The 72,089-nt window shown below is 36.1% G+C and overlaps 4 protein-coding genes across 6 annotated transcripts in view; 2 read left to right on the top strand and 2 right to left on the bottom strand.

The window, feature by feature from the left end:
• LOC113290986 (vacuolar protein sorting-associated protein 35B-like) overlaps positions 1-694 on the top strand; it is an 8,325-nt gene extending 7,631 nt beyond the window's left edge. Inside the window, exons 21-22 of the mRNA XM_026540569.1 lie at positions 1-20; positions 105-694. The exon at positions 1-20 is cut by the window's left edge and continues 94 nt beyond it. Coding sequence (XP_026396354.1) covers positions 1-20; positions 105-315 — 231 coding nt within the window. The 3' untranslated portion in view covers positions 316-694. The remainder of the gene's footprint in view (positions 21-104) is intronic.
• Positions 695-1,416: 722 nt separating this feature from the next.
• LOC113290973 (rac-like GTP-binding protein 5) lies at positions 1,417-4,535 on the bottom strand. 2 transcript variants are annotated; one of them, XM_026540556.1, is made up of 8 exons: positions 4,315-4,535; positions 3,906-4,070; positions 3,488-3,575; positions 3,250-3,359; positions 3,071-3,134; positions 1,898-1,962; positions 1,724-1,789; positions 1,417-1,633 (listed from the first exon to the last, which is right to left on the bottom strand). In XM_026540556.1, the coding sequence occupies exons 2-8, from the start codon at positions 4,002-4,004 to the stop codon at positions 1,532-1,534; spliced, it is 594 nt and encodes a 197-aa protein (XP_026396341.1). In that variant the 5' UTR covers positions 4,005-4,070; positions 4,315-4,535; the 3' UTR covers positions 1,417-1,531. The 2 variants fall into 2 exon arrangements, with proteins under 2 accessions (XP_026396341.1, XP_026396345.1); XM_026540560.1 differs by lacking the exon at positions 4,315-4,535 and having other exon boundaries at positions 3,906-4,215.
• A 29,365-nt stretch (positions 4,536-33,900) lies between these two features.
• LOC113330450 (protein MCM10 homolog) lies at positions 33,901-38,094 on the bottom strand. Of its 2 annotated transcripts, none has more exons than XM_026577261.1 (10): positions 37,493-38,094; positions 37,340-37,414; positions 37,014-37,251; positions 36,796-36,920; positions 35,626-35,659; positions 35,487-35,533; positions 35,241-35,378; positions 35,078-35,142; positions 34,923-34,989; positions 33,901-34,823 (listed from the first exon to the last, which is right to left on the bottom strand). In XM_026577261.1, exons 1-10 carry the CDS (start codon positions 37,765-37,767, stop codon positions 34,631-34,633), a joined length of 1,257 nt encoding a protein of 418 aa, XP_026433046.1. In that variant the 5' UTR covers positions 37,768-38,094; the 3' UTR covers positions 33,901-34,630. The 2 variants fall into 2 exon arrangements, with proteins under 2 accessions (XP_026433046.1, XP_026433052.1); XM_026577267.1 differs by having other exon boundaries at positions 35,487-35,521; positions 37,493-38,091.
• A 1,148-nt stretch (positions 38,095-39,242) lies between these two features.
• LOC113336103 lies at positions 39,243-40,415 on the top strand. Its single transcript, XM_026582128.1, has one exon. The coding sequence runs from the start codon at positions 39,243-39,245 to the stop codon at positions 40,413-40,415; it is 1,173 nt and encodes a 390-aa protein (XP_026437913.1).
• The last annotated feature ends 31,674 nt before the right edge of the window (positions 40,416-72,089 follow it).

Below are 72,089 nucleotides of genomic sequence, written 5' to 3'. Positions count from 1 at the left end.
TTTGTTGAAATATTGAACAAGTCAGTATTATGAAGCTGAGCTGACAGATTTGCATATATTTTTCTTTTATTTTCTTAGTTTCCTCACCTTTTTGTAATTTGCAGGTACCTGTACTTTTTCGAGAAAGGAAACCCTCAAATCACAAGCACTGCAATCCAGGGTTTGGTTGAATTGATCAATACAGAGATGCAAAGTGACACAACAGCATCAGATTCATCTGCTGATGCATTCTTTTCGAGCACACTACGGTACATCGAATTCCAGAAGCAAAAGGGTGGTACAATGGGTGAAAAGTATGAGCCAATCAAGGTGTGACATTGGGGAGCTATGTAGGGGCGACTCTTTCCTCACTAGTTCCACTTCCCTCTACCATTCTTTAGAACTTTTAATTGCCTTGATCTTTCAGTGAAACATCCATTTCAACACTAATTTCCTTAGTGCTGTTGAAGTTCGATAATATCGTGTTCTTTTGGAAGGCCACAATTATCATTGCAACCAGCCACAGTTTGTGCATTTGAGTGCCCAAGCTGGGCGAATATAGGGTGTAATGGCGTAGCAAAACAAATGGTAAAGTGTAATTAAAAGTTTCGAATTAATGTAAAATTTCAACTTTGTGCGACTTTTTTCTCCTGGTTGTGTACACTATAATTTAAGCTCTTAAATGAAGTACATGTGTTTGAGTGGGTGTGGCTCATATTTTCTTTCCTATTTAACTATTTCGGATATGGCAAGTATGACCCAAAATTGCCTCAGCCTGACAGTTCTTTGGGTCACCGGACACTTTAGATGCTGAAATTTTTTTGGGCACACCCACCCACCATGGTCTCATAAGTGACTTTTGGGTCGTGGGTAATCGTGTCGAAGCTTTGCACTGTTGCTTTTGGTTGGTAATTTGTATAAATTGTATTTAAATTACGGGTCAGTAGTCATGTTATCAAAAAATTTGACTCAAAAGGTGGATTACCGGCGAACTATTTTATCACGACAATTTTGAGACATATTTCGAGTCACACTCAACGGGTAAATTATAAGCCACTAGCCAACTTTTCAGCCAGTCAAAACCGCATATTCTGAGTGACAATGCAAATTATCGGACTGACCTACCTTTTAACCAATGTAAATTTAGGATCACAGCGACTGGCTTTGCGCTTCGCCACTACGGTGTAAAGTAGATTTTCAGCCTCAGGTTTTGTGATCTTATGCCACCTAGTAGATTTTGAGCCGGACCTCTTATGCCACCTAGTAGATTTGGAGTCGGACCTCGACATGTTCATTTTTCTCGTAGATCGTGGAAAGTTGTCTTGGCTGGTTTTGGATTTCTCTTTCCCAGGTTTTGGGGAGACAGCAAAACGTGCGAGAGAGCTTGAATTTGGATTTTGACATTTTGAGGTTTGGTTTGGGAGGGTACACCAAGTCTCATGGGAATTTGACCAAACTTTTGATATTCAAGCGCATACAAAAACATAATCTTTGCTTAATTGTTTAGAGAATAAACACATGAAAATCCAGGGTTATCACAATATTGCTCCAATTACAGAATGGAACAGTTCCCTTTTTGAGCTTTCTTCTTCTTCTTTTGCTTGGGAGGTTGGAGCACAACTTTGATGGCTGCATCAAAGACTGCTTTCACATTCTGCAGACAACATTAGGGTCAGTCACATCTTACATATATTTCATCGAGAGTGAAATGGAATATGTTTAAATGATGAAGAACAGAAATTACCTGCTGCGATTTTGAGCTACATTCGATGTACGCAGGAGCTCCAATCACCTTTTTCAGTTCTTCTCCCTTCAGTTATCAACAGAGAAGTATACGAAAAACAGTAGTTAAGAACTAAGCATACAAATGTAACTGAATCATCTTAGCTGTAAAACACAACACAGTATCAGTGATAACCTGAGCTGTGGTAATGGGTACTGCACCGGGGTGGTCTACAAAGAACTGCTTGTCATCTCGAAGATCTGGGATCAGAAATGTTCGGATCAGATATATAACAAGACATCTCTTCAATTCATAGATATATAACAAGACCATACACAATTGGGTCTGAAACGAGAGTTTTTTTATATCATTATATTACAAAAAGACAAATGAAACCAACCAAAACTTGGGAACTTCGGTATTTAGCAGAAGAGAACAAGCAGAAAAAGAAGCTGGTAAGAAGAAGCTATACAGAACAAGCACAATATCATACTTGCTTACCAAGTATTAATTTTCAACTATTATATATGTATAAAGAACTCTTAATCGACACAATGAAATCCATAGGAAGTTGAAATAAGAAGACAAGAAAAATGTGGAACACCTATTAGAATAGGAAAGGGATGCTACTACCACTGAGATTGCATTAACGCATTCCAATCAGAGGGTATACATAGATTATAGAGTCATCAATCAGTCACAAATAAGAAAAGAAGGTCCGGAATAAGTTGGCCGAGCAATAATGCCCTGACCGTAAATTCACTCGCCAAGCTGAGCAGAAAGCAAAGAAGGGAGTACATGGGAACCATGCACCAGAAGATCGTGGACTACCTAACCTACGCTGCCTCCTCCCCTCTTTTTGGACTTGGCACAAGCATGTGGAAACATAAAATACGTTCAGACTATCATTAGCAATCTCTAATTTAAAACTTCAAAGTTCATTTGCCTCATAAGTGTGTATTACATCCGGGAAACAGATAGAGTGAAATGGAAAACAAGAGATAAAAGAACAACAATGCAACCGAAAGGTATACACATCAAATATGCAAGTCCATAAAACATAAAAGTTTGTTTTTCATCAAACTCATCCACTTCCAAAATAAATAATTCGAAAGGAAAAACCCCAATTCTTCACAAAACAGGGACAACTCACTTGAAATTACTGTGTTGTCAGCACTTGGAGTTAGTGTTTGGTTATGTTCATGCATATACTAGACACAGATGTGAGTCATTACAATCACATAATTAACAGCACCAACAAAGAGAGATAAGTTAATACAACTAGTTTAACGATGTACAAATAAAAGAATGGAAATTAATGAAACAAATAAAGTTGGAAGAAAAACTCAATAAGACGGCAATTCTTACCAAGCTTAGTCCCAACAAGAATTATCGGAACACCAGGTGCATAATGCCTCAATTCCGGAATCCACTGTAAACACAAAGCAAAATTTCCAAAATCATCAGCGCAACAGTTACAAATAACGAAATCTCTGTATATTTTCAAAAACAGAAGTACCTTGTTCATCCAAAGAATAAAAGCTAACCTTTTTGGCAACATTTTCATAGCTCGCCTTACTAATTAGAGAGAAAGCCAACAGGAAAACATCCGATCCACGATAACTAAGAGGTCTTAATCTATTGTAATCCTCTTGCCCTGTTCCACACAACAACGAAATTCAGATCCATCATTGATAACCAAAAAACAAAAAAATTATTCTGTTTACCATGAGATGTGATAAATAAAAATGAAAATTTTCAGAAGATTGTAAAGTTACCACTTACCAGCAGTATCCCATAATCCTAGATTAACCGTGCTTCCGTCAACAACCACATTTGCGCTGAAATTATCAAAAACCGTTGGCACATAATCCTGATTACCAAACAGAGAAAACCAAAGTCATTTTCATAATTAATTTGACCATTAACAGATTCTAAAATAAAACCCTAACAACCAAGGATATGGAAAACAACTAATTTGAGTAATTTCCCAATAATTTCATTATTCAGGTATCTGTCATCAATAAAAATACCTAACCTGATGAAGATTGATTTTGGGAAATACAAAAATGAAAGAAACTTGTAATAAAATTCATACAGAAACCTAATTTTTCCCAAAAATCAAAGTGAAAATGACCAATTTCCAAAAATGAAAACCTGATTCCCACAAAAACCAACCCTCAAAACAAGAAACAAAACTTACCGTAGGGAAAGTATTGCTGGTGTAAGAAATAAGCATACAAGTTTTTCCAACAGCACCATCACCAACCGTAACACATTTTATAAACCTAGACGCACTCATTTTGATGATTTGATCTTTTTTTATCTTTCTTTCTCGTCTTCTTAATCTTCTTCTTCAGCTATACATCTGTTAAAGAATCATAAACAGAAGAAAAAAACCCTAAATAAAACCCCATTTTCGATCAAATTCAGGTAGAAACTGCCGATTTCTTCAGAAATCTACAGAATCCAAACCCTGGAGAAACTAAAATAATTAAAAAAAAAATGAAAAGAAGAGGAGGAGGAGGAGGAGGAGGAGGAGGAGGAGGAGGAGGAGAGAAATGATAACGATAATGGGTGGAGGGAGAGGAGGAGGAATCAGCAGTACCAACCTTTTTGGCGAGAGAGAGGAGTGGAGAGGAGATTGCGGTTGAAGCGTTCGCTGAAAACCCCGAACCAAAAATATACCACAAAATAACAAAAAAATTGAAACTAAAAAAACAGGACTAGTACAACAACTGACAACTCTTTTTCCCCAAACTCTATTTCTTTCTTTGCTGTCTTTTCTTTTTCTTTCTTCTTCCACCCACTACTTCCACTTCATTGCTTTCTGCACAAAATTATGTTGTGGATTTATCGTTACTTCTTACTTCTTATGTACAGCTAAAATTTTGACAGGGGAAATGAACTGATGCACCTGTTATGGATCTTTGCCATGTGGGTGTGTTACTAAATGAATGGTAGTGATCTATGGGTTGAGAAGGAGTTTTTTTTTCTTTTTGTGTTTCCAACATTGTTAATAGGAGGTACCGGATTACTGGGAAGGTGCCAAAGTGCATATAAGACAAAACACTTTTAGTTTGTGTTATATGAATTCTGGTACCCTCCCCTCCCTATAATCTGATACCCTCATTAGTAGACATGTCATTTTATCCCAAAAATAAAATGAAAATACATGCGAGTCATATAATGTGACTAACAACTGCAACATCAAACTTATTAATATCGTGCTCGGTCTAATATTTCTAACGCCTACGAATTGAATTCCAAGAGCAGTTCCTATGGACTCAACAAACATAAAGTTTGTTCATTTTGATCCCACTATGGACTCAACAAATATGAAAAATAGATGGGCAAACCAATAATTTTGTTGGTTTGTTGAGTCAGACGGAAGAAAAGGCGCGCGCTTGATGGAACACCGGGTTGTTGTGGCACACTCGCTGACGTGTGAGCCAGAAACGCTGGCGTGTGTTCCAAAAGCGCTAGTTTTTCCTTCACACGCCGGCGTCTGTACTAAATCCTCCAGCTCTGACACAAAATCGCCAACGGCTAAATTTGGACGGCTGAAAAACCTTATCATCCAACGGTTAAAATTTTGAGTTCTATAAATACTCCCCATTCCAACTCCAAATCCACACATCTAGTCTTCTTTACTCTTCCTGTCTGAGCTTAAAAAAGAATTCAATTCTTCAATTCAACAAATTTGTCGAAAGGAGATGTCTCGGCCCTTGTTACTTCGGCGAGCTCCGTATACTGAAGAAGAAGATGAATCTATTTGCAGAAACTATGTTTTTTTATGTACTCAGCTTACTTCAACAAACTATCCATGGGTGAATTTCTGGGCGGTTATTCACGACGGGTTCTGCAGTGACACCAGTAATCCAAGTCGTCGTGCTATATGCGAAATAGAAAATAGTTTTGGTACAATTAAGAAAGAAGTAAATGAGTTTGTAGCTTTAACTATGCAAGTCAATCGATATAGACGGAGGGTGAAATTGATGCTGAGATGGTAACAAGATCTTTGGATGAATAGCGAAGATGGAAAAATGTGGCTTTTTCGTTTCGAAAAATGTTTCAAAATCCTTAAGGTGTTGAACAATTTCAACCCCTTCTTTGTAGTTGTTTTTCCACCTAGTACTTCTCATCAGTGAGGCTAATGTAAAACGCTTAATTTTAAACATATGTAGTTCAGTGAAACTAATGTAAAACGTTGAATTTTAAACATATGCAATTTTATTTAAACAAACCGTCGTACTTTTTAATTGATTAAAACTAGAATTACAAATGCAGCAGAACTAAAAATTACAATCTCTCTAACGTCGCTCATCGTTATCTTCGGGACCTGGAGTCAGCCATTCTCCAAGGCCTGTCATATCCTCACTTGTCAACATATTTGCTAAATTTCCATAAGGAGAAAAAATTGGTTGAAGAACACTAGGCGATTAGAAAGCACTCGGTTCTTGGAAAGCACTCGGTCCTCCGGGCATATAAGATGTTTGTTGTTGTGGTGGTGGTGTAACAAAGTAGCAAGCATCATTTGGGTTGTAGGGAGAGAATGATGATGAAATGCACGTTGGATCTGGCTGAATTACTTGAGGTTGAGATACAGGCACAGTTTGTGGTGAAGTACTGTGTCGTACTTGTGGTTAAGTACTCTGTCATACTTGTATTTCTCCCACCACTATATTATCACTATCGTGCCATGATCTGTTGCTCCTGGTGGAATCGGCAGACTGTGAACACCCATCATCATTTATAGTTGGACTCAATCCAAACATTGTGTCCTCATGCCATTTATGACACACACCCAAGTGTATAGCCTCCATTTGCCGATTCAGCCAATACATATCGTTCAGTTATCTCTTCAACTCTTCATTACTGGCAGCCACATTGTAATAAGGATAATCACGTTCCACAACTTGGGAAATAATGGGGATCGTGTTTGGATCACCTTGTGAAGTAATACTTGGCATCTCCCAACAAATTTCGAGCATATTTGACGAAGATGATGAAGAACTTGCACCCGTGGAGGGGTAAGTCATAAAGCATGGATCTTTTGGAGGCGACTGGCTAGGAACGATATTTTCATCATGAGCCAGGCGTGATAACCCTTGGAAATAAAATCCATAGATGTGCATGTTGTATCTCCCAGTTACAGGCTTCGCAATAGACATGTACCAGGTGACATACTGCGTTTCATCAATATTCCTCTTTGTATTTGTTAGAGCACTACTTGGTTGAACCCACTAGCGTTGGTATGTCAAGCTAGTTGTCAAATTTAGTTGCCAAAACGCATTCTTGATTTAGTATACTATATATAGTTTCGTACTAGATTAGGTCTTAGAAGAGCTATTCTTGAAGGATGAAGACTGAAGTTTACAAGAAGAAATCAACAAGGACTTCATCAACAAAGGTATGTGGTGATTGATTTCATTTGGATTCTTGTTCAATTCTACCTTTCTAATCTATCGAAATAAATGCTCACTCTATGGAACAATTCCTATGACGGTTAATATACATTTATGTATATATACTTGAGGTTATTTGAGCCACGACTTTTCTGACAATAACCTTTATCCTTGAACAGGTTCTCATGTTATAGTGAATGAGCTTATGAATTCAACGAGCCAAGAATCACTCAATTCCGAGTTATAACGATGGAGTTATGAATGATTTATTGAAGTAACAATTATAAGTGTTGTTGTAATTGTTACAGTTCCTTAGTAGGAAACAATCCATCGACTGTTTGTAACGGTTCACGGACTTGGGCCCAATTACGTGACTAAAAGGCATTTTTGGTCAAATTTATCTAGGAAAGTTAGCTGTTACTCCAAACATCTTTGATTACCTTATCAAAGTGTTTGTGATTCCTTCCTAATTTATTTTGTGATTTATTCACATAAATACAATATTTGCCTAATTAATTATTTATTTAATTATTTTGGCAAGATTTGTAACTTAGGAAAGACTCCCAAAATTAGGAGAGTCTTGAAAAAGGAAAATAGCTATGCTTAGATTTCAAGCTACCTTTCACTATAAATAAAGGGTTCGTGAGTGTTACACGTTTTCATCCCCTTTGGAAAATTGGTGTAAAGCTTATGAGGTTGTTTTCCATGTCTTCTATTCTTCGTGAACAAGAGTGAGATAAAAGTCTTTGTGTTGGGGATCACAAAGCCGAGTTGGATTAATCTTCGTGATTAATTATACAACTTGTAATCTAGGTTTTTCACCTCTTGTCTATTCTAAGGTTTTCTCTTCTGATATAAAACTATTCAAGAGTTGTTGATCATAAACCCTAGGTTTTGATAGATTTTAGTTTCTGATTGTATACCAACACTTGTTAGTCGAAATCGGAATATAGAAAGAAAACTTCGATTAAGGTATCTCGTAAAAATCCTTAAGAAGTTTTAAACAAGATTCTCTAGATTTATTCTAGTTGTTCTTGTTGTAGGATTATTAGGGTTTTCTTAACTTGGAAATTGATATTTGGAATCGCCCAATTTCACTTACGAAAATCAGGTTCACGGACTCCTTATGTGTACGTATACTGATTGTAAGTTAAAACCCTAATCTACAAGTTTGTTTTGATATTACTTTTACCTAGTAATTGTTTTTATCAAAATAAACACAAGATTTCCAAAACCTTGATTCACATCTAAAGGGAAATCAAACCGGTGTTTTGTGCAAACAAAAATATCGAATCGTATCAATCGTGTTGTTGTATCTTCTAAAGAGAGCCTTGGGTTCTGATAGAAGATTTACGAGAATAATTCCCTAAGACAATCGGTGTTGTGCTAGGAGTTATATTAGTGCTGAAGCAAGTATTACATCTAGTCTGAATAGGTAGTAAGAATTTGGTGTAACAACTTATAATCAGTGTGTATTTATTCTGGACTAGGTCCCGGGGGTTTTCTGCATTTGCGGTTTCCTCGTTAACAAAATTTCTGGTGTCTGTGTTATTTCTTTTCCGCATTATATTGTTTATCTTTATAATTGAATTATCACAGGTTGTGCGTAAGTTCAATCAATTGGGAATCCGAACTTTGGTTGTTGATTAAATTGATTGACACTTGGATATTGGTTTTTGATACCGTCCAAGTTATTTCTTATATTCAATCGAGCTCGCAAATTTCTATTTGTTTGATTGCGGATTGAATTGATAAATAGAGATATAACTCATTGATATACTTTTCTTAAGATTGAGTATGACTGTTTAGTTGATTCTCTTGAAAGTATATTAGAGGAAGTCCTATCAGATTGCCAAACGAATTGTTGGGTGTGGTTGTTTGACCCCCGCATTTTCAATTGGTATCAGAGCAGGCAAACACGCTAAGACCTCATAAGTCTGTGTTTGTAGCAACCTGATTCTATGGACAGAAGTGCTATCTCTATAAACATACCACCAGTCTTCGATGGCACGAACTATTTATGGTGGAAAATTTGCCATGCGTTTTTTTATTCAAGCGCGAGATTTTCAATCATGGGTTCGTATAGTTAATGGTTATAATCCTCCATTAGTTACAGTAGACGGTGTAACTGTTGAAAAGGATATTGGTGATTATGATGATCTTGAGATTCTTGCTGCAAAGAAAAATTCTGAAGGATTAAATGCTATCATCCATGCCATTACCCCAGATCTTCAGCACCATGTTACTACATGTAATAAGTCTAAAGATGCTTGGGATATCTTAGAAACCGTATTCGAAGGGAATGCCACAGAGAAAGAAGCAAGGCTTCAAAATCTAGCTTCTGACTGGGAAAACCTTCGCATGTCTGATGATGAAACCTTTGATGAGTTTAACCAAAGAATTTCTCGAATAGTTAACTCCTCATATTCATTAGGAAGAACTATTCCGGAGAAAGATATTGTGTGCAAAACTCTCAGGTCTCTACCATCAAGATACGAGTCTAAGAAACATGCCATTGAAGAAGCAAACGATCTTTCTACACTCTCTAGAAATACCCTTGTTGGAAAGTTAAAGATCTTTGATAATGAACACGCATCTAGAAAAGAGGTGATTTTTCTTAAATCTGCAAACAATTCTGAATCCTCTAAGGATAAATCTGGTTCGCCAGATACTAAGGATGTTACTCCACGAATAGGTAATAGGAATTTGGTGTAACAACTTATAATCAGTGTGTGTTTATTCTGGACTAGGTCCCGGGGGTTTTCTGCATTTGCGGTTTCCTCGTTAACAAAATTTCTGGTATCTGTGTTATTTTTTTCCGCATTATATTGTTTATCTTTATAATTGAAATATCACAGATTGTGCGTAAGTTCAATCATTTGGGAATCCGACCTTTGGTTGTTGATTAAATTGATTGACACTTGGATATTGGTTTTTGATACAGTCCAAGTTATTTCTTATATTCAATCGGGCTCGCAAATTTCTATTTGTTTGATTGCAGATTGAATTGAGAAATAGAGATATAACTCCTTGATATACTTTTCTTAAGATTGAGTCTGACTGTCTAGTTGATTATCTTGAAAGTATATTAGAGTAAGTCCTATCAGATTACCAAACGAATTGTTGAGTGGGGTTGTTTGACCCCCACATTTTCAATATTTAGTTCATACCTCTCCCATTGGATTATTCTCAGTCGATCAAAATCTGATCCAGAGGTTTGCAGCTATGGTGGCGTGTTAATTGAAATTGCATATATACCTTGTAACTGGTACATCAATCTTTCTCTCAGGTACCAAACCCCTATATCCAGTTCTGGAGTGTAAAAAACAACTCTACAGAGAGAATAATCAAGAATATGTTCTACATCATCACCACCATACTCAGGAAAATAAAGGTGAGGGTGAACAACAATATTTTTGTGGCTCCGAGGCATCTATTGAAACCTCTGAACAAAACTGGAACCCGAGACGTCGCTTCCAGTGTCTTTCGCCCAGTTGGTCGAGAGGTACATTTCCAAGATTGGAAATCAATAGGTATCTTCTTTAAGGATTGGTTTACCAACACAAAAGTAGGTATACCACCAATATTGCAAATTACTCCATAATTTTAGTATTTTGACTTAATCTACATTTGTTTATAAAAAAAATTATTTAAATTTAAAAATAATAATTTGGATATTTATCTCTATGATGCCTCAGAAACCAGTGAAGTTAGCTATACCCATGGACGCTTGATCCATCCCATAGTACATTTCTGCTAAAATTGCAGAGCCCCGGTCATAATCTGGTGCTTTGTCAATATCTTCTAACGCTTCAAGCCAACCAATACGAGAAACAAAAGTTGAGTTTAGAAAGAACGTCTGACCCAGTACCCATAAGATAAACATCCTTTCGAGTTCAGGATAGTCATCTATATTTTATGAGTTTTTGTTTTGGTTAGGAAATTGAACATTGAACATAATATCCCACCTCCTTTCAAATCATTATGATCTTCGCGTATATTTGATTCTATAAACGAGGGAAGAAGCGTCTGCCATTTATTATTTGATTGCCATTCATTTTGGTTGTATGGTGCCAGATCTCCCACTCCACTTGGGATCCCACAAATGAAATACAAATCAAGGGGCGTAATTCCTATTACAAGAATGATATCAACTATGATTAATTTCTTTTGATTATTTAAAAATTAAAATTTAAGTTAAGTTAAATAAACTTACCAATTTCAAAATCCATAAAATGGAACGTGTGCATCTTTGACCATCAGCTTTCTACCAATACTGTCGTAATTATGTTGTTGCGTCTGATAGGATTCACACTATAAAGCGCACGCCAGGGATATCTGTTAAACCTTTATCGGACTGGAGGGGGTAGACCATCATAAATAGCCTTTAAGTCATAAAATCCACCTCTCATTGTATAAAAATTCTCAGACCACTCTTGATTCCCCGACACATGACATTGGACTAATGATGGACAACGACACTCGGCGAAGCAAACTCTGCTTCCCGATTTTGAGAATAATTTACATCTGTGGCAGGCCGCGGAACCGATTCATTTCTTCGATCTCTTTTCTGCTTTATACTCTTGACCGCTTTTCTTATTAAGTTGCTCATATTGTATCAACAAAATTTTGGTTTAGAAGAGTTTTAGAAAAAGGAATTATGGGTTTTGAAAATTATAGAAGAAGAATAATTATAGAATAAGAGATAATAGTGGTGTGAGTGAAAATGAATTCAGTCGAAGGAATTTATAGGTTTTGAAAATAATAGTCGTTGGGAATATGGACGTTGGATATTTGACCGTTGACGTTTTTGTTTCTCATGCTCGCGTTTGTGTCTCACACGCCCGCGTTTTTGTGACAAACGCCAAGTCTAACATTCACACGTCGCGTTTAACCTACACCCGCGGGCGAATGTTCCCAGTCCTGGCGCTTGATGGTCAACCACACACTTCTTTTCCCATAGTGGAGAAACCTGTTTGGCCATCCACCTGGCTCAACAAAAAGTTTAGTTTGTACATTGCGATAGGAACTTCCCTAAGGAATTGGTTCCTTAATCAAAAATATTGTATTTGGTTGAGATAATTCAATCACATGGCATTTTGATTTTGAAACAATGACTTAAATACAATATGAATTGAACAATCATGTACTTGACGAGATTCTTATGAAAAACTAAAACTAAAATTAAAATTTTAAAAGATATGGTCTTTGATGGGCAATCCAATCTCGAATGTGTTTCTTCTTTCTTAGAATCCTTTTTGAGACCTTGTTAAATACTTTTTATTTGATGGAAGGATAAATACATCAGTTAAACAAATTTAATATTCAAGTCTCGGTAATCAGATTCAATTGCACTCCTTCACTTGTGCAATCCAAAACACGATTTTGGGGTAATCAGATTGTCTATGAATTGAATTCTGAGATTAAAAGCTCTGTTTGGTTCAGAGAATTGAGTCGATTACCCTGTAATTGGATTTCCTTGTTCCCAACTCTTTGAACCGAACATGCTGTAAGGGAAGTCTATTATGCTTCAAAAAAAAGGAAAAAAAAAAAACTAAGCGCTGCCTTGCTTCAAAATAAACATTAAGGGAAATCTAACTTATCCAGGGCATAGCCTGTTAATGCGCTACTATGGTTTATCCTGTCAATTACCGACATCGTACCAGGTCTCACTGATATATATATATGGTAAATTTATGCAATTCCTAAGGTTTATATATATTATATACTCTATATCAGTCAGTATCGAATTGTTTCTGTATGTACCGGTGGATATGATAAATCATAGGGTGTAGTGGTTTCATTACGAAGAATTTCAAGAGAATTTTTTTGATGGGGGCGTTTTCTGATGGGGTATGGGGGATAAATAAGGTGCTGACATGTGTCATTCTTTTCACATATCATATTTCCAAAAATACCAAACATAAAATTTAAGCAATTAAGATAGAGAAGATTTTCTCCAAAAATACATGCTTTTTATATTTTTTGCAACAAAATTTGTTGTAAGCAATTAATAGGAAATACATGTGTCAGCATCTTATTTGTCCCCGTGCCCCATCAAAAAATTTCTCGAATTTCAAGGACAACTAAGTGTTGCCTAAGAATCGAGAGGTGAAGATAAAAGAGGGTTTTCGTAAATAATTTCGACTAAATCTCAACTACAACCAACAGAGAATAAAAGGGCAGACTCCAAAAGCATCACATGCGACTTACACAATATAACCCGTTCAAAATTAACAAGTTAATGCTAACTAACTTGGGCATCTTCCAACCACGGGTTAGTCGTTGACAGGGACATTAAAAATGCATGCTGCTTCTAAAAAATCATTGTCCTCAAGAATTAGATCTTAAAATTGGTTAAGCATGAATTGTTTATTTTCCTAAGAAACATCCTTGTCTGACATACCCTCCTATTTTACGGATACCTGCATGACCTCTTGCTTATTCTTTCTAGATCCTCTTGGTGTATAAAATCTTGAGTGGTGCAATCTTCATGTTACCTTATGAAGCAGTAGCAAGAAGCGCTGCCCGTGGCACTAGTTTTGTACCCGGATTGGGCTTAAGTTGAAAGACATGAAAAGTAAGTGAATCTTTGAACCTGCTGGCAGTTGGAGCTAATAAGCCATAATTTCCGCTTTGGGTATCACTTGGTAAGGTCCATAAACTTTGGTTGCTTACTTCAAACCCTTTCTTAGTTATACAAATGACTGCATACATGGTTGTAGTCTCAAGGAGACTCAAGTTATTACTCCAAATGATCACCCAGACTTCTTTTTATCAGCTTGCTACTTAATTCGGTATTGAGATATCTACAATCCTCCTCCATTCAATATGACTCATCAATATTTTCTTTGATGCAAGTAGTCTTTATCAGCAACATGAACCCTAGATGAGAGGTATAATTCCAAATTGTGGTGGTGTAATATCCATTTAGAGCTTCAAATGGAATGAGCTTAAAACTGTCATGATAAGTAGTTTTGTACCAAATAATTTACCCATTTTGAAGGCTTAAAGTTGATCATACACCTAAAGTATTTTTTGAAACATGCATTTACCCTCTCTGTTTGACAATCAGTCTTGCGGATGCTATCCAGTGCTCATGTGAAATGAAGTGCCCACTTTTGGAAATAAAGCTTGTCAAAAGTTACTCAAAAACATGTTTTCCATGCAAGACACAAATGATTTAGGCATCCCTAGTAACTTAAAAACTATATCTACAAAAACCTTAGCCTCTGACGAAGTTATATATGGATGACCGATGCTAAGAAGTGGCTATATTCTGTAAACATCTGATGAAATCCATACTGATGTGCTCCCAAGCTTGATCTAGAATTGGCAATGGTTGTAATAATCCAGCTGGTGAGGTGTTCATTCCTTTATGTTGTTGGCAGGTATCACATTCTTGCACATGTTTCAGAATTTGTTGCTTCATTACACTACATTAGAAGTACAACTTAGTCTTCTGGTAACTTGATTGAGACCTCGAATGTTCTCTAATGGCAGGAGCATGGCTTGCAATTACTATCTTTTATTTAAGACCCCAATTTCTCCAATATAAATTATGCTCTTTACCCCAGGATTCCGTGTTGGTAAGTATAGTGTACTCCTCAATTAGGTTGAACCAATAACTAAGAGACCATCTCTTAGGCTGTACCTCATCTAGCCAAGTAGATTGCACTTGAGTTAAGGCCTGATAAGTAGACTTTGCAACCATTTCCACGCTGGAGAGGGCATTTGCTACCTCGTTATCAACTCCCAGCCTATATCCCAACTCATAATTATAGCCTAACAATTTAGAGATCCCTTTGTATTGCAATACTATATGAATCCTCTGATCCAAAAAAATACTTGATACTCCGATGGTCAGTGTATTTTTATTTATTTTATTTTTGACCGTAAAAGGGGTTTTGGGAAACCCCTAAATTTATTTATTAAATTGCCTCATTAAAATTGAGGTTTGGATTTTTACATAGCCGAAGTGGTAGATAAACATAACCTCCTGTTTCATCATTATATATTGCATACTAATACAACCAATCTACAATGTGAAATCTTTGATCTACATTAAACCACGTAAAATGGAAAAGACTAATATGAATAATGGTAATTTGATTATCTTCAACCATTTACGGTAAGATAAAATCCATTGTAGAATAGTTTCCGCAAATCATTGTAATCACAATTCATTCTGATAGACATTGATCTTCTTTGTAGAAATCTTGATCATCGTCATGTCGTAATTGATCGTCTTCAAAGATATGCTTGAATATCTCATTGGATTTCAATACAAGAGCTCAGAGGCTATAATAAAACGCACCAATGGCGATTAGATTTGAAATGATTACACGACATGAAATAGCCATAAGAAGAGCAGTAACATAAAAATAAATTCTAAACCTACATAAATCACAAAGTGATTTTTATTGAAAGCAAGAAAAGTTAAATGTACAACTACAAACCCAAATTTACTTGGAAAATCCGATATATCAGATTCAATCCTAGTAAATCTAGGTTTGAAGAAGAAGAAGATTTTTACAAATCTAGCTCTGGATATTTTTATGGAAAAAACGGTTATTGAGAGGATTTTGGAGAGAGGAAGGTTGTGGTCAGTGTATATGATAAACTTATTATTCACCAAATAAGACCTTCACTTGGTAATTTCCACGAATACAACCAACATCTCCTTCTCATATGACATTATCGGAGATCTTGTCCTCATTTATTTATTGAAATAGGAAACCCCTCCCCCCCCTCCCCCCCCCCCCACCCCCCCCCCCCCCCCCTCTCCCCCCCCCCCCCCACCCCCCCCCCCGGCATCATAAACATCAGTAGACAACTCAAATGGCTTGGGGAAATCAGGTAAGACAAGGACCGGGATTGTAATAACAAACTCTCTCAGTTGTTCAAATACTGATTGAGATTTTTGTTAAACCATCGCTTGGTCGAACTCAAAAGTTTTGATATCTCAAGTTTGTTGTCAACGTTAGATGTACAAAACTATATCTTGATTTATAGTCTACTAAAGTCAAGTCTCGGACTAGGATTAGAGTATAGTAATTGAGTACTAGGAATCAGTAAATAACCCTCGGAGATTAAAGACTAGAGAAAAAACGAAGACATTTGCGAAAACTTCATCAACAAAGAGGTACGTGAAGACTGGCATATCCGATTTACTCACGACATTTAACCATTCTATGTTATGAGACTATGTCAAATTTGATTTTATTAAATTTAATATTGCAAAGAGAAATTTCGAGTTCAAGCTTGTCTTAGTTAAACTCTCCAAATATGATTCGAGCAATGGATATTCACAGATCTTTAACAAACTTAGTTAGAACAATTTATTGTTCACATGCTATTTTTATTTCAAGTTGATCATTGGAAATTTCCCAAACAACAGTATATACTGTCTATGGATATTGAGAATATTTCAAATTAAATACGAGAGAAATAAAACTGCTTGGTGCAAAGTTCACATATTCATATGTATGACCTAAGTCGGTGTTGTAGTAATTCGATTGCGGTAAATAAGGATTCGTTGATCGGACTTGTAAAGATTTAAAAATTAAGATATATACAGAATATATGTCACAAGATCAAGAGGAACCAGGACTCAGGATTCCAATGTGTTTCATATTCAAGTGGCTCAGAAAATAATCCTAGGCGATTATAGCTCAAAATAAAACAAGTATTAACTCTATCTTTGCCAAATTAGATTCCATAAAATATTACTTGTATATTATAAGCATGGCACATCAAGAATCCCTAGGACTAAGCATGTTCCATCAAACAAAATCACAAGTAATTAATTGAAATCATAAATCAATTAAAATCGGTGCAAAAAGTGAATTAAGAATTATTTAAATAACCACATGGCTGAAAAACAGCTTCCTCCATCATCCCAGTATTGGGGTTTAGCTACTCATAATAATCATGTTCTCAAAATACATACTTGATGCTCAAAATATGATTAAAAGAGTGAAAAATATAAAACAGTGAAACTACGACCCTCTATAAGCGTCCATAGAAGAACGATACCAGAGAACTGCAGTAAAAGAACGACACTCCGCTGTTGTTGATGCTGCTGAAAATAAGTCTGCCCTGGAGACTATGTTCTTCGTGTTCTTCGAGCTTTGTTAATGGCAGCAGCAGCAGCAGGTACAATTCCTGCAACTCCTCCTGTGCCTCTCTGCTGGCCTCCCAATCGACCCCTAACTCTTCATCCCCCTTCTCTGACATAAAAACAACTATTTATAGGCTTTAAATCCCCTTGAAACTCGATCAAACCCCTTGGAAATCTCCATTATTCTTTACGGGTTGTTTGAAGAATAATCTTCTTCTTGTTGCGTTACAGGATGTTTCTAGCTATTCTCTCGTCTCAAATATCTTCTAGGACTTTTACCCAACTGTTTTGATGTATATCCCACGCAAGATATCCCATAAATCTCTCAAACTAATCTCAAACCCTAAACAGAAACCGTGTGCACTGTCTTGACTTTGTGTGGATTTTCTGACTTATGCAGCCCAATTAGATGGGTCTAATCGCTTCTAACAGGTCCCTTATGTCTTGTAGATTCCGTGGGTACCAAATTTTCCCATTGAATCGCCTCCTAGGTCGCTCAAATACTTGATCCAAAACTGTTGACGCTGCTGCCTTTTTTTCCGCCAAAATCCAGTTTTGAAACTTTGAAGATGACCTCCCCCTATCCAGTTCTGGTGTCCCTTTAGTACATGCCCTGAAATGGGGTGCCCCTTAGTAATTAGGTTACCCCTTATCCAAAGTGAGAGTCTGTATAGTAATTTTCTCCCACGAGCGCAAAAACCACTTTTTAGCCAATTTCGCCGCAAAAGCTTATTTCTCCAAAAACATCTACAAAGACATAAAATAACCAAATAAGTACAAAATCGAGCACTAACAATATAAACAATTGGGACAAATTAGACACATAAATGCGTCTATCAAATACCCCCAAACTTATTATTTGCTAGTCCTCGAGCAAATCTAATCTAAAATAAAATGACTACACTTAGCACGTGCAGTAAGCCGTTAAACCACTAGGTGGCCCTAGTGGCGGAGTGTTGTCTCCGGGGGGTTTACCAGAGGTGTACCCACAAAACCTTAATACTCCAGAGCTTAGCTATCTACGCAGAACCTTGGAAGGCACTAAAGAATCTCCTTGGTTGGCATACTTATTGACTACAGGAAGAAGTACCCTGATGCGAAATTCCAATTGCTGTACACGAGTTTGCACTCAAGCATACTAAAATTCATATAAAGTGACAGAGCTCTACTCAGATAGTTGTACTATGGACATCATATTCGGAGTCTAAACTAATCACATGGATAGATCAAGAAGATGGATATAGAAAACATAGATGGTTTTGATGTTTACTAAGTGAACGACGTTTCCCATATCTGTATGAAGGCCTCCGCCAAAATGAACCTATCCTAATGGATTGAGATACTAGTCTGACTAATATCGACACACTGGCATATACAAGGGTACCAGTGGTCGACTTTATTGAATTTATTCCTTTTGGTCAAATGGTCTGGTCTCAATTTCTTTCTTTCTTTTTTTTTTTTTTTTACTTTTTGGTAACTACCATATTTTTTTCATCTTTTTTTTTTCATCTCTTTTTCTTTTTCAACTTTTTTTTTTTTCATGGTATCTCAATCACTCTAATTCACCCTAGCATTGGTAACAACTTGAATCGTGGGCCCCACCTATCACTTAGAGAAACATAGTTTAAAAACAAAATAAAATAAAAATAGAAGTGAAAAGGACTCAACGAGATATGGTGAAACTATCATGTTATTTCTAACACCTGAGCTCTGTGCTTTTATGAATAGACTCTTTAGATGTTTCCATCTAATCAGATTGGTTCCTCAAACTCCTACAATCAAAATGCTTCCATCCACTTAGATTAGTTAGTGCAATCCTCAATAGGCATAAATTTCTAAGCTCTGGAGTTTATTTATTCAACTAAAAAGTTTCTCCCATACCCCCAAACTTAAACCTAACATTGTCCTCAATGTTCTAAAGATGAAATTAAAAGCATGAACAAGGAGAAACTGTTACCATTTGAAATGAAAGAGTTACGGAAGGATATTACCTGGTTGCATGAGATTGGGTTACCTCCCAAGAAGTGCTAAGTTTAAAGTCTTCAGCCAGACTAAGAAAAGTAGTCAACTCGAACCGTATAACAGTAGCCGGAATAACTGTGGGTCTTTAACACCAAAAAGAGCTGACAAAAGGAAACTGCAGTGAACCAAGAAAATGTACAAGACTAGCATGCCCTTACCTAGTTTCCTGATTAAGATATCTATATCTAATTGTGGTTCAGGTTCAGGTTCTATAAAAGGGTCTAAATATATTTCTTTAGGCTGCAACTCCTCAAAATTGAGATCCGAATTATTAGGTCCTAGAGTCTGTAAGTACTTAAATAAGAACTTAGAAGCACAAAATAATAACCTAAATAATTGAGGATCCTCTAAGTCAATCAGGTTTGACTTACATAATTGACCACAGTGAGAGTAGTGGTCATTCTTAAGAAAATGTGTCGATTCTAATATCCTAAAGTAATTAGGTTTAGTCTCAGAACTTAATAATTGACACATTTGAAATTTATACGTTCCCACAATTGTTTGAAAAATATTTGGTGGGAAAACAAAGTCGATCTTAGTATCATAGCCTGGTCTAACCTCATCAACCAGAGGATGGGTTTCTAACAACTGAACTTCCTTATGGACATCACTAGGTTCAGGAAAACGAGTATGAAAGTAATCTTGTAAAATGGTTGAGGCATTGATGTCAAGTCCTAAGTGTGGGGACTTTCTGAGAGTTAAAGGTAAGGCACTAGGGAAGTGATAATCACCCCCAAACTTAGAGTTTTCAGTTTCTCTAGATAGACCTCTAATTTTTTTCTTGAATTTCCGTATCTTCAGAGTCCTTAAAATATTCAAGAGATTCTTCTAAGTTATTATCAGGTAGTGCATCTTTACTCATCTCTACGGGTCTATCTTCTTCTTCCAAGACTATTGTTTCTAAGTCGCTAGACTCTAAAACAGTATTTTCGAAATGAACCCGTTCCTCTAAACCACTATCGGCTTCGTAATCAAAAGGAAAAACTACATCGTCTAAAACGGTGGTATCCCTAATCAAATCCTCGTCCTTTTGAATAGGTGAATAATCATAAAAATTATTTGGATTTGAAGTAGAAATAATATAATCACTATAAAGCTCAATTGGATTACTAGATTCCTGATTACTATGCCTACATGTTTCAGATTCTTCATCACTACTATCCTCATCATCATAATAGTACGAAGATGATTGAACCTTATCTAAATAAGTAGTGTTACCAATTATAACCTCGTTATTTTGACTTGATTATGTGAAAAAGTATCTTCATTCTCAAGGGTATTATTGGATACACTATATTGGCAATTCAAGTTATTTCGAGCAATACTTTCGTTCGTCTCTAACTCAAGTCTACGTGTCGACTCAGCTATCCTCTCAAGGGTCTCTTCCAAAGAAAGTTCCCTTAGTGTAGGATCTAAGTTTTGAGTTAATCTATTGAGGATATCTTCTACAGATTCAGTTGTTGTTGCAGTTCTTTCGTCCATAACTACATTATTCACCTCATCTAATTTATACGTCGATTCAGCTAACTGACGTGATGACTTAGCTAAATTCCTGAGAGTCTCTTCTAGAGAAGGAATAGGAACTGAAGGATCATAATAAGGACTACTTTTCAAAAGTTTGATTGTATCCTCTAAAGACGAAGAACTAGTATTATAATCTTCTTGCTCGTATGACTGATGCGCGTGCGGATAGTAATTGGGCTCACCATGGTATGAACCATAACCTTGAAAAGGTTGGCGTCCCCAGTCACTATTCTCACTATGGTCATAATACTGATGATGTCCATATTCAAATTCAGGTCGATATTCATTGTATTGGCTTCTATCATACCAGTTCGACATTCTTAATTGCAGGGGAATTCTACGCAATCACAAACAAGTCCGACTCGACCAAATCAAACCTATAGAATCTAGCAAACAAAAAGCATGATGGCTCCACTTAGATTGTTTTCTAGACCAGCTTCTATTCCTTCGAAAAGGAATTCGTTACAATTTGAGCACACCCCTCTGGAATCAATCCGAGCTAATGTAAGTTGAATCGAGGCGAGGGAAGCTCAGTGGATCTTTGATACCCAAGGCCTCACCGCTATCACAAGGCGGCGCAGTCACGCATTCAACTCACAGAAACCATCATGAACTTTGAAATGTGCTTAAAGAGCAACCAATATTTTTCGAACGAGTTTCCTATTAAGCTCGTTACCCTATTGGTCTCGTTTTATTCAAAATTTTAGGCTTAGGTTCGCGTTTGGTTTCGTTTTCCTAAGGCGGGCAAGAAGGAAACGGTGATGAAATCCGAGTCCTTATCTTGATTTGGCCAGGCCTTGCCCTTTACTAGGAAATTAAAAACAGTCCAAATTCGTCCTCAATCAATGAATCACCTTAAGGAATACAGTAACTCGCTTACAGGAGATTCGCGAGTGTTTCGATGGACTTACATCCCGTACCAGACGGGGGATGAACCGTTGAAGTCGACTCGGGCCACGACTCCTATGTCATGTACGAACCCGAGGGGCCGAGACGATATCGTAATCGTCGTCCTTCCCTGCAAACAGTTTGTATTTAAGGATACCCTTCCATAGGGTTTAAAAATAAAAATAAAAATGTCCAAAAGTCCAGAATAAAGTCCAAATAAAAAGTCCAAAAATTACAAAAATTATGAAAAATAAAGCCTATTTACAAATTCTAAAAAAATATATAAAAGCTATATACAAAAAATAAAAATAAATAATAATAATAATAAAAAAAATTAAATCCTAAAAAAATTATGTCTTTTTTCTCTTCTCTTTTATCTTTTAGCTTTTAGCTTTAAGCTTTTTGTTCCCAAGTCCTTAGTATTCCACTTCGAACCTGTAAATCAAAGACACAAAAAGAAACGTAAAAAGGAACAAATAATAGTAAAAAATAAAATAAAATAATAAACCTAAAAACAAATCTATATACAAGTCCGCGTCGGCGGCGCCATTTTGTTGTAGTAATTCGATTGCGGTAAATAAGGATTCGTTGCTCGGACTTGTAAAGATTTAAAAATTAAGATATATACAGAATATATGTCACAAGATCAAGAGGAACCATGACTCAAGATTCCAATGTGTTTCATATTCAAGTGGCTCAGAAAATAATCCTAGGCGATTATAGCTCAAAATAAAACAAGTATTAACTCTATCTTTGCCAAATTAGATTCCATAAAATATTACTTGTATATTATAAGCATGGCGCATCAAGAATCCCTAGGACTAAGCATGTTCCATCAAACAAAATCACAAGTAATTAATTGAAATCATAAATCAATTAAAATCGGTGCAAAAAGTGAATTAAGAATTATTTAAATAACCACATGGCTGAAAAACAGCTTCCTCCATCATCCCAGTATTGGGGTTTAGCTACTCATAATAATCATGTTCTCAAAATACATACTTGATGCTCAAAATATGATTAAAAGAGTGAAAAATATAAAACAGTGAAACTACGACCCTCTATAAGCGTCCAGAGAAGAACGATACCAGAGAACTGCAGTAAAAGAACGAATCTCCGCTGCTGTTGATGCTGCTGAAAATAAGTCTGCCCTGGAGACTCTGTTCTTCGTGTTCTTCGAGCTTTGTTAATGGCAGCAGCAGTAGCAGGTACAATTCCTGCAACTCCTCCTGCGCCTCTCTGCTGGCCTCCCAATCGACCCCTAACTCTTCATCCCCCTTCTCTGACATAAAAAAAACTATTTATAGGCTTTAAATCCCCTTGAAACTCGATCAAACCCCTTGGAAATCTCCATTATTCTTTACGGGTTGTTTGAAGAATAATCTTCTTCTTGTTGCGTTACAGGCTGTTTCTAGCTATTCTCTCGTCTCAAATATCTTCTAGGACTTTTACCCAACTGTTTTGATGTATATCCCACGCAAGATATCCCATAAATCTCTCAAACTAATCTCAAACCCTAAACAGAAACCGTGTGCACTGTCTTGACTTTGTGTGGATTTTCTGACTTATGCAGCCCAATTAGATGGGTCTAATCGCTTCTAACAGGTCCCTTATGTCTTGTAGAGTCCGTGGGTACCAAATTTGCCCATTGAATCGCCTCCTAGGTCGCTCAAATCCTTGATCCAAAACTGTTGACGCTGCTGCCTTTTTTTCCGCCAAAATCCAGTTTTGAAACTTTGAAGATGACCTCCCCCTATCCAGTTCCGGTGTCCCTTTAGTACATGCCCTGAAATGGGGTGCCCCTTAGTAATTAGGTTACCCCTTATCCAAAGTGAGAGTCCGTATAGTAATTTTCTCCCACGAGCGCAAAAACCACTTTTTAGCCAATTTCGCCGCAAAAGCTTATTTCTCCAAAAACACCTACAAAGACATAAAATAACCAAACAAGTACAAAATCGAGCACTAACAATATAAACAACTGGGACAAATTAGACACATAAATGCGTCTATCAGTCGGTCTAAATTCCGCATACCGTAGAGGTTTACAAAGCCGATTTGCGAACCTTTTACATCTGAGTTATGGAATGGGGGTAGGTTTAAAAACACAGTTTGTAAACCCCCTAAACATGACTTCGCGAACTTCCAGTGATTTGGAAATCTATACAGTTTCAGTATTAGCAGAAGTTCACGAACTACTCTTTCAATTTTTCTACATCTCTCACAGACACTTCTAAGATACCTTTATCAACAAAATTACTTTGGTCGTATGGATCATTGTATAGTCTTGATTGTTTGATATGTGCTTGTAAGTTCAAAGGCATACTTGCCGCTATGAACTATCATTGTGCACGGTTCCAGAATCCTGGACCATAATGCATATTCTTCTGTGTAATTTCAAGGCAGACTTTTCACATGCTTACATTAATTCCTAATAAAAATTTCATTTAAACTAGGAAAGTGTTTGCTTGGATCTCAATCTATCTTAGCTTGAATTCAAAGTTACCTAGAGCCTTGAAAATATATAAATAGAAAGATAACTGCAACATGATTTCTTAATCCCTGACACTCTTGTGTCCTAGTTGCGAATCTAGAGTCGTCATGTATAACCTAGGTTCTTCATAAAAATGTATTCTAGGTTACGATTTTGAGGATTTCACTTAGGAATTCGTGAATCTCAGTCAGATCTTGTTTTACTAGTAATTCAAGTACAAGAATATTAGATCATGAACAAGACAAGATAGATAGAAATCACAAAGTTTTCTTCGTCTCAGACTCTGTGATTCCTCGAGATAGCTAGATATCTAAACTCTTCTTTGGTTAGTTTGGATTTTTCTTGAGAGGTGGTTAGTAATCTAGGATTCTCAGCTAACTGAGTGTAACTGTTGGTTCCGGATTCATGAGGTTTGCTGGACTTTGTCTACAACAAACAAATTTCCAATCCTAGATTGGAAAATCAAATATGCTTGTTTCTTAGAGGTAGATAGGTCACAAAAGTCTTCACTGAGGTTGAAGTAACTCTTAGGTTGTAAAGGACGTCAGCTAAGGGAACCTTGTGAGGTCCAAGAGACGTAAGGAATTCGTGAATCTCAGTCAGATCTTGTTTTACTAGTAATTCAAGTACAAGAATATTAGATCATGAACAAGACAAGATAGATAGAAATCACAAAGTTTTCTTCGTCTCAGACTCTGTGATTCCTCGAGATAGCTAGATATCTAAACTCTTCTTTGGTTAGTTTGGATTTTTCTTGAGAGGTGGTTAGTAATCTAGGATTCTCAGCTAACTGAGTGTAACTGTTGGTTCCGGATTCATGAGGTTTGCTGGACTTTGTCTACAACAAACAAATTTCCAATCCTAGATTGGAAAATCAAATATGCTTGTTTCTTAGAGGTAGATAGGTCACAAAAGTCTTCACTGAGGTTGAAGTAACTCTTAGGTTGTAAAGGACGACAGCTAAGGGAACCTTGTGAGGTCCAAGAGACGTAAGGAACACGATTGCAACTTAATTGCTTGGAGGGTTAATTCTGTCTCAAGTACATTCTAGTGCGAAGTATGATAGTAGTGTTTGTAGCGGTTTAATACAGTATGGTGTTCAAGATAGACGAGGTCCCGGGGTTTTTCTGCAGGTGTAGTTTTTCCCGTTAACAAAGTTTCTGGTGTGTCTTGTGTTTTTCCTTTTCCGTATTACTCCGTATATTGGTTATATTTATAATAGGAATAACACAAGTAGTGCGTGAATCAATCTAGATAGTTTAAGTCCTTATTATTTAATATAAAAAACAAGAACTATTCTCGTTGAATACATATATTGAAAGATAGATTACAAGTTTCATACTTGTTAAAATTCAGATCCTTCGAATACGACTAAATTGATCTTGGATATTTATTTTTGAGATCGTCCAAGAACTCTTGTACAAAATCAGAAGCACTGACCTTTGGTCTATACATATTGGTTGTGGAACAGAAAGAGAAAAACTTTATATACAATCTTCTTCAACGATCTCTGCTTTGACTTATTTGTGATTGTATTAGGTTTTTCCATATAGGTTGTCGAACGAAAAAGTTGGTGGTGTACTTGGTACCCTCTCCTTTTCACCTTTTCACTCTAATGGAAATTCTTCTTCTATAACAGTTCTGTCAAAAACTTGCACATTAAGTCATAATTTTTGATAAATTTCCAGTAATAGCCAGTAAGGCCCAAAAATCCTCTCAAATACCTTAAAGTTTTGGGAGTAGGCCCGTTCTTCTTGCACGCAATATTCTATCCATTAGCAGCAACACCTTCTCAAGTAATAATATGACATATTCAATTTAAGGTTTGATTATAACAACATTTGCAGAGTTTAAGATACAAGGAATGTTCCTAAAATATGGACAAGTAGTAGCTAAATAATGAAAACGAGTCTTCATATCACAGTTATAAACCAATATATGTCATTAAAAAAAAACTTCTCCAAAAATGGCTGGAGTACATTATTCTTAAGTGCTTGGAAACGGGTTGGTGCAATAGTGAGGCCATATAGCATAACTAAGAACTCATAATGTCTTTGATGAAATTTGAAGCTTGTTTATGCGTGTCAAGAGAAGTGACTCTAAGCTAGTGATATCTTGATCCTAATTCAATCTTGCAAAATACCCGAGAACCATTTAATTCATCTAGTAATTCATTTGAATAATTGATCTAGTAATGTATCTAGTAATTCTGTAATCCACGCAAAATCTCCATCTTACGTCCTTCTTATTTACTAATAGAATTAGTGAGGAGAATGGACTCTGGATAGGCCTTATAACTCCAAAGTCTAAAATTTCATGCAACAACTTCTCCACTACTTATTTTGGACATAAAGGAATTTTTTAGGGTCTTTGGTTTGGTGGTATAGACATACTTGGAGTGGAATATGGTGGTCATGGTTTCTGAAGGGTGGAACGGTAATAGGTTTCTTGAAGATAGAGGCTTGGTAAATTATGGTATGAATCAATTTGTGTTAGTGAAACTGATAGAAAATAAATGACCCGTGACTTCGTTTCTAAATTCAAATAATTTTGGCTAGGTCACCGGTCATAAGAGATATTATGGAAAATCATATATTCCTTTTAGTTCAATTTCATATAAGAAATAGTTAATATCTTAAAACAAAAATTCACAAGGATAATATCTCCCACCCAATCAACCCCTAACACTATGTCACAACCACCAATAACTATTAATCTCAAATCAAACTTAAACTTGTGCCCTTCCATGCCCCATTGGAATTGTGGACAGTTAACATTGCTCATCAACTTATTCTCATCTGCAACAGCTACTTAGAATGTGGCAATAAGCTCAATATAACAACTACTCAACCTAGCCACTTCAGGATCTAAAAACCTATGTGTGTTCCCAGTATCCACTAAAATAGTAAATACCTTCATGTTTTGTTCATGCTTGAATTTTGGTGATGTTATCATGAGAGATGTTTTCTGAGAGAACATGTACCATAATTTTCGATTCTTCTTCTACTATTTCTTGAATCAAAGATGAACGGGTGGAGATTCTTCTTCAGAAGTTAGTAACCCATCTTTGTCAGGAACCAATATGAATAATTATTGTCTAACACGTTCAAATCCAGGTTTAAAAACCTTATCATAATTGTAACACAAGACTTTTTCTTTCCTTGCTCTCATCTCATCATAGGATAACTTCTTAATGTGTTAACTTAAGACTAGTTACATGTTGTGCCATGGAGATGATGTACTTGACTTAAGGGGTGTCACCATGGCCCTATTTTTGTTAAGTATAAGCAATGGTGGTAGATTTTATGTAGATTTAATCTTCTTATAGTGTTATTATGCAATGCTTCGTGTATCCTGGTTAAGTAAATAGCCTGTCTCAAACATGTAGGTGAGAACATATGTGCATTTATTATTAAATCCTCGTTCATTTTACTGATGAAACTTGAAGTGAAATAATCTTCAGTCAAATGTTTGTTATATTTTTATCGTCAAATACTTTAACTTTTCAAAGAATTCATGATACTTCAACACAGTACCCACTTGACTCAATTATTGAACTCGTTCACAACATTATCATGGCCTAACTCCTAAGTCTGGCGCTTATGTCTTCGGAAAAATAATCCCAAATTATTAACTCCTTACTCTTCTGGTAATCTTGAAAACCAAATATCAGCCTTATTTTCCAAATAAAGTGATGCCCAATGCACCTTTTGCTTGTCATCCATATTATGTAATTGAAAATACTTTACATTTCTTCACCCAATATCTGGGGTATCCTATCAAATTTAGGGAAGTCAATTGTTGGTTTCTGTTGATTTGGAAACTTATTAGAAATTTATAAATATTACCCCAAAAACGGGTCTCATGTGGAAGATATACCATATGAAACTGAACCAAAACCTTGTTGAGATGAACCTCATTAGACATATTTTTTCCTTGTCATTCAGTCTTCCACCACCTTTATTTCTGTAGTTATAAAGCTTGTAATGCACTTGTATTAACACTAGAAATGATATATGATGAGATTTTAGCATGGGTATCATCAACCTACACTAAAGTGTTAAACATCTAATGATTGTCATTCAAATCCCTTTGACAAAAGGTAAAATTGACTTCTAAAAGAAAAAAGTTAACTTTCTGTGAAGCAAGTTGTTTTTGCTTCTGACTTCTGGTTCACATAAAATTATAATTTTTAATTATAGAAGTCATTTTGAAATTATATCACCAAACTAAATTCTTTCTTTTTAATTTTTTAGAAGTTAAAAAATAACTTTTCAAGGTGTATCTAAACAACCTATAAGAAAAGTTACCCTTTTACTTATATAATTATTTTTTATGCTAATTATTTGTTTATATATGTTGGTGCAATATTAAAGGATGAAAACAATGTTACTTTTGATTATTAAGTAATTTATTATCTTCTTAGTAGTGCAACATCGAAGAAACGGATGGAAAGACCATTCACAAAGGAGGAGATATGGAGCACTATGAAGTCTTGCGGCAACAATAAGTCACCAGGACCTGATGGCTACTCCATTGAGTTTTACAAGGTTGCTTGGCAAATTATTAATAATGATCTTATGGCAGTCATCCAATGAATTTCACTTGGAGGAGATTGAATTGCTCATTCATTTGCTTAATTCCCAAGAAGGAAAATTGTGCCACAACATTTTAGACTAATAAGTTTGGTCAACAACACATACAAAATCTTATCCAAAGCATTGACTTCTAAGTTCAAGACATTTCTTCCTAAACTTATTTCAGACCACCAAGGCGCATTCGTGAAAGAAAAACATATACATGATGATGTTCTTATTGCAAGTGAACTAATAGATGCTAGACTTAAGAGCAAAAATTCAGGAATCCTTTGTAATCTTGGTTTAGAAAAAGCATTCGACAATGTCAACTGACATTGTATTCTTGAAGACATTGGATTTGGGGATAAATGGAGGCAATGAATACAATGGCCATTATCATATGCATAATCCAGTGCTACTAAACGAAATTTCATCCTCCAAATTCAAACATTGTATTCTTGAAGACATTGGATTTGGGGATAAATGGAGGCAATGGATACAGTGGTCATTATCATCTGCATAATCTAGTGCTACTAAATGGAATTTCATCCTCCAAATTCAAACATTTCAAGGGTCTAGACAAGGTGATTCAATGTCTCCATTCATCTTCCTGCTAGTTGGTGAAATTCTTACAAAGTTGTTGAAGAAAGCGGAACAACTAAACATGATCTCAGGGTTTCAAGTGGGGGCCATTAGAATTTCACATTTGCAATTCGCTGATGATACTTTAATCTCTTAAATGCAAAAGAAGAGCATGTGGAAAATTTGTTAATGATATTGCAGGTGTATGAAGCAATCACTGGTCTCAAGGTCATTCTAGATAAGATCACCACGATAAGTATTGGGGCGGATCATAAAATACAAGACTTGGCTAGCATTCTACACTACAGAGTAAAGAAAGTACCCTTCAAGTACCTGAGATTTCCATTGGGAGCCAGTGCCAAACAAACTAGTGTGTGTATTGCATCATTGAAAAATTTAGAAAGAAGCCTGCCATTTGGAAAAGTTTTTTTTTCTCCAAAGCTGGAAAAGTTATGCTCATCAATACTGCATTAGCAAGCCTACTTCTTTATTTTATGTCTCTTCTACAAATTCCAGTTTCAGTTGAGAAGACATTGTTGAAAAATCATGAGAGACTTTTCATGGGGATCAATAATAGAGAAGAGAAAAATTCGATGGGTGTCTTACGACAAGTGCTAGAAGAAGAAAGAAGATGGGGCCATAAAGAATATGAGATACATGAACAAGACCTTGCTGGATGAATGGAGCTGGAGATACTCAACAAAGAAACATGCATTACGGAGAAAGATGGTGTAGCATAAAACAAAGTCAGGGGATGTTACTCTAACGTTGAATGATTACAAACCTCTACAAGGCAGAGGCTTTTGAAAGGGCATATAAAAAGACAAATGAAAAAGGATTTCCTTACAAGTGTGTCTGGGTAAGATATGTTCCCCCAAAGCATAAAGTTTCTGTTCGGTATTTGTTGCATAATGCAATACATACTGTCAGCAATCTACTGAGACGAGGTAGTGAAATACAAGAGACAAGATGCGGTCTTTGCAGTTTGGTAGACGAAGATGTAGATCACTTACTTCTGTATTGTACTTATACAAAGAAGATTTGAGAGCAGTTTGGCATTGGTAGGAGTTTCAAACCAACCATGAGAGAACATCTGGAGGAATGGCTTGACACTAAAAGAGAAAATAGAGGAAGGAAAATTTGGCCACTGATTTCAGCTGTTATTCTCTGGGCAGTCTGGATGGAGAGGAGTGCAAGAGTATGGTTAAGAAAAGACATAACGATAAGGAAGAAATAATCGACGAAGTTAAGAGACTATCATTTGGTGATTGTATTTTCAATTGGGAAGCTATTTTTGAGTGAAATTAAGTTTGGCAGTATTATTGGGGTATAGTTGCGCGCCTTAGTTTTTCTTTCTTGTATTCTCTTTTTTATTAATAAAGATTTTAACCTTTTAACTCAAGAAGAAAAAAATCTTCTTAAAAAAAAAAAAACTGTATACATGTACTATGTTCTTGATCAAATACTATTTACTTTGTGTAGAATAGTATAATTTTCTGAAAATACGTGAGGTAGGCAAGTGACACCATAAAAACGAGCCGTAGTTGTTGAACGAATGAACCACAGGAGCGGCACCAAGTAATTTATAAAGTATGGGGCAGAAGACCTCAAACCCAAAAATACTGGTATGAACCTTGTACTTCTCTGGCAAAGTTATTTCGAGTCCAAACAGCATTTGAGTGCCAAGCATGCATGCCGACCCGTGATTACAACTTGTCAGTGTTTAGTTTTCAGCGTCCATCAACATGCATAGAGATAGCATTAGGAGGCTCTAAGTAAAACTACTTAAACTTATTAAATGCTTTAATTAGTCTTGAAGATGATGAACATCTCCACTTAAGTCTCTAAGACCATAAGGGTTGTCATTAATTGAAATCACAAGCTGGCCTTTATGACAATTTAAGGTTTACGTGACAAAACATAGTAATTCAAGAATGATTTTTTAGGGACCATGGTTTCTTTGAGGGGACCATGATTTTATTAGGCTACCTTCCCTATAATGATAAGGGGTGTCCTAAAACCTTGAAATGACTAACCCATCCTTAACCTAATTTAATTTAAAACCAACCAAATAACTACCTATATATATAACCACCTCCTCCTTCCACCACCGCCGATTACCACCACCACCACCTCCGATTATCACCACCACCAACCACCGATTACCACCACCACCTCCTCCCACCACCACCACCACCGCCTATTTAAGAAATGTAACAACATCAATGCAATCACAATTAAGCTCTGTTACATGATAATTTTGTCGAGTATAAAAGACGCCAGCCGTAGCCTGATTCTGCCATGGGACCACTCCGGAGGTATTTTCCAACAAACCCTTCACTTTAATTTGATTTTGATTGCTTCAATCGAATAGAAATCATCAAAATAGGGTTTTAGTAGGAGTTACAGAGCCATGTTCGGTTATGTCGATTTTCCAAAAAACCCTAGTTTACTAACCGAACTTCTTGAAAATGAAGAACACGAAGAATAGTTCGGTTCTATTGGATTTAAAACTAAGTCACCGAACTCTCTGTTCAGTTGTTTCGCAAAAAAAATTAAAATTACAAAGTAACCGAACTCCACCCTTAGAACCGAAAAAAAAAACAAATCCAATCTAACCGAACTGTGTTGTTGTGGCCACTATGTTGAGTTCCAAAATAACCGAACTTAGCCAATAGAGTTCGGTTTTTTCGCAAAAAATTTTAAAACTACAAAGTAACCGAACTTAGCCAATAGACGCTGGAACTTCAATTTTTTTTGTTTGTTAAGTTCGGTAACTTTACAATTTTATCGCAGAAACCGAACTCAAAGTTCGATTGGTTAGCTGTTAGGTTCAAGTTTGCGAAAGAACCGAACTTTGTAAACTTATATACTCTTATATTACGTAAAGTTCGGTTAGATCAAAAGTGCATGCAGTTTGCGAACCAACCGAACTTTGTACACCAAAGTTCGGTTAGTTGAGAACCAACCGAACATAACGATGTAACTCCTAGAAATTCTATCATTAGAGAGTTCGGTAACCTGCGTGTTTGGAACAAGTAACCGAACTACACTTTCGGATGAGTTCGGTTACTTGTTCATCTCACGGGGCAACCGAACTACAGCTTCAGATGAGTTCGGTTACTTGTTCTTCATATAAAGTAACCGAACTGTTCAAAATCCAGTTCAAATCCGGATCATTTTGAAGATTAACAAATATTTTAGGAGAGGATGGAGATGAAGAATCAGATGAGTTTTCATCATTTGAAAACTCAAACTTAGTGAATTGGAAAAAAAAATCTATTTTCCATGTTTTTCTCCTTCATCTTCTCTAACTCTACTCTCTCAATAATTCTACTCAACTAATAATAAACCCATCTTTTAATTTAATCTCACTAATTGTTTTTAACTAAATCATTCACTAATCATCACCCAAAATTAATCAGGAGGGTAATTTAGGTATTAATATAAATATCTAGATAAGGGGTGACCTAGATTTACTTCTAATGTCTTTACCCAAAATAAAACCATGGTCCCCAAAAAAACCATGATCCCCAAAAAATCGTTCTAATTCAATATCTGGAGCATAATTAATCCTACACCTCCCAAAAATATCCACCATGAAAACCAGCTAAGGTTTCACAAATAAGTACTCGTATTCAAAATCGGAGGGAGTATTTTTTTTTCTTCGGATTTCAGAAAATCTAATGATTTCAAACCTTCACTGTCTACATAGTTAAAGAGTGATATCATTACTGAACAAGATAGGATAGGAGTATGATCCTAGCTGATCCGTCGCATTCCAGACCCATGACCCGCCAAAACTTAACAGTATTTAAACCATGCAGTAAATGACTGCAAAATGTGGTGGTTGAACGGGTATGATACTATGAAGACACACACATTGAGAATGACCCTACCCACAAAATAAAACACCCATTTTGAATCCTTGCTTCCCACTCGATTTCTATTTTAAGACGTGCAAACAAACAATGTTGAGAGTCTTGACAAGAAAAATCAGAAGATCTTTAAAGTTTTCTGTTTGTTTTGTCATTCACTGTCTCATAATAATAATATGCTTTTTGATTCCGTTGACAAAAATAAGATTACTAAAATTCCCTCCGACCAAATACAAATTAAAACCTTGTTTTTTTGAGGGAAATTAATTTGACAGACAGACAGGAGTTACAGTAGTCACAGTGCTGTATAAATTATTGCATTTCCATCCACAATGGTATAATAAAGAAGAAAGCATATCCAAAATAAAGTCTACCCAAAAAAAAAAAACTCAAGAAGCTGAGATATGGGCTCTCATCAATATCTTGGAACAGGACATCATCCACAGTGTGATGCAGACATCTATATGGCTTTCCACCAAGTATCCATGGTTAGTTATCTTAGCCACAAATCAGTAATATAATGAAGCTAATATTAGGAAGCACATGGTGGGATTGGTGAACCCTATAATAACAACCCCATGTGCCAAGTTGGTCACCAACTTTCTTCCTAACTAGATAACAACCTTCGAATTCAAAGCTTTGTAATTTTGTTTGCATTTGTTGAGATTCCATCAACATGATTTCCTGTAAAGACTAAACTAAAGACTAGGGGACCTCTATCATATATGTCCTCTTGCATCAAAATGTAAGCCTAGCCAGCATCAAAGAACAAAAAATAATTACAAGCAGGTACAAATCTAGTTTGTTTTCTATTTCATCTTAGTTATAAAACAGCTAGATACTTTGAAATAGTACCATATAATCTTCTCCATGTCTATTTAGATTTAGGATGGATTATAAAGCTAGAATTTTTCTTGCTTTTAAGGTAAAGCAACAGAATGATTATCCTTACTAATTCCACCTTTCTCTTAAATCAATACTAGAGTATTCTAAAATTATGTTTCGCAACCTCGTCCTTACGTTACTCCAACGATGCATTAAAGACTTAAAGTATACTCAATGGCGCATTATTGTGAAACAAACTGGATTTAGCTGAAATGATAAGAAATGCTCTTGGATGAAAGTTTGTAAGCATCCATTTGTTAATGTCCATTTTCTTATTAGCTTGTACTCATTACAAAGTTAGAGCCACAAAAGGTCAGCATATATAGGGAGAATTCATAACTTCATCTTCAAGTGTTAACTTAGATGAACCAAAATTGAACATTCCTTGTGATTGCATCCTATAGCAAAAGTATAATAAATTGGTATGAGATATGGATCATCACGAGCAAAAACCTCCAACTATTACTTGATAATGAAACCTCAAGGACTGACAAAGTTGTCCATGTTAAGTCAGAGTTATGGTTGCATAACTTACGTTGGGTTGTGTTTACTATTCTTCATCTGAACTAAAAATGTCTATTTCAATCATTTTCTCTTTAGGCTTTTCAGTTTTCATTCTTTTCGCCTCGGGTTGGTCTTTTCTGATTGGAGGGGTTGGGTACTTTTCAGTTTTCGTTCTTTTTGCCCCGGGTTGGTCTTTTCTGATTGTAGCATTTGGAGAGGACTTTGTGATAGATGACAACCTAAAGTAAAATAGCAAAGTTTCAGTTACACAGATAAACAATACTGACATTCAGAAACATATATACAACATTTTTCTTTTTCAAGGATTGAGATATTACCCTTTAAATTTAATATCATTTTGTTGATTATTTGATCCTCCGTTCTGCTCTATTGGTTTGTCTTTTACTGAAAAGGTGTAACAGATTAAGACAAGGGCTTCATGGAGGGTGCTCAACAAAAGTTAGCAGGAATTTAAGATACGAGGAGCTCAAACCTGTGACATGTGTTAGGAACCGTATTCCTTGTGAGTGTGCATTAGTTGTAACTTTACACGCCTTACTGTTGAAATTCCCCAAAGAACCCATTCAGTTACATTTCGGCAATCATACAAGACCACGGTGTGAAGGAATGGGAAATAGAGAGGTAATGAAGTATACCTTAAGGCCTTCTTTAATCCATCCACGGACAACACTTTAAGGGGTTGCACTGTTTTCTTCGTGTTCCCTCTCTTAAAAGGATCAACCATGTAAACACCCTCTGGCTGATAGGAACTCCTAAAGCCTGTTTTCAAGTTCCTGTAGTGATAAACCCATGAATGTTAGTGACAAACAAATGAGGAGCAAATAATCTGAATGTTTTCCCTTTTCACAGAAAGATGAAGGAACAGAAACAGCATAGCTTACCCTCCTTTGAGTTCACCACGGGATACAGTATATTTCTGGGATGCATTCCACCAAGAAACATAACGAGAGTATATTACTAATACTAATCATTTGAAACACTTAGCTATAACAATCGTGTTGGATGAGAAAGCATTCTTACAGACGTATGGAACTTGCAGTATACCCCCTGGCGCCTGCAAACACAAAAGTAACAGGTAAGCGTAAATCCAGATTAAAACTACGTACAAAAGATGCTACCATGATGAGATGTAAAGTGGTATATCAGAATAGACAGTGTGTTTCAACCACTAAGACTATTCCTCGTGATTCCCAACTCTACTACAGTAATCCTAGAATTTAATCCGCATGTCATGCAATTGTTAGCTTAAATTTTTTGCTCCTCATTATTTTCTGCACAACGTGAGATGATGGAGGAAACCTACACCATCAGCTCAATTTTCTCAAAAACACTTCAAACTCCAGATTTTGGTAGTCTTTATAAAACCACAAACTATAGACTTATCCTGCAAAGTATCATTCCACTAAACAGACCATTACCAATATTCAAACCCACAGCGCTATCATATTTTTTACAGTTCACAAGGACGAGACAACTAAAAGGAGGATCCCAACATGTATAACACTATTCAAACCCACAGAGCTGTCATATCTTTTACAGTTCACAAGGAGGGAGACAACTAAAAGGAGGATCCCAACACGTATAACACTATGCAGGTCAGTTAATTTCCCTCCATAGGAAACTACAAGCTGATGCTAGGGAAATTTTGAGCAGGAAGCATATATCAGGGGCATTTCCATGCCATTTAAGGATGACGTGGTCAAGTTGGTATACATAATACATCTAGTCACGCCATACTTATTAGTTATTACCCAAAGGCATTCAGGAACGTGGTAACATGCAAGTATGCAACATAGAATTGTCTCATTAAAGGACATTGAAACTTGTATGCTTAAGTATTCTTACCTTTGGCAAATATAGAAATACACAAAACTATGCCATTTAAACAGAAGAAACATGCAAATGGAGTAAATATACTGTTCCAAGGATCACAATAGCCCAAAAGGATAAGCTGATACATCACTTTTCATATCCTAAATTTTTTTTGAAGGGTACACATGTGATCTCTGTATAACGTTTTATTCGTGGAAAGATGAGTTCAATCAGGGTATGACTTGTGCAAAGAATAGACAAAGCTAACTCTCCAATCCAGGGTTATTGAAATACAGATTTAAGCAATAAAAGTGGATTCATTGCTGTAACGCAAGCCAACAAAGTACTAAGAATGAAAACAAACCACTAATAACATACTTATCTATAGCCATGGTACAAGCAACCCCATCCTTCCTTTGACCCTTGCAAACTCCAAAATCAACAGAAGTACCCAACTTTAAAATCTGACCAGCTGAGAATATACTAAGTGAAAACCCACTCCCCTAAACAAGCAACAATAAAAATAACAATCTTTTAGTTACTCCAAAAGCAGAAAGACGTGATTCAAACTCCATCAAGCAATTACAAAACTATACCTCATTATCCTTGCGAACTTTAGAATTGAACAGCGCGAAAACTGTTCCGACATGCTCTTTGGAGAAGGTAATATAAGCATCCCCAAACATGAATACAGAAAGAGTCTTTTCATCCAAACACCCAATTTTCCATATACAGTAGTGTGTCCCATTAGAACTCATTTTGGGAGCTCCCTTTTCTGACAATACACCAATGGTTGCCCAGCTACCAGCAATTGAATCTCCTACTATCAAATTCCTGATCAGCCAAAATTTTAAAATTTTAAGCAGATGAGTACACACTACACACAAAACCCTTGAAATGGTTCATCAAATTGGATAGATACCTTATAGCCGGCAACCGAACAAATCGAATGTCAGATAAATGATTGCTCAACTCTTCAGGAGAGACCAATAGATTCCTTCAGAAAAAGACAAAAAAAAATTCTCAAAAATCAATACACCCATAAAAACAAATTTAGGGTTTCATTTGGACTTACTTAATCCGCAAACCTGAAAACTTCTCAACATCACCGTCGATGGAAATTTTTGATCGATTCAATTTAGGAGCTGCTTTCTTTGCAGCGGGAGGTTCAGTTTCTAAGTAATCTTTAACAGAATCTTTGAAGATAGACATGTCTGAGTTTCGAAGTTGTTGCCTTGGAGATCCATGGTCTGATAGGTAAGCAGATGGAGAAGCAGGTGGAGTTTCCAATACCTTATCATCATCATCAAGTGAGAGGAGTAGATCCAAATCTTCTTGATTAGTTGACATCGCTGTGTGAATCTACTATCAACTAAACTGTGCGAGAGAGATATATGGATTTATTAGAGGGAAAATTTGGAGTTGAAAGAGGGAAATTGAAATAATAGTCTGAAATTGGGGGGAAATTTCATTTTAGTAACCAAAAAATGGAATCACAAAATTAAGTATAATTATATTTTGTCAGTGGATTAAACATTAAGGGCGTTTGGTCTAGTGGTATGATTCTTGCTTTGGGTGCAAGAGGTCCTGAGTTCGGTTCTTGGAGCGCCCCTTTTTATTATATTTTTTGTCTTTTTACAAGCCTTCTGCATATATCGTATAGTTGTTGCCCGAATTTATCTTCATTTTTTCTTTTTATTATATTTTTTGTCTATCTTCATTTTTTTTATTATATTTTTTGTCTTTTTACAAGCCTTTTACATATATCGTATAGTTGTTGTCGGGATCCATTTTCATTTTTTTAAACAGAAAAATGGGAAATTTATAAATATGAGAGAAAATCGAAATATGAGGAAGTGAGTGAAGAAATTTAAAAGTAGATCGTTAAATGGAGAAACTGGATTTCTTGGTGTATATCATCCGCGCAACACTCGTTACTTATCAACCTTTACATTTCATTCTAGTTGCATAAATTTTTACTAAATTGATGAATAAAGTTATGCAACTCAATACACTTACTGGTACTATGTGATTATCAAGCTGCTTCTGGTCAGTTGGTCAGCACAACCAAAAGCAAATGTTTTGTTGATGGCACATCTATGGACAGGAAAATGCATATTGCTTCTTTGATGTAGATGGAGTTATCGTCTTTCCCTGAAAAATATCTTGGAGTTCTACTCATGACTGGGAGAGTTAAATCAGAACACCTTTGGTCTTTTGTGGAGTATCTTCAGAACACTCTAGCTGGTTGGATAGGTAAGCTACTCTCATTCCAAACTTGAATAACTTTAATCAAGTTTGTCTTGCGTAATATACCTATCTACAACATGTCTATTTACAAGTGGCCTAAGAAAGTGATCAATTCTTGTGAACAAATTATCAGAAACTTTCTTTGGTCTGGCAATAGTGAAAATAGGAAATTTATTACACTGGAATGGGATCAGGTATGTGCCCCTGTTGAGGAGGGAGGTTTGGGAATAAGAAAACTAGAAGATATAAACAACGCTCTTCTCATGAAATTATTCTGGAGAATTCAAACTGAAGATGTTGAATGGTCCAAGTACTTCTTAGATAAGTATAAAGATAAAAATGGGGACTGGATATATTACTATAGAAAGTCATCTGTATGGCCTGGTCTGAAATGGGTCATTAATGATTTAAATGAAAACACAAGATGGATAGTGGGGAGTGGTGAAGCAATATCTGTTTGGGATGATGCTTGGATATTTGATCAACCTATATCTCAAATGTTTCCTGGCAATGAATTTATTTCTCAACACAAAGACATGAAAGTGAATAAACTGATTGTTAACAATTAGTGGGTTATGCCTCAGGAATTTCTGGTTTTCTTCTCTATGGATGATATCCCTACCTTGTTTAAGAAAGATACAATGATTTGGTGTGGTGATATTTCTGGTAAATTCTCAGTTGCTTCTGCAGTAGAGAAAATTAGGATAAAATACCCTAAACTTTACTGGTACAAGAAGATATGGGCTCCATGTGTTCATCCTGTTACAGCTAGCAATATATGGAAAATCACAAGAAATATTGGTGCTACTGATGAAAACTTTAATAAGAGAGGTTTCAAACATGTCTCAAGATGCTATATTTGTCATGAAGACCAAAATTTTATGGATCACATCATGTGGAACTGCAAATTTGGTCAACTGCTCTGGAGCTGGTTGGGAGGTATCTTTTTATTCCTCAATCCTCTTTCTTCTGATGACAATCTATCTCGTACTAAAAATAAAAGCTCTGTTATACAAGAACTGTTAATTTCTAGCTTATGCACAATGGTTGAGATATGGTTTACTAGAAATAAAATGTTCTTTGAGGAAGATATACACAATGTTGAACAATCCAAGCAAAGAATATTACAATACACTAGGGACTGTAGATTCAGAATTAAGGGTACTATGTGGCATTCCTCTTATGATAGTCACATTCTGCAAGTCTTCAACATTGGTGTCAGACCTGTCAAGACTTTCAGAGTCATTGAATGCTTCTTTCTGCTGTCAAAAAATCATATACTATTATCTTGTTGTGATGGAGCAGCAAAAGACAATCCTGGAATGGCTGGCTATGGTTTTATAGCTAGGAATTCAAATAGTGACTTTGTTGTTGCTAAACCTGGTGGGTTAGGAGTAGCTACTAATTTCATTACAGAGATAGTCGCAGTTATACGAGCTATGGAATGGGCTATTGTTAACCAGAAATGGGATATCATTATTCAAACTGATTCCCGGTGCACCATTGATGTTTTTATGAAGGAGAAGATACCCCGGGCTTTCTGGTCAAGATGGTATAGAATAAAGACTTGTCTACACAACATTCACTTCAGACATGTATATAGAGAGATCAATTTCTCTGCAGACTGTTTTGCTAAAAGAGGTGCTTGCATGGAGATGGGGCAGATTCGAAGCTACAACAATAAACATGTCTTTCTACATGGTATGGAAATGCCGGATATGGATTATTATAGATTTTGTTTTAAATAATTTTGCAATAGGGTGCTTCTGTTTTTTTATTTTTGGTCTGAGGTTTTCTGTAACCTCTTTTTGTATAACTATTTGGCCTAATTTTTAATAAAATTTTTCTTTAGTAAATAATATAAAAAATACACTTACTGAATTTTCAATTAAGGGTGGAGCACTATATCTCATATGCAATTTACATACAACACTCTAGTTTTCTTAAATGCTACTGAAGAGGAAATGGATAATTTGTTATTGATATTGCAAATTATTGAAGCCATCACTAGGCTTAGAGCTAATATCTCCAAAACATCGATGGTGTGTATTGGTGTAGAGTCCAGAATTAATGACCTGGAGGACATTCTAGGTTGGCAAGTAGATTCACTACCTCTGAAATATCTAGAAATGCATGCGGGAGCCACATGCAATTCAGCTGCAGGACGAGATTATTGAGAGACTTCAGAAGAAATTGATTCCTCGAAGGAGGAAACAACTTACCAAAGCTGGAAGTTTGGTCTTAATAAGAACAACATGCATTGCTTTTTTATTACATGCCACTTTACAATATCCCTACCGAGGTGGAGAAGAAAATGACAACTCTAATGAGAGAATTTTTATAGGGTTCTACTAGACAAAATAAGAGGATAAATTTGATAACATGGAAGACGATTTGCAAACCCAAAGAATACGGAGGATTGTCCTTAAGAGGACTATAAAACAGAGTAATCAAGTTATTTTATCCGGTTGGACTTGGGGGTATTAAGACGAAAAATACTCTTTATGGAAGAGGGTTGTGGAACATAAAATGAATGGGGATGCACAAGATTTATGGGCCAAGGACGATTCAAAATCGCAAGGAAGAAGTCTATGGAAGGGGGTACTCAAATAACTTTTGCTGCAATAATTGGAAAGGTAGTTTATGTCTGAAGGAATTTTTCCCTAAAGTGTATAAACTGGATGTCAATAAGAAAGCTAAGTTAAATGGGATGGTCCAACAAAGTACTTGGGACATTAAGCTTAAAAGAATGCCTACTACTGAGGAAGCCATTCAATTGGCAGCTCTGATGCAGGGGATATGCTCAACCATCACTGATTCTACAAGAAAATGCGGTCGTCATGCAATCCGGAAGCAAATTTCAGTTAAGTCGTGCTCAGAGTGTGAAAAAGCGGGGGTCTAACAACACCACCCAATATTTCGCTTAGAAATCTGTATGGACTAACTCGGAAACACTTTCTAGAGAATCAACTAGACAGTCAGACTCAATCTAGGTAAAAGTATCTCAAGGAGTTAATATCTCTCTCTTGTATTGATTTACTCAAACTAATAAAAATCAGTGAGTCCTAATCAAACACAAGGAATAACTTGGACGATACCAAAGACCAATGTCCAAGGATCAATCAATGATAATCAACAACCAAAAGTTGGATTAATCTAATTCATGATCTAAACGCACAACCTGTATTATTTAAATTATAAAGATAAACAATATAATGCGGAAACTGAAATAACACAAACACCAGAAATTTTGTTAACGAGGAAACCGTAGATGCAGAAAAACGCCGGGACCTAGTCCAGATTGAATACACACTGTATTAAGCCGCTACAGACACTATCCTACTCCAAGCTAACTTCGGACTGGACTATAGTTGAACCCCAATCAGTCTCCCACTGAACCAAGGTACAGTTGTACTCCCTACGCCTCTGATCCCAGCAGGATACTGCGCACTTGATTCCCTTATCTGATCTCACCCACAACTAAGAGTTGCTACAACCCAAAATCGCAGGCTTTAACAATAAACAAATCTGTCTCACACAGACAAGTCTATCAAAGGATCAATCTGTCTCCCACAGAAAAATCCTAAAAGTTTTTGTTCCGTCTTTTGATAATAATCAAGGTGAACATGAACCAATTGATAATCCGGTCTTATATTCCAGAAGAACATCCTAGATTAATCAATCACCTCACAACAATCTTAATTGTATGGTAACGAAACAAGATGTCATGGAATCACAAACGATGAGACGAAGGTGTTTATGATTACTTTTTATATCTTGCCTATCAGAGAACTCTCACGATCTCAAGCCAATCAATATGATTGTACTGTTACGATAGAAGATGCAAGATAAGATCACACAACTACGATAAAAGTAGTATCGGTCTGGCTTCACAATCCCAATGAAGTCTTTAAGTCGTTAACCTGGTTTTAGAAGAAGAAAACCAAAGGTTAAAGGAGAATCGACTCTAGCACGCAAACTAGTATCACACGTAAGGTGTGGGGATTAGTATTGCACAATACTAGATGTCTCCTTTATATAGCATTTTAAATCAGGGTTTTGCCTTAGTTACAAAGCAATCAATATTCACCGTTAGATGAAAACCTGATTTAGATTCAAGCTAATATTTCTCAACCGTTAGATCGAAAACTTAGCTTGTCATACACAAATGACTGTATGCTTCTAGGTTTGTTAACCGTACCCAAACGCATACATTGTTGGTTCAACAATATTCTACCCAAAGAGGTTAACCATATAGCGCTTCATACCAACCATGTCCTTCTTCACCATAACTAGTCCAATTGACTCAAATGAACTAGTTAAGAGAGTTGTTCAATTGCAAGGAAATCTTATGTAACTACAGGATACAGTTGAAGCAAAGATGATTTGATTCACTCGAATCGGTTCATGAACTTTAATAGTCACGGTTTTCAAATGCATTCCTTAGTATTTTAAGATTAAGTTCAGAAATCATCTTTAGATATATAACCTTCTCAAGTTCGCAGACTAGGTTCGCGGACTTAAGACACCGGATAGAGTTTACAAACTCCAGCAGAAATTCTCGGGTTAGAGAACTACGCCGGTTCGCGGACTGGGTTCGCGGACTTGGCTCACGCAAGTAGTTTTTCAACTCCAGCAGAAATTCTCGGGTTTGAGAACTTTGGCAGTTCGCGGACTTGGCACTTGCCATTATTCCGGTTCTCTTGATCAACAAAGTTCGAAAACTTCAGTTCAAGGAATCCATTGGTTATGTAATCTAAACTCTCATTTCAATCATTGTAACATTCTTAGAGGACGTTATATAGTTGTTACACTATTTCTCGTCAAAGCAATTTTCAAAGTGATTGAAACATTCATGACTTTCGTCACTAGGTAAAGATAAACTTGGTCGAAGCGAAAAGCTTACCAACACATATTTCGAGATATAGATAGGCGAGGTATACTCGTCTCGAAATACCAAATGTGTATGATCTAGTCTATATGTATAGCATACGACTTTTGTCTCAAAGAGTAGGAGATAGAATGGACAAACTTTTGAGTGACAGATAAGTTCAAGTCTCCACATACCTTTTTGTCGAGAAGTTCCACCTGTTTCTTGAGTAGATCTTCTTCTTGTATGATGAATCGCCATGAAGTCCTTGAGCTCAACTATACTTACTATCCTAGTCCAAGACTAGAAATCAAGACTTATAGTTTTGATCACTAACATTGCCAAACATGCTTGAGATAGCAACGCATGCGAGTTTGACCGAGCAGTGCTCTAACAATCTCCCCCTTTGTCAATTTTAGTGACAAAACTATCAATACATATGGAATACAAAAAAGATAATGAAACTTTAGTAGCTCCTATTCCACATGTCTAATCTTCAACATTACTCGAAATCTTCGTCACTTCCAAGTACTCCAATGATCCCAAAGGTTGTAAGTTTAGCATCACCGTTGTTGAAGATCCGTAACTATAACAATGAGAAAGCATCGGTCTCGATCATTGTTATACAATGTCATAGTATTATTATACAGTGTCAAAGACCAATTGTATCACAACTTCAGTAATAATACTATGGTGATATGTATCACTCCCCCTTAGTCAATACTCCATCTCACATGAAAACCACTCCCCCTTACACAATGATCCGAAAACCATATGTATTTGTAGTGTGAACTACATATTAATTCTCCCCCTTTTTGTCAATAAAATTGGCAAAGGTACAAGAACGGGATCATAATGAAATTTCTGTAAGAGACATTTCATGACTAAGAGAAAGAAACACACATCATCTTATTTAGATGCAATCATATAGCCGAAGCTAACATCATTCATCAAGGATTTTAAAGATACTAGATAACCCCTCTAAAATTCCACAGCCGCACACCCCTCAAGATATGACCATCAAGCACAAGTTCAAAAGAACTCTCCCCCATTTGATGTCATTCCCAAGGGAACAACAACGGGCGACCTTAATTTCAAGAGAAACGAAGGATTTTATTGGACACCAAAACCATGAGAATGATTTTATATCCAACACTCAATCAAATTATTCATAAGTAAAACCATGAATAATCTAATCGGAATACATAATCAAATTAACCACAAAAGTCATCAATTTAATTCATTGTGCTCAACATAAGTAAACTTACGGAGCAACGACTAAGTTAATCATACAAGAGAGTGATTGGCTTAATCATTCATGTACTCAACACAAGAGAACTTGTGGAGTAATAACTAAATAACCAAGGAGATGATTAATTTAGTTCTAAATGCTCAACATAACGTACCTCACGGAACAACCAACCAAGCTAATCAAAAATAATCAACTTACTTGTATCGTGTTCAACATAAGACACATTACGGAGCCTCACGGTAATACAAAAAGATGGATCAATGAAGATCTATACCATGGAATACACAAGGATTCATTCTTTTGCAAAATCATATACAATAGCAATAATCTTTGGATACAAAAGATTTTAACCTATCTTTCGTCAAGGGTTGACAATATAGGATTAACTTTTGTATATGTCAAAAGTCTATTCATTCTTAAACCAATACATGAATACCGATCGTGAACGACTTTACTTTTGACAAAAATATGGGACAACAAAGTTCACGGACGTAAACACAAATATCCCATAACAAGTTGCAATATAACAAAATCAAAAATATTGCAAAATATCATCCTCCAAATAGTTTTAGAATTTTAAACCAAAAAACCTAAAAACAAGAAGATGAAAATAATAGCTATGTGTAGTCACAAACATCGCTATTCAAAGAACTAGCTATTCTTCCAACTAAGCCAAAAAGAAGACTTACTAGGCAACTCAAAATTAGACTCTTATGCCAGAACCAGACATTAACAACAACAGATGGACGGTTCTGGAAGTTTGTGATTATCGAGCTTATGAGAGATAGCAACCTCTGCAACCTTTGAGGGAATATCCTTTTTGGGAGTCTCCTTAACACGATTCTTCATGTGAGCAAGATTACAATTAACATTTTCCAACTCATCTCTTACAACATGAAAACACTTTATAGTCCCTACAAGTTGCTGAGCATCAACAACCGCCTTAGTTGGAATCTTTTCCCCAATATCTGAGTAAGAAACATGAGATTGAGGAAAGGATATTTCAACTTCAACAAGAGTTCCCTTATCTTTATCAAACTCAAAATATATACCGTTGTCAACGAAGTCTACAAACAAATCCCACGAACAAGAAGGAGACGTCATTGAGAGACCTAGAGTGGAATGCTTCTACTCAATAGGAAAGGTATATAAACGATTTGTGAGAATTAGGGTTTACAAGATAGGTATATGAGACAAATCTCAAAACCGTGCAAGTACCCTTATGAGAGATCGTAACAAAACTTGTAGTTTTTGAAGGTCAAGAAGAAAAACAAGATAAAATAAAAACCTTAAAAAAATGATAAAATACTCATGTAAAAGTATGTGACTGATTATCCATCTAAGAACGATAAGGAATTAGATAGCTAATCAGAGTTACTTTACAAATAGTATACCTATTGAATTCTCACACAACTAGGATTTTTGGTGGGTGAGATATCAACCTTGTGTTTAGTTTGCACAAGTATGAGCATTTGGCTCATTAAATGAACGTTGTTTTTGTTTAGCCTTCCTTCTTTGATTATCACTCAGTCCAGAACAATAAGACATAGCTTGTTCAACATATCCTTCTGAAGGCTTTCTCTGAGGGCTAAATCTAGGACCTCTTGCAATTGGTTCAAGGGGATAGGAATAGATGGGAATCCATTTTCTAGATTTAGATTTACCAAAAACATTCTTATAAATACAGGGAATACTTTCATCAGAAATATGAGAGTTTATTCGATTAGAATGTACCTGTGCCCTGTGATGACTTCTAGAAAGAAAATCATGTTTATAAGGTTCTTGGTTTTCTGTGGGTATTCGATTCACTGCGGTATTCGACTGACTATTTGTTCCATTGACAGAGGATAAAAGCAAATTACGAAGTTTAGAAATCTGTTTCTTTCTGGCAAAACAACGGATAGCATAGTGATTCTTTTTCCCACATAAGGTACAGGTTCATGGAGGAGAAGCAACAACTGGTACTTGTTTAAAATTCGTAACCATCGGAGAAGATTGTAAGTTATGAACACTTTCCTTGACACAGTCTTCATCTGAAGAAAATTTCATTCTGTACAGTAACTCATGAGAATTAATTTGTGCAGAAGAATTTTCTTAAGACATAGTTTTCCTTTTCCAAGTATTTGCACTACCCATGGGCTAGAACAAGTGATGCTTCAAGTTTCTCTTTCTCAACATAAAGTCTGTCAAGATCGGATGCATGAGTCTTGATCAAACATTTTTCTCTAATTGAGCCTTCTTTGATCAGCTTTTCAAGATCACCAATATTTTCATGCTGTAGATTATTCTCTTGAAGAAGTTTCTCAATATCCTTAGAGAATGACTCTATTATGTTATAGAGTACATGTTCACGATCAATAGACTTTTCAAATTCATCAACGAGCTGTTCATGATTCTGAAGATCAACAAACTCAGTAGAATTTTTTGCAATTCTGGTGAGCTCCATTTCAGCTTTTTCCATTGTGTCCAATGTCTCATTGGAGGAAGAGTGGTCAACACAAGATGGGACAGTCTTCCTACCTCGGAATTCGGAAAAATCAACTAAGGAGTAATCCTTTGAGGTATTTCCGAGACACTTGACAGAGTTGAAAGATTTAGGAGGCATTATGGTATGCGTACGAGATTCCTTCCTCAGACTCAGATTCCTACAAACACAAACTTGTAAGGTCTTAAACGTGTTTGCCTGCTCTGATACCAATTGAAAAGCGGGGGTTTAAAAACACCACCCAATATTTTGCTTAGCAAGCTGTATGGACTAACTCCGAAACACTTTCTAGAGAATCAACTAGACAGTCAAATTCAATCTAGGTAAAAGTATCTCAAGGAGTTAATATCTCTCTCTTGTTTTGATTTACTCAAGCTAATAAAAATCAGCGAGTCCTAATCAAACACAAGGAATAACTTGGACGGTATCAAAGACCAATGTCCAAGGATCAATCAATGATAATCAACAACCAAGGGTTGGATTAATCTAATTGATGATCTAAACGCACAACCTGTATTATTTCAATTATAAAGATAAACAATATAATGCGGAAACTGAAATAACACAGACACCAGAAATTTTGTTAACGAGGAAACCGCAGATGCAGAAAAACCCCGGGACCTAGTCCAGATTGAATACACACTATATTAAGCCGCTACAGACACTAGCCTACTCCAAGCTAACTTCGGACTGGACTATAGTTGAATCCCAATCAGTCTCCCATTGATCCAAGGTACAGTTGTACTCCCTACGCCTCTGATCCCATCATGATACTGCACAATTGATTCCCTTAGACGATCTCACCACGACTAAGAGTTGCTACGACCCAAAATCGCAGACTTTAACAATAAACAAATCTGTCTCACACAGACAAGTCTATCAAAGGATCAATCTGTCTCCCACAGAAAAACCCTAAAAGTTTTTGTTCTGTCTTTTGATAATAATCAAGGTGAACAGGAACCAATTGATAATCCGGTCTTATATTCCCGAAGAACATCCTAGATTAATCAATCACCTCACAACAATCTTAATCGTATGGTAGCGAAACAAGATGTCGTGGAATCACAAACGATGAGACGAAGGTGTTTGTGATTAATTTTTATATCTTGCCTATCGGAGAACTCTCACGATCTCAAGCCAATAAATATGATTGTACTGTCACGAGATAAGGTGCAAGATCAGATCAGACAACTACGATAAAAGTATTATCGGTCTGGATTCACAATCCCAATGAAGTCTTTAAGTCGTTAACCTGGTTTTAGAAGAAGAAAACCAAAGGTTAAAGGATAATTGACTCTAGCACGCAAACTAGTATCACACGTAAGGTGTAGGGATTAGTTTTGCACAATACTGGATGTCTCCTTTATATAACCTTTCAAATCAGGGTTTTGCCTTAGTTACAAAGCAATCAATATTCACTGTTAGATGAAAACCTGATTTAGATTCAAGCTAATATTTCTCAACCGTTAGATCGAAAACTTAGCTTGTCATACACAAATGACTGTACGCTTCTAGGTTTGTTAACCGTACCCAAACGCGTATATTGTTGGTTCAACAATAGTATACCCAAAGAGGTTAACCATATAGCGTTTCATACCAACCATGTTCTTTTTTTTTCACCATAACTAGTTCAATTGACTCAAATGAACTAGTTAAGAGAGTTGTTCAATTGCAAGGAAATCTTATGTAACTATACAAGACACAATTGAAGCAAAGATGATTTGATTCACTTGAATCGGTTCATGAACTTTAATAGCCACGGTTTGCAAATGCATTCCTTAGTATTTTAAGATTAAGTTCAGAAATCATCTTTATATATATAACCTTCTCAAGTTCGCAGACTAGGTTCGCGGACTTAAGACACCGGATAGATTTTACAAACTCCAGCAGAAATTCTCGGGTTCGAGAACTACGCCGGTTCGCGGACTTGGCTCACGCAAGTAGTTTGTCAACTCCAGCGGAAATTCTCGGGTTTGATAACTTCCGCAGTTCCCGGACTGAGTTCGCGGACTTGGCACTTTCATACTTCCGGTTCTCTTGACCAACAAAGTTCGAAAACTTCTGTTCAAGGAATCCGTTGGTTATGTAATCTAAACTCTCATTCCAATCATTGAAACATTCTTAGAGGACGTTATATAGTTGTTACACTATTTCTCGTCAAAGCAATTTTCAAAGTGATTGAAACATTCATGACTTTCGTCACTAGGTAAAGATAAACTTGGTCGAAGCGAAAAGCTTACCAACACATATTTAGAGATATAGATAGGCGAGGTATACTCGGCTCGAAATACCAAATGTGTATGATCTAGTCTATATGTATAGCATACGACTTTTGTCTCAAAGAGTAAGAGATAGAATAAATAGACTTTTAAGTGACAGATAAGTTCAAGTCTCCACATACCTTTTTGTCGAGAAGTTCCACCGGTTGCTTGAGTAGATATTCTTCTTGTATGATGAATCGCCGTGAAGTCCTTGAGCTCAACTACACTTACTATCCTAGTCCGAGACTTAGCTATAAGAGACTAGAAATCAAGACTTATAGTTTTGATCACTAACATTGACAAACATGCTTGAGATAACAACACATGCAATTTTGACCGAGCAGTGCTCTAACAGAGTGGCTATTTGCCGAAGAAATTGTTCTTCAACATCTTTCACAATTTCTTCATAGAGATGTTTGGGTGAAGTTTCTCCCTCAAATGGTTCAGTTTTTCCTTTGAACAGTTCTTCATAACGTCATACCAACTAATCATATATAGCCAATGGTGTATGTGCAATGAGAAAAATGAAAATGTGGACCACTTGCTACTACATTTTAAGGTTTCTCATCAAATTTGGAACTATTTTCGGAACGACTATAATTTAAAATGGGTACAAGATAATTTTGTTGTTGATGAATTGTACGCATGGAAATGCAAGAGAGCTAGAAAAAGGGGAAGGAACGAGTGGCCCGTTTTGTTTTTTGCCATTTGTTGGGTTATATGGGGTTAAAGGAATAAAAGAACGATGGCGCATAAAAGAGGAAGAGATGTTGATACACTAATAAACGGAATCAAGAGTTCCATATTCATATAGAGATACAAAGGAAAATGGTTTCAGTTCATATGTTAAGGGATCTTGTTTGCAATTGGAAACCAATTATGAGTTGTAACTGATTTTGTATTATAGTCTGGGCTTATTATAATTGGCGTTTTTTTTTACTCTCTCAAATAAGACGATAACCTTTTCTCTTAAAAAAAAGAGAGGACATCTTAAGAAAGAAATGATCTCAAATGAAACCAAAACCAACATCAATACCAATACCATATAAGTCTTCTAAGAGTAAGACTGTTTCAAATAAGGTATTATCTGATTTTTAAACCCTTAGTTTCTGTTCTGTGTATCATGGCCATCTTCATGCTTGTTGTTCCTTAAATTCCCAGATTTTATCTTGTTTTGTGTGGATTTATATTACTATTAACTTAGCTTGTTTTTTAGGGTTTTCCTGGTAGAATTTAATCAAATCAATTCATATGTTAAGAACATATAATGAAGTTTATTTGATATTTCTTCTTAATGCAGTTGTTTCCTTTACATTCCCTTGAGGATCCGTTTAATTTACGTACATCTCTACTTAGTATCTCTTTTTTTAGTATTTTTTTGTTGTCATTGTTGAGTTTAGACTTTAGAGTAATATTAGTCTATTGGGATTTCTAGTTTAGTCAATTAATTATTGTATTTCATTAAAAAACCAAGTCATAAAGCTTAAAATAAAGTGATGTGATAGTTGTTTGACCGCTCTAGTGTTTCTCTTAGAATCTTCTTTAGTTTTGTAAGAATCATTTAATGATTTTGGCAGGTGGTGAACAGAGGGAGACATAAAAAGAAGTCGTACTTTTCTCTTTCAATTTTTTGCACTATGTTTTGTAATAATCATTCAACAAGTTGCAGTTTAGCTTCCTCAAAGTATTTAAGAAAGTCATGAACCACTTCAGTAGAAACCATATCCCCATTCTCAACATCCTGGTGTGAGTAGGCATAGTAGCATGAGGTATTAGGATCAACATATTCTATAAGGGTTCTTTTCTTCCTCCCTTTTTATTCGAAACCAATACCTTTCTCAAGAAATCCTCTTGCAAAATCACCATAGCGAGATGAGGAAGAAGACATTCTTGACAATCCACCAAATAACCTAGAGTATGCGTACGTGACTTACATATCTCAATAGGTTTGCTATTTAAAGGTTTCTTAGAGAAGATATTTTTAGGGTTTCCAAAAAATTGGTTCGTGATAGTTACACTGGCATTCTGCACGACCACAACTAGACCCAAAATAAAAGAATACTCAAGAGCTGTACGTTTACGTCTTCACATAAAATTTTGCTACGTGAAAAAAATTCACAAAAAATTGGCTCAATAAATTCTAAATCCCCAGAGAGGAGCAATTTAGAGCACAATAGTAGCAATTTGTCAACCCAAAAATTCCATAAGAAATCATAAACAAAAAGTTTTGACAAAGATAAAATACAAATACTTAAGCAACATGTTTACGACGATACTCCTGCTAAATACGATAAGAAAATAGCTTGAGTATTAGGAAACACTTTTGCCAACAAGTATACCTGAACAAGTCTCCCTCAACCAGGATTTTTGTGAGTGAGATTCCAAACTTGTGATCAAGTAGCGCAAGTATGAGCCTTGAGCTCATCAAATGAACATTGTTTTTGGTTAAACCTCTTTCGTCTGTACTTTGGAGGAAAACCGTTATGATGTGCAAAGTTATCATAATATGACATATATCAAGGATTCTTACCTGGAGAGTATTGCTTAGAAGGAACTGACAGCATGTTGATGATCTCTTTATATTCGTCAATTATTAATTTCAGATTGTCATCCATCTTTTCATTTTTGCTCCCGTCACATGATACTTTATCCACATCATGAACATCATTATCTCCCTTTTTGAAAGAAGAGAATTCTTGAACTCTTCTTGAACGATATTTGTTTAGAGGTCTATTATGCTTCTTAGCATTTGAGGAACTCATTGAACTGACTTTTCTGGTGGGGAACACAGGGTGTGGTACTGAAACCAATTGGTTTAGACATACGAATGTCAGTTCCACCTTTGAGAATTAAATCTAAGGTGTGTTGAAGTCGAAGAAAAAAATTTGTTTTTCAACCTGGAGTTTTTCTTTTGCTTTACATGTCCATTTGAATCATATAAGAGACACACTTTTTGATCACATGAGTGATTAGAGGATGCATACCTAACATTATCGTTTGGAGATTTCTTTCTTCCACCTGAAGTGTAAGTGCCCTGTACACCTTTACGAGTCAGAAGTGATTCTGAAATTACTTCTGAAACTGGAGCTCTTTCAGTTGGGACAGAAGTAGATAGTATAACAGACTCTTCTGAACATCCCTGAATGGAGAGTTTACTCAAGAGATTTTCAATTTCCAAAGCATCCCTTTTAAGAATTGCCTCAAGTAAGATACGATTTGATCGAACTTCGGAGTTTTCCTTATAAGAAGATTTTCACTGGAGCCACAGTCACTTACTACATCGAGAATAACATTGACATGGTTTTTCAACCGTTTGAATCTATCAGCTTGGATTCTAACAAGATTTAGAACGAGTTTACCCTGTTTAGCTGTTTCTTCTTGAACAACAGAGTCAGACTCATCGGAAAAACACATGTCAGTGTTAATCTGTTTTATTTGAACACAAGGTTCATCTATTTCAAAGATTGAAGAATCTTTCTCTTTGATAGATATATTAGAAACAAAATTTTTATTTCTGGTGGTGCGTTTACCAAAGATAGTAATGTGGTCCATAGAGTCAGATCGCTACAAACACCGACTTTTGAGGTCTTAAACGTGTTTGCCTTCTCTGATACCAATTGAAAATGCGGGGGTCTAACAACCTCACCCAATATATCGATTAGCAATCTGTATGGACTAACTCCAGTATACTTTTGAGAGAATCAACTAGACAGTCAGACTCAATCTTAATAAAAAGCATATCAAAGAGTTTATATCTCAATCTCTTGATTTAATCCTTACTCAAGCAAATAGAAATATGCGAGTCTAATTAAATACAAGAGAAATAACTTGGATGGTACCAAAGACCAATATCCAAGGATCAATCAATTTCAATCAACAACCAAAGGTTGGATTTACCAATTGATCGATTCAACGCACAACCTGTGATATTTCTATTATATAACAAAATATAATGCGGAAAAGAAATAACACAGACACCAGATTTTTGTTAACGAGGAAACCGCAAATGCATAAAAACCCCCGGGACCTAGTCCAGATTGAACACACACTGTATTAAGCCGCTACAGACACTAGCCTACTACAAACTAACTTCGGTCTGTACTGTAGTTGAACCCTAATCAATCTCATACTGATCCAAGGTACAGTTGCGCTCCTTACGTCTCTGATCCCAGCAGGATACTACGCACTTGATTCCCTTAGCTGATTTCACCCACAACTAAGAGTTGCTACGACCCAAAGTCAAAGACTTTAATAAACAAATATGTATCACACAGAAAAGTCTACGGTAATAGATAAATCTGTCTCCCACAGAAATACCTACGAGTTTTTTTTTGTCTTTTGTTAAATCAAGGTGAACATGAACCAATCGATAACCCGGACTTATATTCCCGAAGAACAACCTAGAATTATCGATACCTCACAATAATCTTAATCGAATAGCGAAACAAGATATTGCGGAATCACAAACGATGAGACGAAAATGTTTGTGACTTCTTTTTTATCTTGCCTATCGGAGATATCAATCTCAAGTCAATCTTACGATTGTACTCCTACAATAGATACAACAAGATTAGATCACACAACTACAAGAAAAGTAGTCCGGTCTGGCTTCACAATCCCAATGAAGTCTTTAAGTCATTAACCTACAGGGTCTCGAGAAGAAACCTAAGGTTAAAGGAGATCGACTCTAGCTAACACAACTAGTATCACACAAGAGGTGTGGGGATTATGTTTTCCAGTTACTAGAGTTCTCCTTTATATAATTTTCAAATCACGGTTTGCAATCAATGTTAGCTTAGTAACAAAGCATCTAATATCCACCGTTAGATGAAAACCTGATTAGATTCAAGCTAATATCTTTCAATCGTTTGATCGAATCTTAGCTTGTCATACACAAATGCAATGTATTTCATTTAGGTTTGAGTAACCGTACGTGTACACTTAGTTGGTTCACAATAGTTAACCAAATGATTAGCCATATGAGCACTTTCATATCAACCATATTCATCTTCACCACAACTAGTTCTAATAACTTCAAAAGAACCAGTTAAAGAGTTGTTCAATATCTTAGATCTTTTGGAAGACACAATTGAAACAAAATCGGTTTGATTCACTTGAATCGATTCATGAACATTATAGCCACGGTTTGCAAATATTGCATTCCTTATAATTTAAATGTTTAAGTTCATGAACTGACCGATTTGATAAAGTAACCAGCTTAAGTATGTGTACGGGTATGCGTACCTAAGCAACCAGATTTGAGTTGGTTTTAGTTTCCGAACTCAACATAAATTTTCGGGTTGAAAACTTTCGCCGGTATGCGTACGGGTACGCATACTTAAGGTGACTAGTTAAGAGATTGTTAATTCCAAAACTCAGCGAAAATTCTCGGGTGAAAACTTCCGCCAGTATGCGTACGGGTACGCATACTTAACCTATCTCTTTCACCAATTTTGTACACACATATGCATACACTTGGTTCCCGGTTCATGGATTTATACACTAATGTGCGAACACACTATATATGCTTATATCCAAAGATGGTTACATAATCTCAACTCTACACTTCAATCATTGAAACATTCTTAGAGGATGTTATATAGTTGTTATTCACAAACTATTTTTCATCAAAGCGATTTTCAAGATATTGAAATGTCAACATGACTTTCGTCACGAGTAAAGATGAACTTGGCTAAAGCGAAAGCTCACCAACACATATTTCTAGAAATAGATAGGCGAGTTAAACTCGGCTCGAAATAGCAAATGTGTATAATTGAAATCTATATATTTCTACGACTTTTGTCTCAAGAGTAGGAGATAGAGTAGATAGACTTTTGAGTGATAGATAAACTCAAGTTTCCACATACCTTTTAGTCGATGAAGTTCCACTGGTTCCTTGAGTAGTTCTTCGTCTTCATATGATGATCGCAGTGGAGTCTGGAGCTCAACTACACTTAACTGTCTTAGTCCGAGACGTTAGCTATAAGTAGACTAGATGAAACAACACATTTTTTATGCTAGAGTCTGCACTAGTGTTTGAAAGAGCTTTCACTAGGTTAGAAAGGTATGATAAGGAATATCAAAAGTTGTTTTATTTCCCTAAAGACAGTGAAAAAGATTAACCCGATGTTGATGATTTTTATATTGATTTTAATGTTGGTGAAGAAGAAGAACTTGATGCGAAAGGAAAGAAGAAGGCACAAAAGAAGAAGAAGAAGGCAATAGTGAAGAAACCTTATCCATGTCAAGAGGACTGGATCTTTGCCAGAGGCCTTGTGAAATGTTTGAAGGTATTCCTTGATGCCACTGTTGCATTTTCAACCTCAACTAAGGTAACAACACATACATTATTATGGCAATTAGTTCTCATTTATGAACAACGAGTTGAGTTTAGAGATAATGTAGATGAAAATCCTTTTATTGCAACTATGGTTGACAAAATGTTTAAGAAGTATAACAAATATTGGGGGTGATTATGCAAAGATGAACTCTACAATTTTTTTTGCCATGTTGTTGGATCCTAGAGAGAAAGAAAAAGGACTAGAATTTTCTCTTGAGTGTTTGTATGGGAAGAAGTCTTCAAAGGTTGAACTTGTTATGAGGAGTGTGTTATTGGATTTTAAGATTCTATTTGAAGAATATAAGGATGTGTATTCAGTTCATGGGGAGGAGTCAAGTACTTCTATGCAGGGACAAGCCAAATCAGTGTTAAGTAAACCAGGGGCAGGTCCAAGTCGTATGAAAGAGTTGATGTCAAGGAGTAAGAGGCATAAGAGCAACCCAAATGATGATGTGGGCAAAAAAGAGTTGGATAGATATTTCATAGACAAGTTTGAAGAAGGTGAAGGAGAAGATGGTGATGATGAGGAGTTTGACTTATTGGGTTGGTGGAAGACCAACAATAACAAGTATAAGATACTTGCACATATAGCTAAGGACATACTAGCCATTCATGTGTCTTCTGTTGCCTCTGAATCTGCTTTTAGCACAGGAAAGCGAGTGTTAAGTCCTTGTAGAAGCTCTTTATCTACAAGGACAGTTGAGGCATTTCTTTGCACACAAAGCTGGCTAAGGAAGCCAATACAACTTGATCTTCTATGTGACTACATACCAGATGACGATGCCTAAGTTAAAGAAGGTTACATATACATATTACTTGTTATTGCAGTAATAGACTAATAGTTACTAACTTCCTAACTGCTATACTTGTTTTTGCAGCGTTACTTGGTCCTATCAACAATAATGCCACCACCAATGCTGCTGTCATGAAATAGATTTTCAAGACTTTGTATTTGCCACCAGTGCTACTTGTTATTTTTTTACCACCACTGTCCAGTGCCACTTGTTACTTTGGTACTTGTTACTTTTGCCACCAGTAAGACAATTGTTTAATTGTGTGTGTGAGTGACTGTGTCTGTCAGTCTTTTGCTACTTGTTACTTGTTCAGTTTTTCAAGACTTGGTATTTGGCACTTTTCTTTGCTTGTTAATTTCATGGAGTAAACTTGAAGCTCTACTTGTTAGTTGTTATGTATTGAGTATTGTGCTTTGAGATATTTCTTAATATACTGTTGCTCAGTAAAACAGGTTCTTAACATAAAAAAATTTGTCTGGAAAAATTAAGGACCGAGAATAGTACCGGAACCGTCCCTGGTACCATACTGGTATCAAATGGTACCGGAACCGAGGTACAAGGTACAATTACCGGTCCAAAATTTTGGAACCGAGGCTAGGGAGGTACAGGTACTCGGCCTCAGCAAGAACCGAGCCGAACCGTACCGTGTGCACCCTTATATACGACTTTTGTCTCAAGAGTAAAAGATAGAGTAGATAGACTTTTGAGTGATAGATAAGTTCAAGTCTCCACATAACTTTTAGCCGATGAAGTTCAACTGGTTCGTTGAGTAGTTCTTCGTCTTCATATGATGATCGCGGTGAAGTCTGGAGCTCAACTACACTTAACTATCCCAGTCCGAGACTTTAGCTATAAGTAGACTAGAAATCAAGACATATAGTTTTGACAACTAAATTTGACAAACAATCTTGAGATAGAAACGCTTGCGAGTTCGACCGAGCAATGCTCTAACACTTATGATAAATCAAGGTGAACAGGAACCAATTGATAATCTGGTCTTATACTCCCGAAGAGCAGCCTAGAAATATCAATCACCTCACAATAACTTAACTATATGGTGGTAGAAGAAGTTACTGCGGAATCACAAAGTCTAAGACGATGGGTAATCGTACCTAAACGTGTATATTGAGTTGGCTCAACAACAGTTAACCGAAGTTAGCCATATGAACACTTTTGTCTTAACCACATTCATCTAACACTTCTAGATCAAATATGATGATCAATCAATCATGAAAGATAATCAAATGAATCTAATTTTTTTTCAAATAGAGTTGTTAAACTGTTCACTATCTCATAAAAATATATATGAACCAATTGAAATAAAATCGGATTGATTCGTAATTGTACAAAATAATTATACAAGAATCAATTCATGAACATTAAGCCACGGTTTACAAAGATTGCATTCCTTAATTCATAAATATTTAGTTCATGAGTATGAAAATCATACTTAACCGATTTTAGAACTTAAACCACTGTGTTCGCAAACCAGGTATGCAAACAAAAGCTCTGGACCTTGGCATGTCCAGTTGTTCGACCTAACTCAGGTAGAACCGTTCGCATACTAGGTACGTAAACAAGGTTCCCGGACCTAAATCAAAACAATACAGTTCGCATACTAGGTACGCATACCGTGTTGTATCCAAACATGGTAATTGCTCTAAACTCCCATTTCAATCATTTAAACATCCTTAGAATACAACAATATCTGTCTCACACAAACTATTAGCTCCAAGTAATTTTCAAGTGATCGAATGATCAATACGAAACTTTCCAAGTCGATATCAAATGATTGTCTCGCACTAATCATGTAAGATGTTTCAAGGCAATTTTCACATGATTATCTTTTGATCTAATATTTAGTTTTCTAACAAATATATTGTTTCCAACTAAACTCGTCAAGAATAATGATGAACATAGTTAAAGCAAAAAGCTTCCAACCCATATTTCGAGAATAAATAACCGAGATAAACTCAGCTCTAAATATCAAATGTGTATAATATAAAAGTCTATATAGTTATACGACTTAGTCTTATTAGGAGATAGAATATAATAGACTTATGAGTGATAGATAAGTATTAGTCTCCACATACCTTTTGTTGATGAAGTTTCTCCAAGCTCTCCTCAGTAGATCTTCGTCTTCAATCGATGAACGTCGTGAAGTCTAAAGCTCAACTACACATTCTATCCTAATCTGAGACATAACTATAAGTAGACTAGAAATCAAGACTATAGTTTTGATCAATTAAACTTGACAGACAATCTTGAGACAACAACACTTGCGATTTCGACCGAGCAGTGCTCTAACAATCTCCCCCTTTGTCAAATTTAGTGACAAAACTATCAATACATATGGATTAAAAAAAAAAAAAACTTTGTAACTTCTCATCCATCATGCTTGAGTTCCTTGGCTCTTCAACATTCCTTGAATTCTTCGCTACTCTAAGTACTCCAGCGATTCTGAACGTGTTCAACTCAGCATCATTTTTGATGAAGATCCATAGCCACAAAAATAAAAAAACAGATGTTCTCAATCATTGTTATACAGTGTCATAGTATTATTACACAACATCAAAGTCCAATTGCATCACAACTTTGACAATAATACTATGGTGATATGTATCACTCCCCCTTAGTCAATACTTCATCTCACAATGAAAACCACTCCCCCTTACATAATGATCCGTAAACCATATATATGTAGTGTGAACTACCAAATAATTCTCCCCCTTTTTGTCAATATAAATTGGCAAAGGTATGAAAACTACGGGATCATAATGAAATTCTCAAAGAGATAACTCATGACTAAAAGAGAACATATCAACTTGTTTCGATGATTTCACATAGTCGAAACTTAGTGTATTCATCAAGGAGTTAATAAAGATACAAGATAACCCCTACAATATTCCACAGCCGCACTCCCCACAAAGATATGGAAATTAAGCACAAGTTCAAATCTTAACTCATCCAAATTCAGTATTTCTCATCACCATATTGAAGTGAATTCAAAGAGGAAGAGAATTTTAAAAGAATGAGGTCATTCCGAGTTCAGACGAAGAATTTACGGCCAAAACAAGTTGTCAAATATCAATGTCTACAGGCCAGTTCGCAAACGGTGTTCGAAAACGGGTGTAACTTGTTTGCAAACGGTGTTTGCGAACTGAAGTCCCTGGATTTTGATTTTAAATGATGGTATGCACACGTGGTATGTGTACCATGAAGGCCAAACATCCCGAACTACTATTTTCGAACCTGAACATTTAAGAACCTTAAACACAAATCAAGTTAGGTAGACATGAACAATACACAAGGTACATGGATCATGATAAGCGCTTTAAGAAAATAATAAAATCATAAATCTTTCTCAAGTTTATAGACATACCTTTTTAGAAGAATCCAATCGAATTCTACAGCCTTACCAAAGATTCAATATCTTACCTAACACAATATGTGCGCCCCAATTCTGGTGCTTCCCTCACCGTATACATAACATGGCATTTGTTGGTAAGGATGCACTTACAACACAATCAAGTTGTGGTGAGGTGAATTTAATGTCTTGCTCACCACAAGTTACTGAAACATACTTTTCCGTGAATATGGATTTTTCACCATTTATAGGTTTTGGCTTATTCTGTTTCTTCTTCCACCAATTCTTGTGTTTCACTTTTGGATTATCATGAAAGGGATCGCTTTTAGAACCTTTCATATCCAAGAACTTTTTAACTTCCAACATCATGGATACTGCCTTCTCCATAGTCATGAAATTTTCTGGGAGATTATTCCTACTCAAAGCATCATTGACTTTCTTTGGTACCCACTTCTGAGTGCGTTTAGGAACAATCAAATCCTTCTTCCCATTACTCTGTTCCAGATTTCTAGAAAGAGAATTGAATTGACTATTCTTTTGCAAGTTATTCTTTCTCCAATTGTGAGCATCGGATCTTGTCTTCGTCTTTACAAAGTTATCCTTTTGATAATCATTATAATTGTGAAAAGTCTTCGCATGAAGTTTATAGGAAAATCTAGGTTTATCACAACACTGATTCCTTTGACTAAATGTTGGACGTTCACAACCCGTAATTTCAAGGGTGTTATCCTTAACATATGATCTAGGTTTAATCACTTATTTGACACACAAACAAGGATATCATGAAGTTTTGCATTCCTTATACGAAACTGATATGTCCTTTCCAGGTGACCTTTGTTTCCACAATAATAATGACAAATATAAGGAACATTCTTACCCTAATTCATGTATGCTGGTTTTTGAGGTTGACATACTTTGCTCTTTCGAACCGTAACTAATAAGTGATTAATTTACATGTTTAGAATGTCAATTCCATACTTGTTTTAGTTATAATTCTTGCATATTACTTGTTATTATGACTATTTTCTAGTTTATGTGTCATATCAGGTGAATCATCCTAAGAAGAGTGAAAAGGGCTTCAAAAGAGATACAAAGTGAAGTTCTCAAAGATCCAAGTGTCTAAAGCCGAAAGAAGTACGATGAAAAGGAGCAAAGAAGGTCGAAAACATAAGAAGGACTAAAAGACCAAGCTCAACTCATACAAATCAAGGATTTCTTATCACCATCTTGAATATAATTCAATTATGAAGAGAACGGCGAAAGAATGAGGTCATTCCGAGTTCGGACAAAGAAGTTACGGCCAAAACAGTCGAGACGTAAAACTGCAATCTACAACACAACTTTCGGAATTGCTTTAGCAATACCGAAAGTGACCATATTTCTGGCAGAAATGGTGTATTTTCGACCCCAACTTTCGGCATTGCTTTGGGGTATTCGACAATGCCGACTGAGACAAACCTATGGGGTCCCTTTTGACGTATTTTGACTTCCAAATCAAGGAAACTTGGTCCCGGATGGATTCTAATACCTAGATCTCATGAAAACTATATAAGAGGACTTCCACAACAATTAGAGGGGATCTCTACACATCTCTACATCTCACATTATACTATCGTTCTTCATTAAAAACCTAGGGTTTACCCCTTTGGGGGGGAACCGGATAATTGTGTAATTATGAGTTGCTAAACCTTTGTTGATTAAGGATGAATTCAATGTTCTGGACGTGAAGTCTGATTTGTTAATACAATTTTGTTTGAAGTTTTAATTATCATCGATTGTCTTTTCTACATCTAGGGTTTATGATTGATTCTTAGATTGGTTTGGGTGCGCAACTAGATTAGTCTATTGATCATTCTATTGCTAGTAGAAATTATGAAATAAGTAATCGTCGATTGACTCTCTACAAAAGTAGAAATCGTGAGACCTTACGGAGGGATTCCGTGGAGAAATTTCGAGTGAAGACAACATCAGCAAGTGGACCTTGATCTAAGAGTTCAACTACTGGGATCAACCTAAATTCACAAAGCTTAAAGTGTTCGACTGGATTACACCTTGAGTGATCTACTACTTGGTGGTTCGTTGAATAAAATCTGGTAGTCGAGAACTTCTGTATCCAGTGATAGAAGGAGTTTTGGGGATAACACTGATCTAGCTGTTATTCTACGGTTGGTGATGAACGATTCTGACGAAAGATAGATAAGTATAGTGATCCGATTAACGCTTGGTAACGGCGAAGGATTCCTTGATCATCTCTTTCATCTTATTCTCGTTTTATTATTTTTATCTACTTTAAACCAAAACCCCATTGTCTTTTACTTTGTTTTGCTGATTCAAATAACCTATCAATTAGACAACTCTCTATAGGAACGATCTCTTACTACCGTTATATTACCAGTTAATTAGTGGGAAATATCTTGATTAGTTTGTTGTGGTTACGACACGCATCAAATTTTGGCGCCGCTGCCGGGGAGCAGTTGCTAATTGATTTGTTATTTGTTTTAGCTTGTTTTTATTTTTTGTTTTGATTTTCTATTTCTTGTGAGTCGTCATGTCTCCTTACGGAAATAACATGTACGGAGCACAAGAGCAATCATCATATTATAGTGGTAAGAAATATGGTTTTTAATCTCATTCATATAACAACTAGCAACCATACCCTACAGAGCCTTATGGATACTCTCATACATATCAACAACCTTATGACGGGTATGTGATCGAATTTTAATAGTGGTAAGAAAGGTTGTCGCTCACTCGGACTTGATGAAATTGTTTTTAAGAATTAATAAACTAAAATAAAAGAAATAAGAAAATATATATACAAAATATTGTCACAAGATGAGTCAGAATTCCACCAGACTTCAATTTCATGCAGTTTAAATACCAATTCTAAATAATAATAGCTCATGATATAAAGTTTCATTGACTCTAATTCATTGCCTAAAATAGATTTCGAAAGTAATGGATGTAAATCTAAAGCATGGGATATCAAAACATTTAAGCAAGCATAACCCATCAATTGAAATGACAACCATTCAATGATAATCATGATTCAATTAAATATTGTGCAATTAGTCATAAAAAGAATTACTATAATTATCGCATTAGTGAAATTTGGCTTCCTTCATTATCCCTGTGATGGGGTTTAACTCCTCATGTTGGAAACACGCTCAAAAGAATTTTTCATTTCTCAAAAGTGCTTACAAGAGGTGAAAATACAATAAAACAGAAAACTGCAACGCAAATAAATGTTGCAGATCAACTGTTGCTAAGGACGATGAAAGGAAAGTGCAGCAGTGACTGTTGTGCAGTCGCTGAGAAACTGTTGCGATTGAAAGAAAATACGACAGTGGTTTACGACTGTCTTGGATAGTGCAATGTTCTTCGTATTTTCTTCTTCATGCAGCAGCAGAGAAACTCTGCAACTTCCTATTCTACACTCTGTTTCTTCCCCTAACTCTCCATCCCTTCTTATATTGCTCCTCAACAGTTTATATAGCCTCACAGCACCGAAATATGCCGTCATAACTCCATATAATTCTCCATTTACTCGGCAGTAAAGAATATCTCCTTGGGAATATTTTCTTCCCTTTCTTCTTTTCTCACGCTGTCAAACAGTGCTGAAACTTCCTTACTTAACTCCTTCACGTCTCTGCAGCGACCAAGCACTTTCCAAACATGAGAAACACACGAATTAGAGTCCCAGCAGCCCACGAAATTCATAGCAAATCTCGTGAAAAACTCTCCCACGAACGTGTTGCTCTGTTTGTTTCAATCCCACGATGCAACCAACTCTAACCAAAACCATCGACCATACAATCCCTGTTTGGTCCAAACAGGCCCAAAGAAACCAAATCCAGTGCTCGAGTCTCATTCCAACGTGACCAAAATCTTAACAGAGTTTCCGCAGGAAGAAAACCCGGGAATATGTTCAACCCTTATATCCACCGTTCTAGCCAACTCTGGTATAAACGACGATCATTAGTATCTCTATTGGATCAAAATAGACAAACCCAATGAGTTTCAGCCCTTGAATCTCCCTAGAACACGATCAAAACTTCAACTTTAATTTTGCCTGCGTCTGCACTATCTCCCGCCAAATTTGAAATTTGAAATGAAGAAGAAGATGTGCCCTGATCCAAAACACGGGCGCCTTTAACAACATGGGGTGCCTGGGGTGCCCTTATCCAAAATGAGGGTGTCTTTAATACTTTTCTCCGGGGGTCCAAATAGCACTTTTTGAGCAACTTTTTCCACACAAATGTATTTCTCCAAAAACACCTACACAAATATAAAAACACCATAATAAGTAGAAAATCAAGCACTAACAATAGAGACAATGAGGATAATTCCGACACAAAAATGTGTCTATCAAATACCCCCAAACTTATTATTTGCTAGTCCTCAAGCAAAACTAATCTATAAAATAAAAACTTAACTCACTAGGTGGCCCTAGTGACCGAGATATAGTCTCGGGAGGGTTTACCAGAGGTGTACCCACAAAACCAAGACTTCTAATTGGTCACAAGTATCCAAAGAGCTATGAGGACATACATATTCTCAACCTATCTCCAAGTAACTAGAATTTCCAGAGAAATTAAAGGTGCCAGCTCTAAAGCTGACTAAAGAAAAGGGGAGACACATCCGCAACACTGCTAGATAAAGAGATATCCGCTACACAGCTAGATAAACATTGTAAGATGCATCCGCTTTACAGCTGGATAAGATTAGGAGAGAGATAAAGATGAGAGGTACATCTGCTACACATCTGGAATAATTACGTGTGATGAGTTGAACCAGTGCTAGAAAGATCTTGTGCCAAATGGAAAGCGGACTAACAAAGCAAACAATATGCATCTCTCCTCGACTCTCTCATAGTGCTCAGTAGAAGCAACGTCTTCTTCGGCTTCAACTGTTGATGATAAACTCTTGAATCTCGTAGAACCTTGACAATTTAACTTTTCTCCTTAATTTCTTGCTTGAAACTTCCTTATATATTTCTACTTCCCTATGGCCTTATTGAACAAAAAACTAAGAACGTAATGATGATTTTTTTTTACACAAAAATAACAAGATAAAAATTTGAATGGCCATGAGAGAAGGACTTTAGAACTTGGATCTTCGCAACTTGTGATGTCTTGGTATCATGAACTTCAACAACTTATACCATTTTCTCTTATAACTTCTTGTAACTAAGTCTTCAACTTTGATTTTTGAATTATTCTTTTCTATTGTTGCTTCTAAACCTTAAAAGTCTTCAACTTTCTTCATAGATTTTGATGTCGCTCCGCTTGTTGATGATGATAAGTTTCTACTGAGAGAGAGTCGTAATCCAGCAACTAAGACTACATTGTGAGGTTGCTTTGTCTTTCTGGAATTTCCTTCTGACCTACTTGCCTTTCTATCATGGATGGTTAGGTCCATCACGGTTACCCTCTAAAAGGAACAAGTTCTCTCCTGAATTTCAAAGATCTCAATGTATTTTTCTCTAATGTCTCAAAAGATTGTTATCTCTAGCATTCCAATTTCTATCTTTTCGGTGAGAAACAGTATGTAAACTTAGCTAACTGGATACTATGTGACACTAGAAGTTTCAAAAAATGCGACCAAAAAGTTTCTCCCATACCCCCAAACTTAAATCTAACATTGTCCTCAATGTTCTAAAGATGAAATTAAAAGCATGAACAAGGAGAAACTGTTACCAATTGAAGCAAAAGAGATAAGGAAAGATATTACCATGTCGCATGAATATCGGGTTACCTCCCAAGAAGTGCTAAGTTTAAAGTCTTCATCCAGACTAAGAAACAATTAGTCACCTTATAGAATCATAAAGTAATAGCCGGAATAACTGCGGATCACCAAAACCAAATAGGGTTATCACAAGTAAAAGGAATCTGCAACATGCCAAGAAAATTAACGGATAAAACACTCCCTTGTCTAGTTTCCTGTTTAAGACAACTACACCTAGCTGTGGTTCAGGTTCTATAAATGGGTCTAGATAAAATATTTTCATGGACTGCATTTCCTCGTAGCTAAGGTCCAATTCAGGTATTAGAGTCTGTAAAAACTTGGAAGCACATAATAATAACCTAAATAATTGCGTATCATTTAAGTCAATCAGTTGACCACGATGAAAGTAGTGGTCTTCCTTAAACAAATGTGTCGACCCTAATCTCCTAAAGTAATTAGGTTTAGTCTCAAAACTTAATAATTGACACATCTGAAACTTATACGTTCCCACAATCGCTTGAAAAATATTTGGTGGGAAAACAAAGTCAATTTGGGTACTATCGCCTGGGTAAACCACATCAACCAGAGGATGGGTTTCTAACAACTGAACTTCTTCCTGGACATTATTAGGTTTGGGAGATCTAGTATGAAGGTAATATGGCACAATGGTTGAGGCACATATATCAAGTCCTAAGTGAGGGACCTTTCTAAGAGTTAAAGCACATGGAGAATGATAATCACCCCCAACTTAGAGTTTTCAGTGTCTCTAGAAAGACTAGTCACAACTTCCCTAATTTCTAGGTCATCAGATTCCTGGAAATGGTCAATTGATTCTTCTAAGTCAGGTTCATCCTCACTCATCTCTATGAGTTCACTTCCTTTGTCTAAAACTATTGTTTCTAAATCTCTAGACTCAAAATAAACTCGTTCCTCTAAACCTTCGTTGGCTTCATGAAAAGGAAATACTACATCGTCTAAAACGGGGTATTTCTAGTCAAACCTCATCCTTTTGAATAGGTGAATAATTATTAAAATTATTTGGATTTGTACTAGAAACAACACTATCATTATAAAGCTCAATCGGAGTAACAAATTCCTGATCACTATGCCTACATATTTTATGTTCTTCATCAATACTATCCTCATCATAATCATCATTATAATAACATGAAAATGATCGAACCCCATCTAAATAAGTAATATTATCAATTCTAACCTCGTCATCTTGATTATGTGAATACAAACTATCCTTATTTTCAAGGGTGATATTGGTAACACTATATTGGTATTTAAGACTATCTTGAGCAAATTTTTCTACAATCCTATTTGTACTCTCAGTAAATTGCTCGAGGGACTCTTCTAGAGACGTCTTAGTTGACTGCTCTACGGACTCTTCTGGGAGCGGAATATTATAAGTCTCTTTCATAAATAATTGAAATTTCTGTGTTGACTCATTGAAACTCTTGAGAGGCTCTTCTAGAGAAATAGAAGGATTGTTTTGCTCGTATGACTTGTGGGTATGTGGATAGTAATTGGGCTCACAATGGTATGGACCATAACCTTCAAAAGTTTCGCGTTCCCAATCACTATTCACACTATGGTCATAAAAAGGATAATGTCCAAGCTGCTCAGTCGGATACTCATTGTATTGGCTACTATAATACCAGTTTGACATCCTAACTGCAAGGGAATTATAAACAAGCACAAAGAAGGCTGTCTCGACCACAACAAGCCTATTTTATCTAGCAAATAAAAAACATGATGGCTCCACTTAGATTGTTTCTAGACCAGCTTATATTCTTTCGAAAAGGAATTCGTTACAATCTGAGAAAATCCCTCTGGAATCAATCCGAGTTAAGGTAAGTTGAATAGAGGCGAGGGAAGATCGGTGGAGATTTGATACCCAAGGCCTCACCGGTATTACAAGGCGGCGTAGTCACACATTCAACTCACAGAAACCATCATGAACTTCGAAGTATGCTTAAAAGAGTAACCAATATTTTTCGAATGACTTTCCTATAAAGCTCGTTATCCTATCGGTCTCGTTCTAGTCAGTATTTTAAGCTTAGGTTCGCGTAGGTTACGTGTTCCTAAGGCGGGCAAGAAGGAAACGGTGATGAAATCCGAGTCCTTATTTTTATTTGGACAGGCCTTGCCCTTTACTAGAAAATTAAATCCGATTTCAGGTCCTCAACATATATGCATACAAAATCATCCAGTAAACCCGCTGACAGGGGATTTGCGGGTGTTTAGAATTCTTACCTCCCGTTCCAGACGGGGGATGAACCGCTGAAGTCGACTCGGGACACGACTCCTATGTCATGTACCAACCCGAGGGGCCGAGGCGATATCGTAATCGCCGTCCTTCTCTGCACACAGTTTTTATTTAAAACTACCCTTCCGTAGGGTTTTTAAAAAAAATAAAGTCCCAAAGTTCAATGTCCGAAAGAAAAGAAAAATAAATGTCCAAAAATAAATAATTTCAAAAATAAAAACCTTAATTACAGTTTTTTAAAAATAAAATAAAATAATATACAAAATCTTCTTATTCACTCCTTTTGGATTCCTCTTTTCTTTCCTTCTTTGGCTTCGCTTTTGTTTTCAGCACTTTCTCCCTTTTTCTTTAGCTCAGCTCCAAATCTGAAAACAAATAAGAAATACCGAAAGGCGTAAAAAAGAACAAAAATAATAAAAATAAAAATAAAACCTAAAAACAAATCTATACACAAGTCCGCGTCGACGGCGCCAAAAATTGATGGTTATTTTCAATGATGTTGTAGTTAGATGATTCGTTCACTCAGACTTGATGAGATTGTTTTTAAGTGTAGGATCAGAATCTCGCAATAATTATGTCTCAGCGAAATTATGAATGGTACAACACAATAGCGTCGCAGAACAATTTCAGAAACGACGTCAGCAAGGATCATGAGAAAGATATGATAGTCCTGCGAAAATTAAAAAGCTTGCGAAATTAACATTTGTAAGGTTGCGAGAATGTCGCAAACCATATCCAAAAATAAAGGACAGATTAGCTGTCATTCACTATGTATTTTCTTATAAATAGTCGTTCGAGTTGTAAAGAGGAGAGAGATCTTTTTTTGAGTAAGAGACAAGTAAATAGGAGAGAGAAAGTTCAGAGCAGAGATCATTCTTGATTTCTTTATTTTCCTTGTAAGAACATTCAGAAATTAACCAATAAAATTAAGAGTGTAAACCTAAAAATGAGCTGATCAACAATGAAATCATATAAGGGGTGTATTGTAGGATTTCCTGCAACTACATAATGGCGCTAGAAACAGGGAGATTGAAGATCGAAAGTTGAAGATTGTTGATTGAGAATATTCAAATCAAGAAAGTGATTAAACAAATCAGTGAATCAGTTAGAGGAAAGATGAATAGAATTAATGAAAATGGCAAAAAATTGGAGTGTAATATGATAACAAAAAGCTTGATTAATGAATTCCATGAAAACATCGAAGGAAGAATACATAAACGAAATTTTGAAGGAAAGAAAATTATGGCGGTGGAAAAAACATCACCCTTGAAAGATTGGGAAAAGCAAAGAATTGCGTTCATGGCGGAAGAAATACCAAAAGAAAATTTGAACCATACATCTCCGTTGGTCATCACAGTGCCTATTACACGAAAAGAGAAGGAGACAGCAATAAAATCCACAGGAGAATGGATGTTGAACAGAACTTTAATTGATACAGGAAGTTCAGTTGATATAATATTTTATCATGCATTCCAGGGAATTGGATTTAAAGACGAAGAAATGTCCAGTTCAACATATTTTGTTCACGGCTTTGGAAAATCCACAACAAAACCTAAAGGAGAAATAGTGGTACGAATTCCAGTTGGAGAAATCGAAACACATGTGACATTGTGCGTGGTGGATATGGAATCGCCATATAATACGTTATTAGGAAGATCATGGATACATGCGATAAAAGTTGTGGTATCAACGTTGCATCAATGTATTGAATTCCCCACTCCAAGTCGAATAGGTGAAATCAGAGGAGATGTTGACAATGCGAAATTATGTCATCAAATTGAAGTAAGACATTATGAAGGACAAGCAAAAAAGAAACAATTTCGCAGAAAATTGGTAAAGGAAGCAAAGAAGGAAGAAGAATTTAGAGTATATATGATAAGGGAAAAAGAAGGCAAAGGAATACCCAGCAAAATTTCGGAAGAAGGGGAAGGACCCATAAAAGCAATAAAAGAACCCACACCAATGGGAGAACCTAAACCCAGTTACACTGCCGCAGAACCAACAAAAGAAATAAACGTTGGGAGAGGAGCATCTGATGTTGAGAATTGGAACCACAATGGATATAGAAGAAGAAAGAACTGTTAACTTGTTGCGAGAATATAAAGATATTTTCGCAGGCAACATGGATGAGATACCAGGAATAGATCCATCAATTGCATGCCACAAATTGGAGATTAACAAAAATGTGAGACCATTTAAACAGAGAATAAGAAAAATTGCAACAACTTACCATTCCCAAATAGAAGAAGAATTAAAGAAAATGCTTGAGGCAGAAATTATAAGAGAAGCTAAATACCCAGAATGGATAGCGAATATGGTCATTGTCCCAAAGAAAAACAAAGGAATCAGGATTTGCATAGATTTCACTGATTTAAACAAAGCTTGCCCCAAAGATAGTTTTCCGTTACCAGATATTCCTCAAATGGTGGAATCCGCAGCGGGAAATGATAGGGTATCATCTTTAGATGGGTACAAAGGGTATAACCAAATCCCTCGCTGAAGAAGATCAAGAACATACTGCTTTCTTTGCCCCTAGAGGTTTATATTGTTACACGAAAATGCCATTTGGTTTGCGAAATGCGGGAGCGACATATCAAAGAATGGTAGAGAAGGTGTTCGCAAAATGGATACATAAAACATTAGAAGTATACGTGGACATGTTAGTAAAGAGTAAAGAAGCTAAAGACCATGTACAAGACTTGAGGGAGATTTTTGAACAAATGCGGCAGTATAACATTAAATTGAATCCTGAGAAGTGTACTATTGGAGTTGCATCGGGAAAATTTTTAGGCTACATTGTATCAAAGGAAGGAATACAGGTTGATCCAGAAAAAGTGCAAGCAGTTCGTGACATGCCAACACCAGCAACAATAAAAGATGTACAGAAGTTGAATGGGCTTCTAGCTTCGCTGGGGAGATTCATTTCGCGATCATCAGACAAATGCAAATATTTTTTCGATATACTCAAGAAGGGTGCAAAATTTAAATGGAGTGATGAATGTGAAAAGGCTTTTCAAGGAATCAAGAACATCTTATGAATACAACTATTTTACAAAAGGCAGAACCAGGAGAAGAATTATTGATTTACCTTGCGACAACGTCGCATGCATTAAGTGTGTGTTATTGCGAGTAGACGCAGGGGTAGAGAAACCCATTTATTACATTAGCAAAACTTTTAATACCGCACAGAAGAATTACTCAAAGATTGAAAACTTAATCTTAGCATTAGTTTATGCATCATTTAAGCTCCGCATATACTTTCAAGCACACAAGATAAAGATATTAGCAAAAGTACAAATCGAATCAGTGATGAAGAATTCTAAAAGATCAGGAAGGGTGGAGAGATGGAATGCACAAGTATGCCATTTTGATATTAAATATGAAGTTTTGTCTTCACCAAAATCACAAGTTGTTGCGGATTTCTTGGCAGAATTTCCTTTAGAAGAAGATGAAGCAGTAGAAGAAATGATGGATGTAGAAGAAGAACATGGAGATCCAAAAGATTTATTAACAGAACCAAATAAATGGGAAATATTGGTAGATGGATCATCAAATGGAGAAGGAAATGGAGTTGGAATTTTTTTAATTTCGCCAGAAGGAATAAAGATGGATTTTTCATTCAGATTGGAATTTGCATCCACTAATAATGAAACAGAATACGAAGTTGTGATACATGCATTAAAATTCGCAATAGAAATGAAATTAGAAAATGCCAGGATCACTAGTGATTCACAGCTATTTATTCGCCAAATAAAAGGAGAGTATACTACAAATGAACCGTCCCTGAAGAAATACAAGAAGCTGGTTGAAGAACTGTCAGCGAAAATCCCAGAAATAAAATGGAGGCACATTTCAAGAAAGGATAATAGACTCGCAGACGCTTTTGCTTTCATCTCAAGCATGATGACAGATCCAACTGTGAGATGCATAAAAATACAAACACTTCTGTCACCATCAATCAATAAAGAAGAGGAAGATGTGGATGTGATGGTCATAGATAATGAAAAGAAGAGCAAATAAATAATGTCGCAGACTGGAGAATGGAACTTCA

Source organism: Papaver somniferum, chromosome 1 (genome assembly GCF_003573695.1).
Source record: "Papaver somniferum cultivar HN1 chromosome 1, ASM357369v1, whole genome shotgun sequence".
In the NCBI taxonomy this organism is placed as follows: domain Eukaryota; kingdom Viridiplantae; phylum Streptophyta; class Magnoliopsida; order Ranunculales; family Papaveraceae; genus Papaver; species Papaver somniferum.
This window is presented reverse-complemented; position numbering and strand designations above follow the sequence as displayed.

What these genes read in the sequence shown, in the direction of transcription:
- LOC113330450 (XM_026577261.1), bottom strand. Translation starts at nt 37,767, where the DNA reads ATGTCAACTAATCAAGAAGATTTGGATCTACTCCTCTCACTTGATGAT. An exon ending in GGATTAAAGAAGGCCTTAAG is followed by an intron (nt 35,143 to 35,240) that starts GTATACTTCATT and finishes GAATTTCAACAG; the next exon opens with TAAGGCGTGTAAAGTTACAA. An exon ending in AATGATATTAAATTTAAAGG is followed by an intron (nt 34,824 to 34,922) that starts GTAATATCTCAA and finishes ATTTTACTTTAG; the next exon opens with GTTGTCATCTATCACAAAGT.
- LOC113336103 (XM_026582128.1), top strand. Translation starts at nt 39,243, where the DNA reads ATGCCTCAGGAATTTCTGGTTTTCTTCTCTATGGATGATATCCCTACC.
- LOC113290973 (XM_026540556.1), bottom strand. Translation starts at nt 4,004, where the DNA reads ATGAGTGCGTCTAGGTTTATAAAATGTGTTACGGTTGGTGATGGTGCT. An exon ending in AGGATTATGGGATACTGCTG is followed by an intron (nt 3,360 to 3,487) that starts GTAAGTGGTAAC and finishes TGTGTGGAACAG; the next exon opens with GGCAAGAGGATTACAATAGA. An exon ending in ATGAAAATGTTGCCAAAAAG is followed by an intron (nt 3,135 to 3,249) that starts GTTAGCTTTTAT and finishes TTGTGTTTACAG; the next exon opens with TGGATTCCGGAATTGAGGCA.